Source organism: Epinephelus fuscoguttatus, linkage group LG17, assembly GCF_011397635.1.
Source record: "Epinephelus fuscoguttatus linkage group LG17, E.fuscoguttatus.final_Chr_v1".
NCBI classification, from domain to species: domain Eukaryota; kingdom Metazoa; phylum Chordata; class Actinopteri; order Perciformes; family Serranidae; genus Epinephelus; species Epinephelus fuscoguttatus.
Genome location: NC_064768.1, coordinates 29,206,735 through 29,268,317, shown reverse-complemented (window position 1 = coordinate 29,268,317; position 61,583 = coordinate 29,206,735). Strand labels below are relative to the sequence as shown.

General features: G+C 42.1%; 4 protein-coding genes across 4 annotated transcripts; all 4 read left to right on the top strand.

The window, feature by feature from the left end:
* Positions 1 to 25,120: 25,120 nt before the first annotated feature.
* Positions 25,121 to 26,197, top strand: LOC125904385 (4-galactosyl-N-acetylglucosaminide 3-alpha-L-fucosyltransferase 9-like). Its single transcript, XM_049601738.1, has one exon. It carries the CDS (start codon positions 25,121 to 25,123, stop codon positions 26,195 to 26,197), a length of 1,077 nt encoding a protein of 358 aa, XP_049457695.1.
* Positions 26,198 to 28,295: 2,098 nt separating this feature from the next.
* On the top strand, positions 28,296 to 29,429 carry LOC125904782 (4-galactosyl-N-acetylglucosaminide 3-alpha-L-fucosyltransferase 9-like). Its single transcript, XM_049602405.1, has one exon. The coding sequence runs from the start codon at positions 28,296 to 28,298 to the stop codon at positions 29,427 to 29,429; it is 1,134 nt and encodes a 377-aa protein (XP_049458362.1).
* A 2,138-nt stretch (positions 29,430 to 31,567) lies between these two features.
* LOC125904772 (transmembrane protein 196) lies at positions 31,568 to 41,540 on the top strand. Its single transcript, XM_049602389.1, has 5 exons — positions 31,568 to 31,986; positions 35,254 to 35,310; positions 38,503 to 38,638; positions 40,150 to 40,268; positions 40,789 to 41,540. Exons 1-5 carry the CDS (start codon positions 31,822 to 31,824, stop codon positions 40,858 to 40,860), a joined length of 549 nt encoding a protein of 182 aa, XP_049458346.1. The 5' UTR covers positions 31,568 to 31,821; the 3' UTR covers positions 40,861 to 41,540.
* Positions 41,541 to 43,821: 2,281 nt separating this feature from the next.
* polr1f (RNA polymerase I subunit F) lies at positions 43,822 to 47,656 on the top strand. Its single transcript, XM_049603145.1, has 4 exons — positions 43,822 to 44,167; positions 44,916 to 45,057; positions 45,249 to 45,457; positions 46,443 to 47,656. Exons 1-4 carry the CDS (start codon positions 43,866 to 43,868, stop codon positions 46,933 to 46,935), a joined length of 1,146 nt encoding a protein of 381 aa, XP_049459102.1. The 5' UTR covers positions 43,822 to 43,865; the 3' UTR covers positions 46,936 to 47,656.
* Positions 47,657 to 61,583: the final 13,927 nt, after the last annotated feature.

The following is a 61,583-nucleotide window of genomic DNA, read 5'->3' as shown; positions in this document are numbered from 1 at the left end:
CTGCAGCGCCACATCTTGAATTGCATCAATTCAAATTAACACCGAGCAAATCTGCCTGGCATCAGTGCAGGAAAGAGAGAGGACGCCTACAGACAGACAGGGTCCGTGCCCCAATTTTACTCCCAACAATATGCCTCTTCTTACTCCTGTTGGGCATGGACCCCTGGCCTTTTGGAGTGGCGCCAATCAACGCCCGGAACAGACTCTTCTGGACTTAATGTTCCTATTACTGTTTATATCATTCTCAACTTTCTCAACTATGTCTGTCTTGTTGAGAGGTGTTATACATCATGATAGTATACATGCATTTTTTCTCTTTGTTTGAATTGTTGAACCATAAATTTTAATATTTTAAAGTTATTTTTACGTGTCTGGCATCATCTCAGTGTATAGTCTCTATGTAGAAATCTTACCATTTTTTGGGAGCATGTGCTTTCATTGAAACGAATAACCGCATGAACTGTCTTTCATCTAGTTATCATAATGCAGACATAATTTCCATTATGGTGTGGAAAGAGTAAAGGAGCAAAAATAGAAATTGCTTCCAGCATTCGAGAAAGAAATCTTTGATCTGTAAGTGTAACAGGAGGAAGCAGGTTTTATGGGAAATGTGGGCTAGAGCAAAATAGCATGAAGCACTGATGTGAAAGTAAGAGATATAGAGATACATACTAAATGTTTAAGCTTGCAGCTTTAGGCTCATGTGCGTCACATATAGGTATTCAAACAGGCAGGTCTGAGAGGGGTGTATAATGGGAGCAGTGGCAGTGGTGCAAATAGATGTGTGTTTCTTTTGTGACTCTGTATCCACTATATCTACTGTCCTACAGTTGGCTGGGGCCAACACTTAGATATTCACTTTGGGAAACAGCAGCTCCAGGAAGCTATTACATCACCTCTACAACTGTGTGTGGGTGTGTGTGTGTGTGTGGATCTGTAAATTTATTTGTCCAAGTAGGGTTGATGGTGTGAGGTTATGTGTGTGTGTGTCCCTCCCCTTCCCCATGCGTCATTCATGGATATGTCATCCTTACTACTCATCTATGGTTTGCATTTCAGCAGATCTTCTTCATACCGGCAGACAGCAGTCCTGCAAATACTAAAGAATCTGCTGTGAGGAAGGAAGAAAGAGGAGGCGGGGGGGTTGTTTTATTAAAACAAACTGTTGCTCGTATCACTCTGAAACTCAGCCTTTGATGCTTTGCAGTACACTTGAGGGAGTCAGCTAATGTGTGTCTATTGACTCAGTCCCCCTCTTTCCTTCGTCTCTCTCATAAACACATGCACACAAACACACAGCTGCTAGAGTGGACTTTGGACTGACGTCCTCTGGGAAAGCAGGGAGTTTCCTTCCTGGGTGAACTAGTTTCTGTGTCATTCAGTGGGCTGCTGCTGTGGTCAGGAGAGGTGGAGAATGAAAACATCAAGGCTAACTTTTCACCTTCAGAGTGAACACACACACACCCATGAATTTGACCAAAATCAGCCTCCCATCTAATACTGTGGAAATGTAATCCTAGTTTTTCTTAGTAATTCCTTATTTTGCTTTATGTATCAGTGAAATAATGCTTTAAGATGTCACAGTGAGTGTAAACCACTAGGTTAAAGTGACTGTTCCTCCATTAGCTGACGCAAAAAATGAAGTCAGTGGGCATTACGCAGTCACCAAAAATAGGCTGAACTTATTGGTGGAAGAAGTACTGAGATCTTTTATTACAAGACTGATACATTACTATATATGACATTATTTATTAATACTGATGCATTCATGTGTGAGTAGCACTTTACTGTTAGCTGAGGTGGGTGTAGCTTTAAAGGAATATTTCACCCACAAAATTTGCAAATTAATAAGTCATGCCGTGTTACCTTAGATTTGTAAAGAAAAGTTTTTCTTGCATGCCTCCACAGAAAACAGCAAACATTGATTTATTGATTGACTGACTGGGGAGCCCAGGTAACAGCAACAAAACTATATCAAAACATCTGTTTACAAACTCAACTCGTGCAGTTTAATCCAGCCGTATGCTCAGTGCTTCCCAAACACATGTATTTTGGCTGATAAATTTTAGTGGTCTGGCTTTAAAGAGAACATAAATAAGTTTCACTTTCAGTTTACTTTTAAATAGTAAGGTTTTAATTAAAGTGAGTGTATCACTGGAAAAATGAAACTTAGGTGTGTGAGAGTTTGTAAATGGATGCTTAGACATAGTTTTGCTGTTAAACATGGTCCTTAATCAATCAATAAAGGTTATATATAAAAGTTAAATAAAGGACAAACAAAGGTTTTAAGGTGACATGTAGTGGCCCAAGCCCAGTTGGTGCCTTATTCTTCTTTTGTGCCAGGGAAACAAAGAAATCTACACTATTTGAAAGTCATTCAGTCCTTCATTACACTACCTATGAATGAGCACAAATTCAGTAATACACATTTAGGAAACAAACTTTAACATAACCTTTTTTCACAAGAAAAACATCCTTGAAAAATAAGCAAAAAGCCTTTTTACTCTATATATACATCAAAAAATATCTATTGTGTAGTGCTGTGAAAACATCAACACATTTCACCTTTAAACAGCTGAATTTAATTAAGTTTCTCACCAAAAGCTACATTTTACAAAATTACACTGAACACATCATGAGGACATTATAATTTACCTTTGCCCAAGACTCATTTTTACAGAATAGAGCTTGAGCCCCCTTATAATATAAATCACTTCAACCTCCATGAGCTGTTCATTGTGGCTGCTCAGAGGTAGCGATAACTAGCCGCTAACTGCTAATAGCTAATTAACAGCTAGCTCTCCTTCTGCTGATTTCATGTTCTTTCTATCCACATACGCTCCTCTCAGTAGTGTAGTGGTAGTTGAGTGGGCACCAGAGAGCTTGATGATAATGATACAGTGTGTTTCAGGGTTAACGTAACATGAGATAACTTGGCCATCTCCCCCTAGAGAGCAGGTAAGTGTAACGAGCTGGGGACGGGGCGGGTGGCAGGAACTGAGAAAAAGAGGCCTCTCTGTTTTGGGTGTGTTTTGAATCAACTTAACTTTACCGCACTTCACAGAAACCTCCACTGCCGACTAGTGTTCTGGAGGTGTAACTGCAGAGTGACACAGACACACCACCGCACAAGTATAAATGCACACAACGGCGTAGGACACGTGCGAAGACTAAGGGCCGTTTCATAGTCGACGCAAAAGCACGCAGATAGGAACGCATTGGGATGCATTGGCCGCCATGATGCGTGCTTGCGTCTCAAAATGTGTTGTCCATTTTTTGATAAGCGACGCAGCAACGTGTGTAATACCATGCGGAGGAAAAACTTTGCAAACTTGTACGGGCACACCCCCATTTATATGACAGTTCCAGTGCCCTGTACTCTAATAAAATAGCAGTACTAGCTAGCTACAGCAGTGCTAGCTAGCCGGAATGTACCGGTGACTCTGCTAACCCCTATTGTGCGAGCGATGTATTGCATTTCAAGTGTTGTGTGCGTCACTTGCGTTCAAAGTGTTGACTATGAAAGGAAGTGCATTGCTCACGTTGCTTGCTCACGTTGCGTGCTTCGACTATGAAATGGCCTTAAGGCGCAGGCTGTGCATACAGCTGACGCACAGGTATAAATCCCGCTTACCTGATATACAAGTGGTCATTTTGTCGGTGAAGTACTCCTTTAACTACTTTATATACAGGTATTTTAGTACACGTTTCCAATTTGTGGGTTGGACACTCACAAGATCACAGGATTAATAAGATGGTTTTTAAACGTTGTAGGAAAAAAAGTTACTGCAGCTGTCAAAATGAATAAAGTAGGGAAGATGTACAATAGCTCTCTATGAAATGTGGAGTAGAAGCACAGCGCAGCCAAAAATACTGAAGTGAAGTACCTTAAAATTATACTGAAGATACTCTCTACCAGTGATGTGCAGTTATTCAGTCTTACTGCATGGTATACTCTGTGTGTGTGACACAAGTGAGTAATGAAATGAAATACACTGCAGCACTCTGGCTTTATTATTGTGCTGTTTTGCCAATTTTTATTGTGCTGGCAATAAAACAAAAAAGAGCTGAAACATTTAGCTGTTCAGTCAATTAGTGCATCAGCAGGAAATCAATGAGCAACAATCCTGACAGTCAATAACTCATTTTAGGTAATCAATCAAGCAGCAGTGTCAGAGTATCTTTGCTTCCAGCTCCTCAAATGTTGCTTTACTGTGTTTTATATAATTGTAGATTGAACACATTTGGATTTCAACCTGAGGGGCAAACAAAATAAGACATTGTAAAAAGTCATATCAGGCTAACAGAACATTTTCTTTAAACATTTCATAGACTAGACTTAAATATAAATTGAATTTAGCAATTTAATCAATGATGATTGCATCCTTAAAACATAATCCATTCATGTCTAATTCAGCTTGATAACAGTTTCAAAGATACACTTAATGAATTGATTAAAATAAATGAATCCCTTTAATTTAAAGGTACAGCATAATTGATACAAATCAACCTTCCACTTTGTGATCTTTTACCTCTTTAAGCTGCTGTTTATTAATATTCTTGTTGAGGACATTGACAGGCTCTGACTGTGTGACAGGGCCCTCTTGTGGTGCCTTCTTGCAAACAGATGTCATCGCATGATGAGAGGAGAAGAGACAAAACTACCCTGGATCTCATATCCTTTTCTCCTTTCTGTATTCTCTTTACTTTCATGCGGACACACGAAAAGAGGTTTCACAGGAAACCACAAATTGGAAGAGATGAAGCTGCATTTTTGCCCTTAATGATCATGTGTTAACAGCTACTGTGTCTTTACAGATGCAGGTCAAAGGTCTGCTTGTTGAGATTCAGCATTCAACACTTGTCCTTAATTCAGCCAAAAGATTCTGTAGCCATTCTGTAGTCACATAACTGTACATGAGCATGTTTCAAGGTCTCAGGTGTCTGTAGTGGAGCTGAATCAGACTGGCTCGCACTTTGCTTACTAAGTCACTCACCGGTCCGTCCATTAGAGGACAAGTGGGACACCGTCCGGATAGTGTTTAAGTGTACAACCTCTTTACAGAGGGTGGAGTCAGAGAGATCCAATTTCACTGTGACTGGATGAAAAAGGAGGCCACTGACTCTGCACCAGGGTGCTCAACCACTCTTCAGACTTACTTGCATTTGTGCAGCATCTTTGTGTAAATACGTGTGTGTGTGTGTGTGTGTGTGTGTGTGTGTGTGTGTGTGTAGTGTGTGTGTGTGTACGTGCGCGCTTGTGTGTTTGTGTGTTTTGCGGTTCCTGCTGAGAAGTGTTTAATACTTAATAAGAGCCTTGTTTACTTGGCAGGGCTGCTGCCCACACAGCAGATGCTGCTCAAATGCTGAGAGATACAACTTAGGAAATACAGGAAATAGATGGAAAACAAGTTTGGATGTTTTAAAAGTCTACCACACTTTATTTAGAAAACATTCTTGTTGTTTTTTTTTAAATCTAAGAGGGGGGCGGGGGATGTCAGAAAGATTGCTAAATAAATATGTTTTACCAACACAACTTTGACTAGACTAGACATAACTTTGGATGTCTACATCTATAATTACTGTCATCTGACTCCACCCAAATGCGCAAATTTATTTGATTAGATGTCTATAAGCCAATTACAATGTTCCACATCACCTAAAGTGGACTGCAGATGAGCCACACCCCTTTATTTTTAACAAGCATGGCCGACAGTAAGGCCATGAGTGTGGCATCATATCATGATGTGCAGTGAAATCTGCTCAAAGCTCAATAACTGGCACATTATCACAGAACTTGGGCATGATTGATTTTTTTTACTGACAAGTCAGACGATATTTTATATGAAAAATAAAGATATGAGTGAGCATTACCGTCATGCAATTATTGAAAAGGTCCTTAAAGGGAAATTTCGGTTTATTTTAACCTGTCTCCTATCATCCTAAATTTGTTTCAAGTGACTAGTGACATAAAAATAATAGTTAGCATGTTAGCCGTTAGCCTAGATACAGCGGGGACGCATAGCAGCGTCAGACCTGTTAAAACGTAAGTGAACGGGCATCCCTTCAAGTGCAAAGTTAGTCCACTAAACAAGCTTTTTTCCACAAAGACCGCCTCATATCGTTAGGATAAATGTCAGCGAACATATAGAAAACGACATGTAAACGTGTTGTCTTACCTTACCTGTGTGCTGCCATGTTTGTTTACCATTTAGCTCTGCTTTCCAAAGCGCGGCCGAAATATCGCGAGAACAAGCAGGGATCGCATACCGTGCCTGAAATCTCGCGAGAACCAGCAGCAACAGCTGGAAGGCGGAACCGGACAGTAGCCTGAAAAGTTCATTCATTTATTTTATGAAAGATTTATAGAATAATGGCTGACTTTTTGCCAGACTTCGACTTTGTGGAGGAGGAATTTGATTTTGCAGAGTTTGATGGCCGCCCTTATTTATTCGAGCCAGAATACACTGACGAAGAACTTTGTGAAATTGAAGAACGGAGGAGGAGAGAGAGAGAGGTACAACAGGTAGAGGACGAGAGAGGAGGAATGGCTGCTGCAAGGCTGCGTAGCTCTGGAGATTGGTGGTGTACCTGTGAATGCTGTGCCCCAGTGCCCACAGAAGAGGAATGCCTCTGTTGCAAGGAATGGGACCGGCTGCAGCGTAATTTTCAAGGTCTGGATGTGACCGAGGACGAGACACCTCCACCTGGAGTAGTATCCAGCTGGGCTTTATCTAGAGCTCGCGAGATATATTTCAGCCAGTCTGAGTCTCCCTATAGGCTGGCTCCTGAGTTCAGTGCCAAAAAGGAAAAGTCTCATAAGAAAATAGAGAATTTAATCGTGTGTGAACAGATTTGTCTGGTTTCACCGCCAACGCTGCAAAGTTAAAGCACCAAATAATCATAAATAGCCCACTGCAGAGTTACCTTGTCGTAAAACATGTAAATAAAAGCTTCACATATGTTTTTCAGCTCCAAACAGATGTTTTTATGGCCAAAAGTAACTCCTTTGATATAAAAGGTTGCAGACAGACCCTTGGTTTAACATGTGTCAACTCATTTTCTGAATATATCACATGGAGCACAATTATGTGTTTGTATCACGTGCAATAGATTGCCTCGAATTTATTCCCTTATTTCACTATGTCATATCAGTAAAATCAACTTGTGACTCAACACACATTTCAGGCACAGGCATCTAAACTTGATTTTCAAACCATGCAGGTGAAGCAAAACACAATTAATCCCACACAGTAATGTAAAACTAAGTGTGCTTTGTAGTCTGATTTGTACTGTACTGTGTATTTTGTACAAATTTTAAAAAGAAAGAAAAGAAAAACACCTTTTGTATTGTGATAAAGGTAGATGTAATGAACTCTGGCCTCAGTCTGCACCTTCTCAATCACAACTGTCATCTGTCTTTGACATATAATCATGATTTTCTTGTTTGTTTCATTTTTATGACTTAAATACCAACATAAAGATCAGTCCAATAGTGAAAGCACACAGAAAACCACCAGTAAGGACAAGGTGAGCGGCATCATCCCATGGCACCCTGCGTGCTTGTTGAGATGGATAATGCATGAAAGGTTGGTCAGAATTTAAGGGTGGCAATGTGACCTCGACAAAACAATCACCTCGTACTGAAAGGTGAGCCAGCTCACATCGGAGGGAGTCAACGTGAGAGAGAGAGCCAAACAAACAAATAAAATGTGAGGAACAAAAGCCCACAGACAGACAGGCAGGTGGAGAGTGTCACTTGTATTGTCTTTAAATACCATATCCCTTTATAAGATAACAGATGTCATGTTTATCGAAGTATCTCTTCTGATATTTTGTTGTGGGTCCTCGTTGAACGGTGCATATCTGAAACAGCTGCTGTTAAAGGAAAAAAACAAAAGGTTTACAGCAAAGTGACAGCTGACAAGTTACTGCTGCTGCTGCTGTGTTGAAACACTGAACTTTATTGGGATGTTTCACACAGTTAAAGTTAGATTCTCTTTTTTAAAGTGTGATTAAAAGTCGAAAAACTAAGTGTGTGGAGACTATGTGGAAAGCAGAACTTGCTTGACAGATGCACGTGTGGAATGTTTTCACTTTTATTTAATGTCTTAATACATGGTTTGAAATATCTTTACAAATGCATCTCTCTCTCATCTGCTTCCTTTCTGTCGGTAACCCTCTATACTTATTGGGCTGTCTGTACTGAAACTGGAGTATTGACCACAGCAGAACACCAACGGGGTGCTACAGCATCATTAAACACCACCTTTGACTTTTTAGCACACATTTGACTGCTAACAAGCACCTTTCTCTCTGACTAACGACCTTAATAAGTGGGAGAATACAGTGATGAAAGACAACACATTGATTTCTGCTGTAATGATCCTATCTATATCTCTGTGTGTTGTGTGTCCAAATGTGTGTCCACCGGGAGGAGAGATGCTATTATCCAAGATTTCAGTTGTATGTGAGACAACACACACACACACACATACAGTACAGTATGCAGGGATGAAAGAAACAAGATTCAAAATGTGGATATCATTTAGGTCGACAGTCTGCCAACTCTCTTATAATGAAACTAAAAGCTAGCAGCTGGTTAATCTTAATTCATTACACGGCCTTGTTGAATATTTAATTCTGGCTGGTCACTTATGGCATTCAGCAGTCTGTTATTTCTGAATAGCAGATTGCTGCTTTGAATAATTTTATTTTTATTGTACATTTTTTAAAGCAGATGTAACGGGTGTGACTGAACCCAAATGCAGCACTCTGAGGCAGGCAGACAGTTGGTAATAACCTTTATTATACACAAGGTAATAGGAACACAAGCAGGGCACAGAGCCCATACATTCTCTGGGTTCAGGGTCCAGGGAATGAGCCGACAGGTAGGTAAAAGAAGAACACACACACACACACACACACACACACACACAAGGCAGTGTGTGGTGTCTCACAGCAGGCAACTGACAGCAGGTAGGAACACTCACTTTAAACACCACACAGACACAGGCAGACGGAATCCAGAGACCCTGAGGCAGAACTCGTGGTCAGGGACAGAAGGCTGGTGAGTTTACCAGGAAACAGACGACATAGACAGGTCATGAACAAGCAGGGGCGGTACCGGGGACTCAAGCCAAGAGTGAGTGCTGGAATGTCTTGCGTGAGGTTGAAGCACAATCTGGCAGTGAGGGAAAGGCAGCAGCTGCTTATATGCAGGGAATGCTGATGAGGAGCAGCTGTGTGCACAGGTGAGTGGGGTTGTCTTGATGAGGAGGCGTGGCTGGCTAGCAGGGTGCAGGTGAGTGGAAATTTACCAGGAGCAGGTGAGGGAGAGCAGCAGACAGGAAAGACAAAGAAAGCACAATACACAGTGAAAATACTCACAGTATACAAATTACTGACATCTAAACCCAGCAAGACAAGACAAAAACAAATAATAATAAAAAATATAAATACATTAAATTAAATTCAGGGAGTCCAGCCTATCACACGTTGCACTTCATGCCATGACAAAATAGCTCCACATCCTTTTCCCAGCCCCGATCTCATCCTACGAGATGCAGATGCATCCAGGTAATTAAGAAATGGGTCAATGAGTGTTTTTCTGAATAAAAGACTACTGCTGTAGATGCAGTTCTGATGATGTGGTGGAAGCATTAAAATCATTTTTCAAATTATTTTTATATCAATATTTTCTGTCACATTATTGATTTCTTCAGCAGCCAAAGTGACTGTGTGATAAGCAGGATAATATACAGAGAGCAGGTCACGCCTTCAGGTGATTCAAGTCCCATAGGTTTATAAAAGATGTTTAGTGTTCGGACCAGAGAGCTGTATCAATTTTCTCAGCTAACTCCTGGCAAGAAAGTGAATTTCCTACAACAAAGATTCCTTTATTATAGCATGTAAAGATGTGTGCAGTAATGGTGAGGGAGAATGAAGTTACGCTACCTGTTTGTGCGTTGTAATCCAGGCTTGTGGTTAGTTGATATGTGCGTGTATCAGGTTAGCACGTGTAGCTCACTGGCTAGACCACCGCTTCGTCTCAAAGCTTATCAAACTTTTGGCAGGAAAGTAAATATGTGTATTTTCTAGGGCTGTCAAATAAAAAAATTAACGCTGATTGATCATGTTCCATGTTGCCCTTTGACCCGGTGTGTCATTGAAGGCCACAGTGGCTTTGTCACTTGATAAAGGCAGACAAGACGATGCTGCTTGGCCCCATCGATGAAAAATTTACGCCAGATGGAACTGTTAATAGGAGCACCGTACTCTGCAATAAAGGAATTTTTATACCAACGGAGTACTGCAAGTCTGAAATACCATCTCAACGCAAAGCACTCAGCAGCGAACCTGGAGTTCTGAGCTAGCACAGCCTCTGATGCTAGCGCTCTCAGCCAGCTTCGTCAAGTCACACAGGCGTTCAGATGCGAACTGAGTTAGTCCACCTGTGACCAACTAACTAACTTCCTTTGCAAAATGGATTGCAATGGACTGAAGACCAGTTTCTGTGGTAGAGGACAGGGGTACAACTGTGTCCAAAATCCAGCAGCTTCACTACGACACATCTGCCAAAATTCATTTGAATTGAGATTGAAGTAATCTTTTAATCTAGATTAATTAATCACAGAGCGTGTAATTAATTAGACTCATTTTTTCTAAATTATTGGACTTTCTTTTTTTTGTTTCTTTTACCAACTGGCCAGTTTCCTTTTACTCCACATCTTCTCACCTACTCCCACAGTTTCCCAGTCACCAGGAGAAAATGCTGGAATTGTACATTTCTGCAAACCAATTTGCATCTTTAATATGTATCATATCAACGTTTCTAAAGTGACGTAGTGTAGGAGCTGACTTTGTCATCTGGAGGTCAAAGAGATCATGGATGTCACCAAGGCGAGACACCTGCCAAGCTGCAGACTAGTTCCGACCACTGTTTGAGACAAACAAACAACAAAACCAGCTGTGATTTACTGAGACATCGCTGCTTTTCCTGCCAAGATTGTGCAGCCAAGACATGATATTTTAAGCCAATCATAATGAAAAATAATTGTTCTATATATACCACTGATATCCAAATATAACGTGTCTGTAGTTTGCATAAATGTACAATGCCAGCATTTTTTCTCTGGCGGTTGAGTTGTTCTGTTCTGTCATGGTCATGACTCACTGTCTTTCTGTTTCACTTCTTCTTCTTCTTCTTCTTCTTCTTCTCTTCTGCTTTTCAGCAACAGGAAACAAGGAAAGTTCTTAAGTTTTCATTCATTTATTTCTGGAACCGCTTATCCTGTTGGGGGTCATGACATTGGGCAAGAGGCGGGATACACCCTGGAGAGGTCACCAGACTATCACAGGGCTGACACATAGAGACAGACAACCATTGACACGCACACTCACACCTACGGACAATTTAGAGTCACCAGTTAACCTGCATGTCTTTGGACTGTGAGAGGAAGCTGGAGTAGCCAGAGGAGGAAACCCACACTGACACAGGGAGAACATGCAAACCTCACACAGAAGGGTTCCCCCACCCTGGGTTCAAACCAGGGACCCTCTTGCTGTGAGGCGACAGTGCTAACCACTGCAGCACTGTGCCACCTTTCAGTCTTGTCAAAAGAAAATTCCCACAAATTACCCCATTTTGTTAGAGTCAGCGTTGAGTGGCATGAAGAGGCTTTCCCTCTCTCTGTCTCTTCTTTGATTCCAGTTGTTTTTTCAGGGAGTCTGGGAGTGATGCCAGCCTGCTTGGTGTGTTGTTTTTGTCCTGAGTTCAAGGGCATTCCTCCACCAGTCTCCTGGCCCTGACTACAGCAACATGTTCAGCAGTCGGAAGAAATGCACATTTTCACGCTGCATGCTCATTGCTCGAGCCAGCACACACACACACACACACACACACACGTACGCATGCATGCACACAAACTGCTTGCCTTACAAAACAGGAAATGATCGCTCTACTTCATGCTTCTTGACAGATGTGACAGGTGGTTAAAAGCTCAGTCACGTTGCATTCAAGGTGGAAGGACGAAACGCCTGTCTTCTCTACACGCTCACTAACAGACACACACCAGTGCCAATTAGTCGTGCGGCATCCCCTTTTCTTAAAAGCAAGTGAGTCCTTTCTGTTAACCTTTCTCACTGTAAAGGCACTAATTAAGCAAGCCACCTGTGTGACCTTTGACCCCCCATGACCGAAAGCCTCTCATCGTGTGCTTAGCAAGTTCAGCGTCATGTCACAAGCTGACAGAAGGAGTGCTGGCTACAGCTTTGAGTCAGAAGGTGAAAGCAGATCCGGGTGGAGATTCCAGCTCCGTGTATTAAAGAAGAAGAGGACATTGGAAAGAAGGAGGGAAAAGGGAAGAACAAAATAGAGAGACAGTAACAGAGAGAGGCCTCTTTGCTGTGAGCCCCAGAGGGTGAATTGATTTTAGAATTGGTTGTCTTTGTCAGAGCTCACACTGTAAGAACCTATTGATTGATTGCATAATCTTTCTTCATCTCCTCCTCCTCTCCATCTTCTCTCATCCCTCAGCTCCTCTGTCCTTCATTCCTCTGCTGTACTCATGTCCTCCATCGTCCTTTCATTCCTCTACAGGAGTCTCTACGCTGCTTTTCTGTTCTCCCCTCCCTTCCCCTCCTTCTCCTGCCAATCCAACCCTACTTCGCACACACACAGACACACACACTGATACACACCATCATCTCAGATTCGTGCACTTTCCCTAAGTCATCAGTAGGAGGTGAAATATAACCTCTCCTGTTTTACTCTCACTCCTCGAAGAAGGAAATGTTAAAAAAAAAAAAAAAAAAACGCAACAGGAAATGAGCCATAAATAATCCAAACTCCTGTTTGAAAGCGAAGCAGTTACAGTGTGTTTCTGTGTGTGTTTCTGTGTGTGTATGGAAACATCTGGAGCTCAGGAATGCAATGGATGACCAGCTTGCCATATCCCCTCGAACCGGAACAGAAAGAGGTGTGGACACACACCATCTGGAGGCTTTGGACGGACAGAAGTGCACTGTATGTGTGTGTGTGTATTTTCTTGTGCTAATACATGGTTAATAACTGAAAATAGCTGTGTGTGTGTGTGTGTGTGAGAGAGATACTGTGAGTTAATGATGTGTGTGTAATAGGGTCCTCTCAAGTGACTTACGGAAGTGGCCGGCTGCTGTCTGTGCTTTTTTTTGCATCCCAAAATTGTGTGTGTGCCAAATGTACAGTACTGAAGGTAAAGTAGACGTAACGCAGAATGGCCCTGTGCAGAGTGTTATTAAGTGCTGATCACGTGTTTTCTATCGGAAATTATTTTGTAATTAGTAATTATAGATGTCAGATAAATGTCATAGAGTTAAAAGTACAATATCTAGCTCTGACTTTATAAAGTAGCATAAAATTAAAATACTTATTTTAAGGGTTCGGTGTAGGTATTAGAGGGCTGTATTGGCAGATATGAAATATAATATAATAAGTATGTTTTCTTCAGTGTAAAATCACCTGAAAATAACAATCACCATGTTTTTGTTCCCTTAAATGACCTGTTTATATTTACATAAGGAGCTTGTCCTTGTTTTGGACATCACCATGTTGCACCATCATGTTCCTACAGTAGCCCAGAGGCCTGCATTATGAAGCCAGTTCAGCCTACCCAGGATATATTTTTGCTATCTGGCTTCAGTAACCCCAACACTGGCTGTCTGGATAACCGGTATCACAAAGCTGGTTGTCATCTAGTTCAGTCAACTTTGGGTTTTCCTATCCAGCCACGAGCTTGTTCATGTCATAATGAAAGAGGTGGAGGTGTTAATTACAAGCAACATCATGAGAACCATGAATGAAGAAGGCTACCTCATATCTTATGAGATGAAACAGTACCGGAAGTGTGTGTGTCTGGGGCTGCCAGACAGTAAAATGTCAAAGGTGTGGGATGTAAACTCTGTCATGTTATGACGGAAAATGTGGCGTTGACTGAGACTTAAATTACGTGTAGTGTAGAGTATTTTTTTTTGCTTTTTAGTTGGATCATGACGAAACACTTTAAAGTAACACCAGACTGTTTCTGCTACCAAAGTAAAGGGTGCAAAAGTAGCCTAGTTAATGACCGATGAGGTCTTTCTGACCCAAATGTTACGAGAGCCAATTAACAGCATGTGGATTATTTTAATAAATAAAATATTATCTGTATTCTTAGTTTTCATTATACAGGTGTTATTGAGCTGCAGAGATGGAATTAGAGTGTAAAAATAGCAACACAAAGATAAAGTTTGTCAAAGTCAAAATGCAGATTAAAATCATGTTTTTAGTGTTGTAAACGATCTCTCTGTTTTTTAGAAGCTCTGCTTTAATACCAGTGAAAACAGAGCCCTGACACGATGAAATGCTTCTACTGTCCTGTTACAACATAGGCTCCTCATTTTTACCCGAGACTCCAGACTTTCATCCATGGATACTTTTCTCTTCAGTGATCTGATTGGTCAGAGGAGTTTAAGTATCTCGGGATCTTGTTCACAAGTGAGGGTAGGATGGAGCAGGAGACTGGCAGGCGGATTGGGGCAGCGTCAGCAGTGATGCAGGCGCTTAATTGGTTTGTTGTGGTGAAGAGGGAGCTTAGCCAGAAAGCGAAGCTCTTGATTTACCAGTCAATCTACATCCCAACCCTCACCTATGGTCACGAGCTCTGGGTAGTGACCAAAAGAACGAGATCGTGAGTACAAGCGGCTGAAATGAGTTTCCTCCACAGGGTGGCTGGGCTCAGACTTAGAAATAGGGTGAGGAGCTCGGACATCCGGGAGTAAAGTCGCTGCTCCTCCACATCGAGAGGAGCCATTTGAGGTGGTTTGGGCATCTGGTAAGGATGCCCTCCGGACGCCTCCCTTGGGAGGTGTTTCGGGCATGTCCAACCAGGAGGAGACCTCGGGGCCGCCCCAGGACATGCTGGAGGGATTACATCGCCCGGCTGGCCTGGGAATGCCTCGGGGTTCCCTCGGAAGAGCTGACGGAAGTGGCTGGGGAGAGGACTGTCTGGGCTTCTTTGCTGAGGCTGCTGCCCCTGCAACCTGGACTCGGATGAGCGGAGGACAACAAGTACGAGTACGAGTACGTTGACTATCATAGTTAGCAGCCTCTTTGCAATGAGCCAAACAGCACTGGAGAAGTATTTGACAATAAACTGCTTTATTCAGTGGTTTACATCACCTGGTCCCTTTTTTTTTTGAGAGAGAGGAAGAGACATCAGCAGACAAATCCGCTCCCAGAAAAATCCTCCTGAACAGTGAACACTGTGGGAATTGCAACTGGGAGAAGTTTCAGCTGGTTGCAATCTGCAGTCCTCACTGCTAGAGGCCACTAAATCCCACAAGCTGTTCCTTTAAGTAAAAGTAAAATCGAACTTTATTAAAGTGCATGTGTAAATGCACAATTATGTTCCACCACAACGTTCAAATGTTTTTAAATAGGGTCTATTAAATGAAGTCTAAATATTAAACACTAAGTAGACTGATAAGCAAAAGTAAAATAATACATGACATAACATGACTTGGTTGAAATGCAGATATAGTTATACTCTAGTTGTCATGGTGGGGAAAGCTCCCATTCCAAAATTCAAAAACAGAGAGACTGCAGACCTGAGTGAGATGAGGACAATGTTTAGATGAATGAATGGTGGCATGCATTTGACAAAAGTATCTAAAATTGACAGGGTATGAAATTCTTTTAACTGCCTCCCTTCAATTAACGAGTCTTGAAACCAATTGTCTCTGCTCCGGGCGTCAGTGTGAGCATGCCTGCACACACTGTGGGGTTTTTCTTCTCTGATTATCAGGAGTATGCATCACTGTGATAGAAACACTGTTGTGCTGTGGGAGTGCAGTGGGTGTTTAGTCTCTGTCCTTCTCGTGCACAACAAGGGGAATTGGTGTAATCTACTAACAGACTGAAAGATGTAACGATCCGGCATCAGAAAACAGGGTGTCACAGCACTTCAAATATTCCTTTAGGAGACAATTTAACAGCAGAGTCGCCCGTCTAACCTGATGCTGTCACACCTACACTGAAGCATCTGAGATACAAAGGCAATCTCCAAGCGGCCCGCGGCGCCTTCGATCTCCCTCATTCCTCCCCTCTCCCGGGAGCGATGACAGACTGACGTTTGCCCGGTGCTACATTCATTATGGGCCAGCAGCTATATACTGTATCTCCTAATGATTCAGAGTCACACTGAGAGTGGATGGTACCACTGAGAAGCTTATAATGGGCCTCTGGGGACACCGTAGTTCCAGGCACCTCCTGCTAACTCTTCTCTTTATCCACTTAGCTGGGTAGAAGTTTATATATCTTATATATCTCCACTCTGCTGCCTTGGGCCAACACAAAGGATGTGTGTGAGAGAGCAGGACTGGTTTGTGTCATTCCTTCCCCGCAGATTCAGTTTTCTTCATTGTAATAATCCAGTTCTGTGAAGCGCACGAATGATTATCCACAGTTAAAATGACAACCTGCTTGAATGAGACGCAGATTTGAATCATTTCTTTCAGCCTCCTTGAGCGTCAGAGTGCAACAGGAAAGAGACAACAGCCAACGTGAAAACATTATGCCACTAAAAATAGTGTATGAGCTTCAGTAAAGAGCAAGGTGCCTGCTCCTGTGATTCAGTGAGATAAAGACAAACACACTGCAGTTAATTTCATCAAAATAAATCATTTAATGAAAGCTTTCCTAACCTAAATCTGTTTATCCCTGTCTCAGTAAAAAGAAAGTTTGAGAGTTGTCTTTGATGGACTGGATCTGACATGTTTTGGAACTGCCCTCTTTTTCTTCACTGCGCACCTTGCTGCATGAGGACAAGCTGACAGCCGACAGAGGAAAAGTCTGACATTTAGGGGAATCTGCGCGTTCATTTTCTTGCTGAGAGTTAGATGAGAAGATCAATACCACTGTAGTTCTATCTGTAGAGCATTTTCCTTATTCTTCACTAACCTCTGTTAATAACCACATCTGAAGGATGAATGGGAGACCGCCATATGTGTGGAGCGGAAATGGCAATAACAGCAGTGAAATGACCATGTTGCTTTGCCGTCTGTTCGTTTATTTACAAGGCAGACTTTGCACAACACTCTTCTTCTCTGTGTTTATTACAAGCGGACTGTACAGAAGCAGAACAGGAAGACGATAAAAACTCAAGGGATTAAACCTTTCTCAATAAAGAGATGAAATTTAAATATATATATAAAAAATAGTTCTGTATTGCTCAAAAACAATTTGTCATAGAAAGTTAAATGATTTTTGTTAAAATAATTTGTTGCTAATTAACCCCTTAATCCTCATATTCTAGTGACACTTACAGTTAGTCTGGTGACCTGTCCAGGGTGCACCCAGCCTCTCGTCCAATGTCAGCTGGGATAGGCTCCAGCCCTCCCCATGACCCCTAACAGGATAAGCAGTCAAGGAAAATGAATGAATGTCTTATTGTAATTCATGTACTCACATGACCTCTTTCCAGCTAGTCATTCTTGGTGTGAGCTATGATGAACACAACAGGGCTTATGGACACATACCTCCTTCCAGGCATAATAGCCTCATCGGCTTGCTTTAAAAAACAATAAAAACAAAAATAATGATGTGGGTAGATAGTTGGTCATTCATTCATTTTCTGTAACTGCCTCATCCTCTTGAGGGTTGCGGGGGGGCTGGAGCCTATCCCAGCTGACATTGGGTGAGAGGCTGGGTCCACCCTGGACAGGTCACCAGACTATCACAGGGCTGACACATAGAGACAAACAACCATTCACGCTCACATTCACACCTACGGACAATTTAGAGTCACCAATTAATCTGCATGTCTTTGGACTGTGGGAGGAAGCCGGAGTACCCTTGAAAACCCACGCTGACATGAGGAGAACATGTAAACTCCGCACAGAAGGGTTCCCCCACCAGAAGCCCTCTTGCTGTGAGGAGACAGTGCTAACCACTGCACCACTGTGCCATGTTTTGACACATTTGAGCCCATTTGGTGTTGTGGTCATGACTCGTGTACAATCATTTTTTTTTCTAAAAAAAAAAAAAAGAAGAATTTTAAGCCTCTGGCATGAGAGGTTAACATTTCCTATCTGGCAGCGCTGGATGACATAATAAAAAGAGCAGCAGTCAAACCTCAAAATGATGGACAGTCATGTGGAAAGCATGATGGAAATCTAACGTTCATGTTGACCCATCACTTTAACATACAGTAACCCATGTGTATCAGTAACAAGGACCATTACCTGCATCAACACACAGAGATTTTCATATGAATGCAAATGATGCCGGGAGGTGTTTAAGAGTGCAAGCTTAAATTGTCAATAACATTAATAACCGTGATTCATAAAACCAAACTATATCTGCTACAATCATGGAAATTAGTTTTAACTTTTTATTTTTAATATTCAAGTGTGATACACATAAAAACATCTCTGCACAGTTTTATTCACATATTCTAGCTTCAGCATGCAGGTTCCTGTTTGACAAATACACACTCAGCCACCTGGAGCTGTTATCGTCAGTAAGATCATTAGGGGGGCCACATTAAGCACTTTTATTTTTAACTCTCTGCAGCATACAGGACAGGAGGGTTACACCCTACCATAATGCCAATGATAGAAAATGAACACAAAACACTGCTGTTTTGAGTTAAAACAATAAAAAGGGGCCAAGATGCTGGAGACAGAGGAGGTGGATGGGTGTTGGTTTGAAAGGCAGCAAGGCAAAGAGAGAAATTCAGTGTGTCATCAAGTCTGCCATTGATTAGAAGCTACTGTACAGTTCGGGCAACGGGCCAGTGGCTGCATCTCATCCCAGACTAATAAAAGTCTGTTGGGCCGAGTGAGCAGTGACTTTCTACTGAAGCTGCTGCTATAAAACACGCTTATGTAACCAAACGTTCCAGAAACATGACAGACAGCCAATCTCCTGACGCCACATCCAGGCTGGCCAGAAGTGACTTAATGCAATCTCTCATTCAGCTTTTTGGCAACCTGAAACATGTTCCTAGGGTTTAGTATCCATCCAGATAAATGAGTATCCACTACAGTTCCTGCTAGAAACAAAGACTGTTAGAGGGAAATTTAATTCTAGACCTCTGAAAATCATAAGCTCCAAAATAACTACAAAATCCATCCATTTTCATCCGCTATCCGAGGCCAGGTCGTGGGGGCAGCAGGCCAAGCAAAGCACCGCAGACGTCCCTCTCCCCAGCAACACTTTCCAGCTCCTCCTGGGGCACCCGTAGGCATTCCCAGACCAGATGACATATGTAATCCCTCCAGCATACTCTGGGTCTGCCCTGGAGCCTCCTACCAGTGGGACGTGCCTGAAACACCTCCAGCAGGAGGCGCCCAGGAGGCATCCTGATCATATGCCCGAAGCACCTCAACTGACCCCTTTCGATGTGAAGGAGCAGCATCTCTACTCCGAGCTCCTTCCTGATGTCCGAGCTCCTTACCCTATCTCTCAGGCTGAGCCCAGCCATCCCTAGACAAAACTCATTTCGGCTGCTTGTATCCGTGATCTCATTCTTTCGGTCACTACCCAGAGCTCATGACCATAGGTGAGGGTTGGGATGTAGATGGACGAGTAAATCAAAAGCTTCACCTTCTGGCTCAGCTCCCTCTTCACCATAATAGTCCAGCGCAGCGCCCCCATCCCTGCAGAAGCTGCATCAGCCGATCCATCTCACACTCCATTCTACCCTCACTCATGAACAGGACCCCAAATACTTGAACTCCCTCACTTGAGGCATTAACTCTTCCCCCAGCCCAGAGAGGGCAATCCACCAGTTTCCGGCAGAAAAACATGGCCTCAGATTTGGAGTTGCTGACTCTCATCCCGATCACTTCACACTCGGCTGCGAACCTCCCCAGTGCATGCTGGAGGTCACAGTGTGATGACATTAAAGGGATAGTGCACCCAGAAATGAAAATTCAGCCATTATCTACTCACCCATATGCCAAGGGAGGCTCCGGTGAAGTTTTAGAGTCCTCACAACACGATCCCAGGGGAGAGGGGGCAGCAACACAACTCCACCTAATGGAGGCTTACGGCGCCCCATATTCAAACATCCAAAAACACATAATTGAAACCACAAAGTATCTCCAAACTGCTCGTCCATAGTGATCCAAGTGTCCTGAAGCCCTGACAAAAAAAGTTGTTTGGAAAAACGTCATTTGAACTCTGTTTTTAGCCTCATTGTGGCCTGTAGCTCTAACTGCCTCTCTGTACACCGCGCTCATGTGTGCGCTTACGTGAGACCATGAGACACGGGCACCGCCTTCATGTGTGTCTCTCCTGATTGAACTAATGTCTATCTATCTGTCTCTCTCCACTAAAGAAAGAGTTTGACCTGGGTTATAGTAAAATGAGCGGGTCGTATGAGCAGGAGTTATTTTGGTCTGCCATTCCTCCTCTACTCTTCCTACTGTAACTCCTGTCACCCAGCACGAACCATCAGACCATCTCCCGCAATGCGCACACAGAGCTGGGAATGTTTTTGTGAGTTCTAAATAGGCTAATATTACAACAGGCTTAATGACCTGGCAACGCTGACTGTAACTCAGTCTTGTCTGGGTGTGCTTGGCAAGGAAGGAGAAGGAGCGACACATCTGCTGTGAGTTTATTCTGAGAAGCAAGTCTCTGAAAAGGTCTGAGCAGTCCAGTGTTGAGCCCATTATTTCTCTGTGTTCCTTGTGTTTTGTCTTAACATTTTGGCACTCTTTCTTTCCGCAGATGCTGTTTAATGAAGGCACTGAGCCTAGAGGGGCGGGGTTTAAATATGTGATAGGGCCAGCCCAGTGTCATTTAAGGAAATAAACCGATGGGCCAATCTACCTGTGTTTTGGTGGGTTACAAAACAAAGAGAGAGACAGTTGTGTCAGCCTAAAAGTCACATTGGCTCACCTGGAAAGTGTCCCCTATGCCAGATGGCCAGTCCAGACCAGACACCAGTCTAACTTGTTACCTTTGTTTACCCATAGAAGCTCAACAAAGGACACCTTGCTGTTTAAGTGAAACCTTTTACCTCATCTAGGGGAGTGTGTTGTATCTCAGGGAATTTTACAGTGATAAACTCAGCTGGAATTACAATGTTCAGGTTTTGCTGAAACAGCAAACACATCCAACATGATCATGACTTGATCGTTCATGCGGTAGAGAGAGTAATAAAATGTGTTTTAATCCATGTGTTCAAATAAACCTATGCCAGTTTTAATCTGGTGTTTTGCTGCTTCTTGTTTCTGCAAAGTTTCCTCTGCTGTAAGAGTCCAGGAACTGCTACAGAGAAAATGAATTCCAACTCCAAACACACCCCTGAAACACACAGATTGTATCCTGCGGTGGCTGTTTTTGTACTCTGTAGCGAGCTGGTCATTGATCACTTAAAAACCTCTACATGCAGACACACACGCAAATGCATCGATTTTATTTAAGGGTGAGAGTAACCTGCTGTAGGTCGCATTGTTGATAGTGTGTCTTTTCTTAGAGAGGGCTGGGAAATGCATGCTGTCAGTGGGGAGCTGTCTCCACATGGAGAGAAGATGCTACGGTTACTGTAAGCTCTCAAAGGGCTCTTTGGTGTGTGTGAACAATAAGACACATTTATCAAGCGGCTTGCTGCTACTTACTGCAAAGGAGAAGAGTAACCTTTACTGTAAGGGCAGCTCTCAAGTGATCACATGATAAATCACATGTATGCTCAGAGCAGAAAAAGTTGATCAGAGAGGAGCAATTGTTTACTCTTTATACTCTTTTTACTTATATTCTTAAAGCCTAATATTGAATCTAGTGATATGTTATCTGCAAAAACACAAGTGGTTTAATTTCCCTAATCTCTAGTAGCATGTGCATTAAAGGGAAATTAAAAACAATATAATATATTTCTATTTAAATAGTACGGAAACGTATTGCATTCCCTTGACAAATAAAAAAGCCCTGTTTTTCTGAATAATTTTTTCTGTTTTTCTGAGTAATATTTTCTGTTTTTCTGAGTAATATTTTCTGTTTTTCTGAGTAATATTTTCTGTTTTTTGTGGTATTTTTTTTTTGGATCAATAAGGGTAAGGCACGTAATTAGTTACACACAGGGTATGATAATCTAGCTATAAGATAGCTATGTTAGGCCTATCACTCAATGTAAGGTTAGTAACAGGTTGTAAAATCATGCCCATACACGTTTGTCAGCTAACTTTGTTACAACCTGTTATTAATCTAACCTGTTACATTGAGCGATAGGCCTACACTAGAAGAATGAAAACAGAAAACAACATATTACCACGAAAAACAGGGAAAAAATTATCACGAAAAACAGAAAAAATTACTCAGAAAAACAGGGCTTTTTTTTTATTTGTCAAGTGAATTCAATACGCTTCCATAAAACAGAGATTAATAAATAAATAGGGATTAAATATAAGAAACTGTCTGAAGAGGAGGGACATCATAGAAAACTATAATAACATAATAAGGTGATTTTAATGACTTCAAGACAAGTGCAGACAAGATTAAAATTATGTGATTAAAATCAAAATTAGCTTTATTTTAGTTGTTGGTACCTCTGACAAGTACTAAAAAAAGTGGTGAGACGTCCTATTGCATGAGATAACATTATTTGTTATCAGTATTATTTCCCACAGTCTTTTCAAAAGCATATCTCAGGAGGTGTGCGCTCCCTGTGTTTCTTCAGGCAGGGTTTGTTTGCTCTCACAGATCATCCATTGAGTGCTCTGTGTGGAGTCCCTGTGTCATTGTTGATGCATTATCTACAAGTGACAGAAACATTTTTCTTACAAAAGCTGACAATGACGCGAGTTTGACTTCCACCTTTAACTACAAATTTCATGTGCACATGCTCATAGTATGCAAACATTTTCTTCTTTGGGGCCCCTCATTTGTTTAACAAAGCTGGAGGCCTCTGCAGGTGCAGAGTGTAGTTTTGTTTATCAGTAGTTTTTCAGATCTTTAAAGTGCACAAGTTCACAAGTTTGTCATTTTGATAACTGTGTTATCAGACTGATTGTGTGTCCCATACCTGATCACCATCATCTGGACCACCTTGACTATCATCACACTAAATGACAGAAGTGTAGCATGATGATCACAAAGGCAGTCCACAGGAACATGCGTTAACTTTAGAGGTGGTCAGCAGTGGGAGCAAACACAACTGGTTTCTCTTGTTGGGCTCAGGAGGTTATCTATTTCTCAGCATTCACATGTGTGTTTAAGTGTCAAACGCCTGCCACAGTTGGTCTACTGACAACCAGAGAGAGACATCCAGCCCTTTTTACTCTGTGGAAAGGTGAGAACAGAATGTTTTATTCAGTAGTGTTAATCTTAAATGAATTGAGAATGTTGACATGTTGGATTTCTAATTCATGGTTAGAAGTCTCTTGTGTTGCGTTACTTACAATAATTCTGTTTAATGCATTTCTTTAAGTCTAGTGTGCGGGATTTAGTGGCATCTCGCTGTGAGGTTGCAGATTGCAACCAAATGAAACTTCTCCCATGTGCCAAGCGTGTAAAAGAACTATGGTGGCCGATGCAAAAGCAGAAACACAATGATTCTTAGTTTCAGCATAGTTTGTGGACTCCTGTTCTGAAGGAGTTTGGCATTTTAGCCATCACCATCTTGGTTTGTTGGAGTCAGAAGTGACTATATTTGGAAGAGAGGCAGGAGCTGTGGAGGAGCGAGGAGTGGATCTGACTGAGAAGCCAAGGATACAATGGAGACACAGCTTGTCACTCAAAGCAGCCCGCCCTAAATTATGCATAACTTTAAGCCTTTAAGCCCTAAACACAGGAGTTATATAAGAATCCACCCCCTCCGTACAGTTATGTGGAAAATTAGGTAAAGAGACCAAATCCTGTCTGTCTACCAGGCTATTGATATGTTTATGTCTGCTGTAGTTCGGCATTTTAACATGAGGGTCTATGGGGATTGACTGGCTTCTGGAGCCAGCCTCAAGTGGCCATTAGAGGAACTACAGTTTTTGGCACTTCCGTGTTGGCTTTATTTTTTAGCCCTGAAGGTTACAGCTTGGATCATACACTTGTGAAAACATAGTTCTGAATATTGTATTTAAATTCTAAATCCTTCACACTGGACCTTTAAAATATCATTCTAGGTTCAAAATATTGTCAGAATTGATCTTTTAATAAGCCTCGTCCTCCATAGTTCCACAGTTACACCTTTAAATTCTTGGTTGTATTTGAAGCCATGGGTCCTTCATTACAGAAAGATACAAAATCAGGCTTCTTATTTCCAACTGACAATTGTCAATTGTCGTGACTGTACTGACAAGTGTTTCTAGCTACTGTAGCTAGCTAGCTAAAAAAGCCAACTTTTGGGTGGAGCTGCTGGTTCTGGTGGGTTTTTTTTCCCCTATTTAGTATTCCCATTTTAAATGTTTTGGCAAACGATGTCCCCAGTATTATTTAACAGAGAAAACATGCCTCTCCTGGATAATGTTACATGATAATTTCACCTTTGTTTCTGAAACAACAGAAACAACATTTGAATGCTGTGTAACATTTCAAGCCAGCAAAGTCACACAGCATTAAAAACCTTTTTACCATGAGCTTCTTGATGTGCAGATTTATTTGTTTCACTGCCAGATACTTCTTGTTACCATTTCTCAAAACTACCCTACCCTTCAGCTTCGGCCTCGGCTGCTCAGGAGAAGAAGCCAGTCAGAGTCATGAGTCAGAGTGGTAGTGAATTCAATTTCCCCAAAATTAACTCAGAAATTAAAAGTGAAATAACAGTAGATTTTAAAATCCATTTTCTCAACACAATCCTTGTGATTTCTGATTGGATGTTTCATATTGAAATGCACCTTAGGAGTCATAGCTACCTAAAATGTTATGTACACAAGTTTGTACGTTCCATTTTTTCAGCAAGTAAACAGGTATTTTCTAACACGGTTGTTAATCTTTGGTACCGATGATTTACCTGTGAGTTCAATGCCAGTCCAAGCTTTAATTGTGGGTCATGTAAAATTGTCTCCGTGAAAAACGAACAGGACTTTTACTTGTGCAACCAGTGGCAATGCAGTTATCAAAGTGATCTCACGGTTTCTTTCTCTGCTTCCACAGATGATGATGCCAGCTCCCAAGAAAACACTATACTTAGCAAGTGTGGCTGCTCTCGGCCTCATCTGCTCTATTCTTGCATTCTCTCTGTATTTTGAGCCTCCATCTCCTGTTTGCCAACCTAAATTAGCCGATGAGGAGTACGATGAAGGCTTGGATCCAAGTGAAAAGCCCATAGTCCTGCTGTGGTTCTGGCCTCTCGGTGTAAAGTTTGATTTTAAAGTTTGCTCTTCCTACTTCAACATTAACAGCTGTTTTTTGACTGCGGACAGATCCCTCTACAGCAAAGCACAGGGAGTCATTTTCTACCATAAAAGCATAGACTGGGGTTTGAGAAACATGCCAAAGGGTCCACGTCCAGCTTTTCAGAAGTGGATTTGGTTTAATGTGGAATCCCCGACGAACACGGCAAAGAAACCCCGTCTGACCAACCTGTTTAACTTGACGCTGAGCTACAGAAGAGATGCTGACATCACGGTGAGGAACGAGCTCACCATCAGGAAGACAGAAATGAAAGATGACTTCGTTCTGCCGAAGAAAGACAAACTGGTGTGCTGGATTGTTAGTAACAAGGACAAAGCCACTGGAACAGCTTTGAGAGAAAGATATTGTCGTGAACTGTCCAAACATGTCAAGATCCATGTCTTCGGTACAGCCTTTGCAGGGCATCGTTTGAGCTATGAGAAATATTACTCAACCATTGCTAGCTGTAAGTTTTACCTCTCATTTGAGAACTCAATCCACAGAGACTACATAACAGAGAAGGTTAATGGGCCCCTCGTGGCAGGGACGGTCCCTATAGTTTTGGGTCCACCGAGAGAAAACTATGAGCAGTTCCTCCCCTCTGACGCCTTCATTCACATAAATGATTTTCCTGATGCAAAGTCGCTGGCGGAGTTTCTGCTTGACATGAAGTACGAGGCGTACATGCGTTACTTTGAGTGGAGGAAGTTCTACACAGCTACCCCTCATCTCCTGTCAATCAACAATGAATTCATTCAACCTGTCTGCCTCGCCTGTGACCACATGTCAAGAGACAAAGATTTCCATGTAGTTCATGACCTTTATAAATGGTACTCTACTTGAAAACGTCATATGTATATTTAATGGGCACACATAAAAGTGGTTGTCAATCTTCTCATCTCATTCTCACCAAGAAAGCAAATGAAGTTTAACCGTTTGAAACCTGGAGCGACATCACTTTTGTTGTGCTGCTTTCAGACGCCTTTCGCAAATATTTGCACTTTTGCACCTTGAGCAAATTGGTGTGATTTCTTTCAAAAACATCAGGGAAAAGCAGTTAGCAGCTTGGTGAGAAATGTCCCACAGGCTGAAATTGGGAGAAAAGCAAAAAGCTAGGAAAAATTAGATATTTATAATTCTTACATACTCAAAATTTTGCACGGCATTATAAGAATTTTTAAGCTTTTTTGCCAGGTCATTTCCTTGTTTGTTTGTTTTTAACTTTTTTTTTTTTTGATAATTTCTTGCAATTTTGGGGGGTAATTTCCTCTTTCGTTGCTCATTGCCTTCTTCTGTTTTTGTTAAAAAAAATCAAGCCAATTTGCTCAGGTTTCAAAGGGTTTATTAGAGTTTTATGAACAGGTCAAATGTTATTCTGATAAAACAAAAATGGTAATTTTCTCAGAAATGTAAAGCCCATTTGATCATTATCTAAAAACTTTTTTTTCAAGTATTCTTTAAAGTCTTCTTTTTACCTCTAAGTTTTTCAGCTTCATCAGTGTAAACATCTCCAGCTTAACTGTTCAGAAGTGTTGACGGCAGGTAAATCTGTTTGTTTGTATATTGCACAGACGGTCAAGAAAATCCAGTTGACATGGAGACAGGGATGCTTCCGTCTGTTTGTGTCTAGTATTTGCTTAGAGTCATTTGTCATGTTGTTTGTCCACTCCTGCTTTCTTTATGGTTTACACTGACACACCTTAGTGTGGGTGAAAGGTTAGCTATTGAGCTGAAGAAGATGGATGAGGATGCAAATATCTCGGGATAAAACATGGTATGCCAGGCTGAGTTCAGACTGCTTCTCTGTGATTGTGTTGTCACACATGTAATATCCACATACACAAATAAGAATGAATGAAAATGGCTGATAATGCTGATATCTTTTATGAATTCTGATAATGTTAAATTCACTTTATGTGGTAGATGTGATAGTTTTGCTCTGTTTTTAATTTTATAGAATCTTATCGACTAATTTAAGTGATTTTACAGTCAGCAACATTTCAGGATATCTGCACAAGCGGTCATCAAATAAAAACTAAATAAAGTCTCTCTCTCTCTCAACCAAATGCAAAACTATTATAATAATAAACATTTTCAAAGTCAAATCTCTAAGTTTCAGCTGCTTGACTGCCTGGTCTGTGTTGGTTCAGCTAATGAGTAGGTGGAGCATCAGTCAGATGTCACATCTGAAAGGAAAACTCCATGAAGGATGAGAGAGTTTCCTTAAGCTGTGTTTCACTTGTCAGACCTGTGCAGCTTCAGTCTGGATCCTGCAGGATATCTACACGCTCACCTTCCAAGCAGCAAAGTCATATTTGGCTCCAAGAGTATGCAAGTATTTTGACCAAACTCTCCACCTTTGCTTCTTTGAAAATGATCACTGCCACCATATCTAAGTGGAGGAAGCCATCCATTTTTACTTTTCATGCTACATGTGGTCATACTGCTTTAGAGTTTTTAAAGGCAACCTTAAGATTATGAACTCTTAAATGATTTTGATTTAGTTTAGACTCTTTAACTCTGTGTGATGCCTTCACTGGGAATTCTTAAATGACAGACTGCTAATAATTTAATGAGGGAATGTGTTGCCAGTGATTCTTACACAGGTTTCTTCTTTCCTTGCAGGGTTTACATGGCCACTGGTGGAGGAAGACATTAGATATTTACTACAAGTAAAAGTCCTGCACTCACACACTTAAGTAAAAGTACAAAAATATTAACATCAAAATATATTTATGTAGAATGTCCCATTTATGTTTTGTATAATTAAAGGTGGAACTAGTTTACCTTTATATACTGTTTTGTGTCTTAACCTGTGATAAGAGTTAAAAATCTATAAAGTAACTAAAGCTGTCAAATATATTAAATGGAATATTTGCACAATAATTTATCTTGAAGTTGTACTTAAGTAAAGTACTTGAGTAAGTATACTTAGATACATATGGCTATCATTTTTCGTGTGTTAAGAGCCACCCTCACGGTGACTCTTGCTGTGGCTGGATTCATAGTTCTGTTATCAATGTACTATAAGTCACCTCCATCTCCAAAATGTCACCCACGCCCGGCTCAGTCAGGGTGGCTGACAAACCAGGCTAATTTTTCCGGCACGTCAGTGGTTACGGAGCAGCCCAACAGCCCTGCTGTGACAGAAAATACAGACAAGCCCATACTGCTGCTGTGGTTCTGGCCTGAGAATAAAAGCTTTGATTTTAAAGACTGTAAGACGCTCTTCAAAATCGACAGCTGCCACCTCACTGATGATAGATCACTGTACTCCAGAGCTCATGGAGTTTTGGTATTCCACAGAGCTATCAAGGATGACCTCTCCAACCTTCCCCCGTCACCTAGAGCCAGATTTCAGAGGTGGATCTGGTTTAACATGGACCCACCTGCCAGCACGCGCAGGATAGCAGGCATTCAAGGCCTTTTTAATTTAACCATGAGCTACAGGAAGGATGCAGATATCCACGTTCGTTGGCGCCTGACTCCCAAGAAGAACATGGATGATTTTGTGCTACCGAAGAAGGAGCGCTTGCTTTGTTGGATTGTGGATGGCGACGACCTCCACACAAAATCAGCGGAGGGATACAGCTACTTCAGAGAGCTTATAAAACACATCGAGGTAGATGTCTATGACAGATCCTCTGCTGAGTTCTCGCAGGGTGAGAACTACTTCCTGACTATCAGCAGCTGCAAATTCTACCTTTCCTTTGAGGAGTCAACTCACAGAGATTACATCACTGAGACGTTCAACGGACCTCTTGCAGCAGGCACTGTGCCGATAGTTTTGGGCCCGCCGAGAAGGAACTATGAGGATTTCGCTCCAGGTACTTCCTTCATACATGTAAATGACTTTCATGATGCTGCAACACTGGCTGAGTTCCTTCTGACACTGGATAAAGATAATGAGGCTTATATGAGATACTTTAATTGGCGGCGATTCTATACTGCCAGACGCCATCCTGTTGAGGAGAATCACGAGTTTGCACATGCTATCTGCCAGGCCTGTCATCATGTGGGCTTGAACAGTGTGTACAGAGTTGTACCTGATCTGTACAAGTGGCTCTTACTGTGATGCTGGTATTGATCGCCTGTTCCTCTGAAGTGGTTAAAATACAAACTGGCATCTCGCCATACAGAGTACCAAACAGTTAATAGGAATCTGACAGCCATGGGCCCTCGGAAGGTTTCATTTCATGTTTATCATGTGTCAACAACAGCATTGTATGTACTTGGTGTGTTTAAGTGGTGTACTCATATGATCTATCGTTCAGAAGCTGTTTCACTGATGCAAACCATTTTAAGATACAACCACCAGAGCAGGCTCAAAAAACACTTCTATCGGACAAAAAACAAACAAATAAAAAGTTATAACTCACCTGTGAAGTGTTATTATGATCCACAGATGGATTACATGCCAACACATATGCTGTTTATACAGTCCTGCTACACTCCCAAAGAGCCAGATGATCGAAATCCAGCTAAATATTTAGTCCACACACATTTTTACATCCATAGATATTTCCATAATATCCTGCATTTGCATGTAAATACACAGACTCCTCACTGGAGCCAATGGAAGCTTTTATACTGACAGTCCAGGCTTCAATAGCCAACTGTGTTGAAGGTAGCGCCTTCCTACTTTGTTTGGCCTCAGAGCCAATCAATAGCATCCCACTGGCCCAATGGCTTATGGGTCTTGTAGTCAATGATGCTCATCACCTCCAGAGGAGTTTTTAACTGTTTCTTGTCATCACAGTCTATTAAGGATGTACCTAAATGATAAACAAATGGCTCCTATGTTGTCTTAAGGGGGGGGAAAAACAGTCTTTCTCATCGATTTAGAATTTCTGGATATGCTATGATATTGTTATTATCTTTGTTGAATTCTGACTGTGGGGCTTCATGATAGGGCTCCATTGTGTTTTCCAGCTAATACCTCCCAGTTGTAGTCATCTGCATTGAAGCGAAAAACATTGCAAAACATTGAAGCGAAAATGAGTAACATTTTTTTATTTCAGTATGTTGAAAATATAACTCAATGACAGAAGTACTGGCAGTGATTCTGACTGTTGGGGGACAAAGTTATTATTGAAACACTGAAACTTTAGAGCTCTATTGGACACTGAACTGCAGTCAGACGCTCAGTAAAAATCAACAAAAACATTTTCCCTCTGGGGATTTTTTTTTGACATGCACATTGTTATGGTTTTAATTGCCCTGGGTGTGTCTGGTGTATTACCTACCTGTTCTCATCCCAACTCGTCAAATACCACAGCTTTGTCAGTGGACCTAAACATCAAAATATGACATGCCAGCTACCTTCCTGCATCAGTTTTGGACGGTCTGGGATGATGTGTCAATTTAAGCTTGTTAAATGCATGGTGTCTTTTCAAAATACACTTCCGTTTTCACAGGAAATATACAGTTTGTGCTTGTTATGTGCATGCAGTCACTAATACTTTCTCGTTAAAATAACTCCACTGACTTTGGGTTTCCCATGGGATATAAAAAGCCAGCTGATTGGGTGAGAGTCCGGAGTTTGACGCATCAACCATCACTCCTACCTGATAGGGACTTTCTCCCTCTTTGTAGTATGGTAGTTGCCTGTGATATTACATACTTCTGCCGGTCAGTGCATTTCATAACGCCGTAAAAGTTGCCTTTGTGCACCAGTACCTGAAGTTGACATCACTGATACGTGCCACTATTTGCTGAGTTGGGAATGAGGATGGGCTGGGTTATCAAGTTGATGGGGCACTGTTTTGTAATTTTTAAAGGCCATTTTTCAATCATGTAAAAACTACAATTGAAACTACAAATAAAACATTCTGAGTTTAAATAGGATTTAGTTTTAAATCCTGTCCTAATGCCTTTGAATGTGTCTTGTAAAGTAGTGCTTTGTTGTTGTTTATGAAGGTGTGATACAAATAAACCTGTATTGCCACCTGTCATCTGTGATTAAGTCCATTTCTAATAAGCAGCACAATTAGCCTGAGGACTGAAGGTGTTTTGGTGTTTGAATGTTTCGACATGTGGGCGGAGGCTGCCACCTCGGTCTCCTGGCTACGGCCCTGGACTGCGCGCGTGTCTGCGTGCGCGCCAATTCGTGCGTGTGTGTGTGTGTGTGTGTGTGTGTGTGTGTGCGCGCGCGCAGTGGTGCTTAAGTACCTCGGACAGAGCCAGGCTGCACACACGCACTTGAGCGAGCGGAGGAACTTCAGCGGAGTGCTCCCTCTTCTCAAACAACATCCAGCCGCAGAGCAGCCTCCTTCCTCCAGCTCTGTTTACCCTGTCTGTTTAACCTTTCTGCCCCAGTTGGACCTACTTGTTCGGATAACCCCTCTCTTCCAGCCGGGTATGAAACCGTAGTAGAGCCGCGACGCAGCCGGAGCACCGAGAAGCGGACTCCTCTCTCGCCTCCTGCCGCCTCCTCCTGCTGGAGCTGGAGAGATGCCCGGGGCAGGATGTGCTCCAGCCGCAAGATCCTGTGGAGCCTGCTCCTGCTGTCCGTGGTGGAGGTGGGCTTGGGTGTGGCGAGCATCGTCCTGGGAGCCGTGGGCATCAGCTGGGTCCGGGGCGAGCACAAGCCGCAGCAGGGCGACGCGTCCCCGGTGTGGAGCGGACTCTGTGTACGTCCTGGGAACAACTTTGGTCCTTACTTTTCCTTATTTACATCCAGAGAGAATAAGCATCTTCAGGGTTACTGTGGAGGGCAGAGACACAGCTAAAACTATTGGAACTATTAGCCTTTATTTACCACTGAAAAACATTCCTCACAGAGTATGGGCTGTATAGAAATTAAAATAAGACATATATATGACTATTATTTGGCTTTATAAAGAGAAGGGCATGACTGACTACTCTGAAGGTTAACTGCTCTTTTATTATGATTTTGACTGGGATATATCAGTAGAAGTTTGGTTCTAATTCATCTCTTTTTAACATTATTGTCATATGTTTATATAAAACTGCAACAACTATAACTTTAACTTAAAAAACACTTAAAAATCAGACTAAAAATAAACACTTTTCTTTAAAAAGCAAAGTCTCCCTAATAAAGGGCTTCTCTATGGTTCAATACTCAGTTCACATGTCACTTTTCTTCCTTTTTATAAAGCTTTTGCTCTGAGAAAGGTTTAGATATTAAATATTTTTGTTCATGCTGGTGGTTGTTTATCTAATATTAATCACTAATTGGAAGTTGTGGTTCATCCCCAAGTATTAAGACTCAGGGTGTGGTGAAGATTAAATATTTTGGTCATGGTTCTCCTTCATTGTGTTTGTCCGTTGTATGTTATCGAGACTCACACAGCCATTTGGCTGAGACGACTCTGTGCCGGAGCTAAAGATCACTTTCATTCATTCATGCTTGAATAGTTGCTCGGCTCTCGTAAGGGTCGAAGCTTTTTACACACTCACTCCTCTGCATATGTCTCCCTCTGTTGTGGTGCCGCTCTCAGCCTCATTGTCTTGATTTTGCTGCGTAGCAATGAAAAGTTGACTTTCTGGCATTTTTAGTTGCTATATATAATCTTAACTCAATTACTGTACTATGAGTGCTGCTCCAGCTGAGGTAACACACTCTGACTTATTGCTGTAAGTGCCTGGAGCTCGGGCGGTATGTGAGTAGAGAAGTAAATAAAGAATGAAAGAAGGAAACATCTGATTTTTGCAAAGTGTAAAGTATCTCAAAGACTCCTAAGGTGAGTTTAAATGTGTGCAAGGAAAGCAAGTAGTGATATTACAATATAAAGGTTTGTTAGGCTTGTATATATGGGGTTGTATATTTGAGTGTAAGTGCTTGTGTGTGTGTATAAAGTTGCTGCAAAGCTGTTATGCGCTGAGACAGGTGTGTGTTCAACCTCACAGCTGTTCTGCTGAGTCAGCCACCGTGTCTCGTGACTACCCAAAGCTTTAGACCTCCTGTCAGGAACTGGGAGTCACTCAGACCGACTGACCGCTGTCCTAGAAGTAGATTGAATGTCACACCTTTGATCTAAGTGTCCTGCTGAAACAGGAAAAGTGATCCCCATTCATATCTTGTGTTTGTCAGTACATGTTCAGCTGTGAAACTGTTTCTTCAAGATTACTTCAGTCTGTTGTTTTAATATTGTTCCAAGTTACTGGGCAACGCTTTGATAACAGGAAGGCCATCTGTTTCATTCAGTGATTTTGCTGAGTGTGTAATTTCTAAATCAGAAGTGCCAGTCTTTGTTTAAACCAATTAATCCCTAAAAGTTTGTTGTTAAAGACAGACAGACGCTTTAAATCTACTGTGTATTGTATTTTATCTACATATGTCACACATCAAGGATTCAAGGATTGGGGCATATTTTCATTTTTAATCCATAATTAGTGGATGAACAAGAATCATTTTTGAAGTTAAGAAACTAGAACTCACATTTAAACTGTTGCAATTAAGAACTAATTAAGAACTACCCGAAAAGCACTAGACTCAGTAGATTTCTTTCCAGAGACATCAACTTAGCAAACTCTGTCCTCTGATGAAGGCCACGAGATATGGCTGAAAGCTCTGAAAGAAATTAAGTAAGTGGATCTGGAGTTACTCTTAGAAATCCCCAAGTTCAAAACCTTCAACAGTAAAGGGTAACTTAAGTGTTTTTCAATCTTGACCCTGTTTCCCATGTCTAACTGATTAATGGAGACAACTGATGTTAAAGCTGCTCTAATATTGAGCAGCCATGAAAATTGCTACTTAATTGGTGAATTGCACACTGTCAATTCACATCCACCAAAAGTGTTTGTTTTGCCACTGACAGGCTCACATTGTTATTAAAAGTGTCCCTACAGAGATAGACCTTTGTGTCAAGAAACAAGAAACAGCCCCAAAATCACTATCGCCAAACCCACCACACTCCATTTGGATAAACAATCATTTTAGTATTGTAGAACAGACTACTTTTAAAGTCGACAGAAAGAAAATAAAACTCTCAGAAGCCACCTTGACTCGTCTTTTCAGTGCCAACAATCACCAGCTCTGGTTTGGTTGAAAGAGATCCTTAATTCACCTAGTTAAATGGCAAAGCATGCCCGTTCTATACACGCTAAAATTAAGGTTTTTCTAAATGGAGACTGGTGGTGAGCACTATTTCAGGGCTGTTTCTGGTTAAAAAAAAGGTCTATCTCTGTGGGGATGCTTTCCATAATGTTTTCTGAGCCTGTCAGTGCCAAAAACAAGCACTTATAGTGGACTTAAATTGACGATGCACAAATGACCCTAGTGTTACACTGCATCCTGTTTCACTCAACAGGCCTGCTGGACCAGTATCAAAAATTATTGTCTCCATTAGTCACGTAGACACAAAAACACAAGGTCCGGGTTGAAAAATACTGAAGTTACTCTTTAAGTGAAAGTAGAGTGATTTTAATGTGCTTCCAAAATGAATTTAAAACGACAACAGCTGTAACAGAAGGCTGACATTGAGAGGTAACCCAGGAATGACCTCACACCCTCCCTTTACACACACACACACACACACACACACACACACACACACACACACACAGACTCCTTCTTCCAGCATCTTTCAGCAAAACAATGCAGCACACAGTTCATTGTACTGTCCCCCTTCTAAGTGTATTCTGCCGGCGTAATTCACCACCGTGCTGCTCCAGTTCAGTCTGAATCACTGACATCCAGGACAATGTGGCTTCCTGCTAGGAGCCCACAATAACACACTCTATTTTTAGAGCTAGAAAGTTGCATCTGAATAAGCAAGTGTAAAGAATACATTCACCCTTTCCTGTTGTCAACACGGAGATGATGGAGCTTAAATAGCGTGAATTCCACATCGTCTCTGAACCAGTAATTTTCTTCTGACTGCAGCTTTTGAAACTGCTCATTTACTCATTTGTTGTTCTCTCTTTCCCGACAGTTTCTGGTCTGTGGGATGTGCGGAGTGCTGTGTGCTCGCAAGAGGACGGGTCTTATTGTGAGTACATGCATGTATTTGCTGTCGTTGTTTTGTTCCCCTAAGACCCAGGAGCCATTTTTGTTGCCCCTTCTTATGTGTATTAGTCTGTAGTCTCTCTTTATAAACTGCAAACAGAAAATACTTTCCAGTGACACAGTATGGCACACGAAGGAGTGTTTAAAAGGACATTGACATTTTGCTAAATATGATTATTTACCAGATGGAAGATCAATACCACTCTTACATCTGTACAGTAAGCTACAGCCAGCAGCCAGTTAGCTTCTCTTAAGACTGGAAACAAGGGGAAACAGCTAGCCTGGCTCTGCCTACCCAGTTTGAATTCATCACTCTAATTAATGGCCCTATTAGTGGATATCAGCGTTATAGATATAGGTTAGAGGGCTCTTGCTACAGAGTGTCATTATCAGCTCATTAAACCACAGTGTTTCTTGTAATGCAGCCGTGGAGTAAGTCTGATGACGTAACGTTGGTATAAATAGTGACAGAAACCCTGCAAGGGGAGGTAGTCAAGGTGGTGGATGAAACAAACAAACACAGGACTTTAAGCCAGAAAAGAAGGGTTCATGTCCTGTGTGCTGATAACAGCACTCTGAACATACTAACTGGTTTAGCAGAAGCCTTCTAAACGATACCTATAATGCTGATAACCACTAACAACTCATATTTAATAGAGTAATAACACTCAAAATAGATGCACCGTCTGTTTATCAGTCTGTCTAAAATCCATAGATCAATTCATTATAATTTGTTTGCACAAATCGAGTATGTGCCAAAGTATTATGTGGTCAGGGTGAGTAACTTCCTGGAGTCTGGTAGCCTGGCAGTTTTTCCCTGGCCAAGACACAGTCTGGCAGATTACCCGGATATATAACATGTTGATTAGTGAACATTTCGGGGCTTCTGGTGGGTTGATTTTACTTCCACTGTGCAAAAAAGAAGCAAAAATATCAATGATATGGCCACTGCCATCTTGTGCAGTAGGAGTCTCCATGGTATCGAGTTCCCACCCATACACTCGTTTGTCCAATCGCAAGCAGCTCCATTCATCAAAAGCCCTTTTTATAGCAACAAATAGCTAAGTTTAAAACAATCAGAAAAATGCACACTTGAAGACACGTGATAAGAACTACCTTAAACGACAGATATGGCCCATATCCCATTTGCCAACATGGAGGGGACGGATTTATGACCTATACTGCAGCCAGCCATCAGGGGGCGATCAAGATGTTTTGGCTTCACTTTTGGGGAAGCTGTCATTTCTTCGTCTACTGGCTGAGAGTGCTATTAATCTTCTCAAGAAAGTGAATAAACATGTATCCGAAAATGTTGAGCATTTTATGCTAGAGAAAAAAAGGCCACTCTGTTGTAAAGTAGAAATGTACATCTGAGTAATGTTGGACTTTTTTTAATCTTTCGCCTCACTCAAACTCTCATCCTCCGCAGCTTTTGCTTGAATCTCAAGCTCTTGGTTGCGTCAATTCAAACAAACCTTCGCAGATTAAGTAAGATTCTCACTTATTGGTGAGTTTGTGATGTTATCAGTGCCCTCTGTTGCAGATTTCATGATGCCAAATTCTAATTGGCAGCAAAATTCAGTTTAGATTCGGACACACAGCTTCCAAGATGATCAACATTTGTTGAGGCAAAAGAGCCTTTGAGAGATGATGAAGATGCAACCCAAATGATTATTCACTATTATGTACTGAGAATTTTCCTTTGACAGATTTATTTTGAGCACCAAATACTGTCACTATTCATTGAAATGACTCGACAGTATCATGTAGTGTCACTCATCAAACATAAAATGTGAATCCACACACATAAACTCTCATAATGCTCTCTGAAGGGTGCAAATATATGTGTACAGCCTGTTTCATGAATATTGACACGTATCTACTGTACCCCTGGAAGTTTGCAAGTAAAGACTGTCTAATTGTATCAGACACCCAAAGGTGCTGTGTGTGTGTATATGTGTGTGTGTGTGTCCTGTCCTGCAGGTGCATACAGTGTGCTCTGTAAAAGACATCTGAGGAAACCAGAGGAGACAAGCAGTCACCTCTCCTCTTTTCTTTCTGTCATTCCTTCCATCTTTTTCGCTCAGCGTTAGCGTCGCAGTCTCTCTGTGTCTCCGAGTCCTCGTGTTTCTCTCTGACTCTCTCTGTCTCCTGCGGGGAGGGCACTAATGATGGATCAATGTCAGCACAATCCGCTGTAACAGAGACATCCCTCAACCTTTCTCTCCCTCTGTCTCGCCCTATCGCATCCCCGCCTATTGTCTCTGTCGCCGTCTTTATCCTCGTGACATTCCCTTTTTCATCACTCCCATCCATCTACCTTCCATCTCCCTACCCTCACTGTTCAATCTCATTCTTGCCAGTCGTTTCGATGCTCTGACTCTCTCCATCTTCCTCTCCTCATCCCTTTCCATCCCCTCCCTCCTTGTTTGCCTGAGGGGTGATGATTGCATTAGGTTGGTTTGGCTCCCGAGTCCTGCCAGCCGCTTTCCACACTTCACCGGGTAATGACTGAAATTGGAGAAGCCCTTTTCCATGCGGTTAAAGGCACTAAAGGCATCTGTACTGGGAGCAATGAAAGAGAGCCTGAACTCCAGACACAATACACACTCACCTGCATACACAATATACAGGGAGTGATATTAAATCAATTGGATTTTCATACTTTGAATGCAAAGTGACGGACCTGCAGTCATTTTCCCATCACATCCTGCTGGGAAACAAATTTGACTCCCATAATGGCTTTGAGTTTTCCAGCTGCTTTACTATTCTAACAAAGTAATCTGTAAAATTTATTTGATTAAATACTGAAATGTATATCTCACCAACCGTCTACCACACAAATCACACACACACACACACACACACACAAGCACAAAAACAAGTGAGTGATGCAAGCATATTTACGAGCCGTGCAATATTTCTGGAAGAGACAGTGTGCTTTGAGAGCGATCCAATTTTCTAATAGGAAATGAGATTTATTTTGACTGATACGCATTACTCATCAGAGCAGCCGTCGTCCAAAACAGCAGAATGATGGAGATGGAAGCTCAATAGGAGTTTGTATATCTCCCATCCTATCTCATTTTGTCAGTTTGTTTGTAGTTTTCTTGAGAGGATATCAATTCTGCCATTTGCATTAACATAAACCATTCTCTCCGTCTCTGTCCCTCAGATGATCCTGTTTTCAGCGTGCTGTATCTGCGGTCTGATTGGTGGGATCCTCAACTTCCAGTTTGTTCGGGCACTGAACAAACGACCTGACTCCATGCAGTCAATCCATCTGGCTGCCATGACTCTGGCCTGTCTGGGTAAACAAGGAATTACACCATGTGATGCAACGCAACACAACTGGACAACTCATTCATTAGCATTTGTTATTGTCTGTTGTATGTGACATGTGTATGCTATCGAAATATAGGAGGTTTGGTAGAATTTATTTCGTCGACCTGTCTTATGGGAGATACATTCAGAAGTTTAAAGTAAAGGTAAAGCACCTATCAATACTGCAAATTATCTTATTAGTATGCATTAAACTCATTGTAGCTCCACCTCCACCACACTTTTCTTTCGATTCTCACCTACAATTTGTGTCTTTTGCCACTCTTCATCTCTCTTAACAAGGCTAACAGTCTACAGCCATGCTAGCAGCTCTGATTTGCCAATGGCTCATTATTTCGAAATCCCAATATTCTGAAAATGTCCCATTGGACCAAAAGCCTGTTGGTCTGACAGCCCATTATCTGGAAAACAAACGGCCATTGCTCCGAAGGCCCATTGCTCTGAAAATACACAGTCCTGTAGTTAAAAAGATTCATGACCTGCAATCGGCCTTGTTACAATATTTTTTTTCCTACTATGGCAAAGGCATGACATTGGCTTCTTTGGATTGGATTGGGTATTCTTACCCCATACATAACAAATCTTATTCCACTTGCCTAACTCTAACCAACCCAACCAACAGAGGCAATGAGCACTATCCAATCAGAGAAAACCTGCAAAGGTCCCATGATCTGCTTGGGAGAATAATCAGCCTTTATTTTGGACTCAACAGGCTCTTGGACAAATGGGCTTTCGGTCCAATGGGACATTTTTTGGACTATTGAGGTTTTGGAATAGTGAGCCGCTGGAAAACTTGGCAGTCCCCAGATTGATGAGGCTGTAGAGCATTGCTTTGAGCTAAATGCTAACTTCAACATGCTTAAATACTCACAGCGACAATGCTAACATGCTAATGTTTAGCAGGTGTGATGTTCAACATGTTCACCACCCAAATTAAGTGTGGCAGCATTTGCGAACATTTGCTATTTAGCACTATGCACAATGTAAAGCTGAGGCTGGTGGGAGTGTCAGTAATTTTTTATGTAGCAGAAAAATTAAAATAGGTTACCTATGTTGGTACCAGATGGATCACCAGGGGGACATAACCATCTATGCCAAATTTCAAAGAAATATGTCCAATAATTGTCAGGAAATGTCAATAGATACATGAAAATGTTGCCTGGCTGGTGGTGGTAGAGGAAAAATCAGGGGATCATCAAAGTCAGTTGGATTCTTCGTCTCTGGAACATGAACGTCTTTGCAAAATTTTATGGTAATCCATCCAATAGAAGCTTAGATATTTTAGTTTTGACTGTAATGATGGACTGATCGACCAGCCAACAGTCTTAAATTGCCATGATTTAGCCTACCCACATCAGACGCGCTACTAGCATGGCAATAAAAAGTATAAACTACTAAAGATGGACAGCCCACTCTTCCTTAAAAATAAAAATTCTTCCACTGTTTCTCCAGCTGGTTTCCTTTTTCCTGTCTTGTATAGGGATCTCTTCCTGTACCTTATCCACGTGGCTTACCTGTCGCCTGGCCAGCTCCGAGCAGCAGAGGATGTTCCTGGAGAGGGAGCACTCGCTGCACCACTCGCACGAAATGACTGAGAAGGTAGGACGTGACAGCAGAGGAGAGCTTCTGATTGGTCAGCTTACACAGTATGGCCTTAAATTCCAACAGTACAGAAAATGTAGGTTTTATGACCCAGGAGAATTTTCAAGTTTGTGTTATGGTAGTGTATGTTAAACATAGACTGTATAAAATAATGGCCGTGGCTACCGTGACATCGTCCGTTGGTTTATGGACTCATGTTTTGAAGCATCAAGTCTGGCATTTCAGCCGTCACCATCTTGGTTTTTTTGGAGCAGGAAGTGACAAAAGTTGTAATGAACAAGGAAATAAGCTACAGAGACAAAATGTTTTTTGTACCAGGCTGTAAATATGTATATTTCTGCTGTAAAATTGGACATTTTAACATGAGTGTCTCAGGGTATCGACTTACTTTGGGAGCCAGCCTCAAGTGGCCATTTGAGGAACTGCAGTTTTCGGCACTTCTGTGTTGGCTTCATTTTTCAGCCCTGAATGTTGCCACTTGCTGTTGATTTAACAAGTGTCTTTGTGTGTCCCATAGGAGATCCTTGACAACTCCAGTAACGGCATTCCTCAGATCTCCTACAACGGACACGCCACAGCGTCACCATGACAATGTGTCACCAAAGACGGCTTGCACACACTTAAATAGAGACGGTTCACGAATCGCTTGCTATCAGGCGACAAATACAGCATGTACTTCTTTCTCCACATCCTGCGGCATACGCAGTGTCTATATCCTGACCGCAGGGAGCGAAAGCAGGGAGGCCTTTTCTGGGCCGCTGGAGTAAAAGGACATTTCAACAACAAAGGGAAGGTGTTTGTGCTTCTGAACGATTATGCAAACACGAGTTCAAACCCCCTCTGATCAACTCCAACCAAAGCCGCGAGGGAGAGCTGCCATTTGGGTCATGATTCAGGTGACAAACATCTGCGTGACATCATCTGACCTTTAAACCAATAAGCAGGATATTTTATAATGCAATGAGATGCCTCAATGTGATGAGCACAAACAGAGCATGCAGCTGATTCACTTGAAGAGCTACTGCTATTTCAGACTCAGTGTCTTTATTCCCTCTCTCTGTCTTGTTAAGGATTTATGGAATGCAGATCTTGAGATAGCCCACAGTAAACTGTATGTATTGTCCGATAATGGAATGCTTTGATATGAAATACAGTGATGCGCAATGTACTGTACCATAAGTCTATGCTTGTATATCAGGAATCTAGTCGTACCTATAAATCAAACATATTTTTATAAATGCTTCTTATTAAAGTGAATTCAATTAAAGTATGATAAACCTGAGTGATGGTTTCTCTTACATGGATTATTGCAGTAGAATTGAGTGTGATGTTTTTATTGCCGTGCATCAGTGTGTGTCTCTGTTTGCATGTTTCTGTAAGTATGCAGGTGTTTTGAGTTATTACTTAGCTAGCTGCCCACTCACAGCATTTTTAATCAATACCCTAAACGTTAACCTTTTCTATAAATGCATGCAGTAAATCTTAAAAACCAAGTGTACGGTATCACACATTGACAAACTGCGCACCACTGTGTCAACATAATCAATGTGGAGCAAGATTTAAGAAGTCAGTGCATTCCAACGGGACCACAGTTTATCTCAGTGATGCTTTTGGCTCCGCTCGAGGTTCACACACTTATCGTAAAGTTAAGTGATGAAGTAAATCTGTTTTATAGCACGACTCAAACCCCCTCTCATGCAATGATAAACAATATCACATACACTCACATGCATGCACATGTACAGACACGCAGCTGTGACTTCTAATGAAGATATACAATTCCTCTGACAACATCACGCTGCTCAATACCTCATTATGGTGCTTGCCATGTGTGAGTGTGCGTGCGTGCGTGCGTGCGTGGGTGTGTGGGGGTGTGTGTGTGTGTGTGTGTGATAACTAGGGCCCACAGCAGCAGAAGCCACTGGGAGCTCTTGCTGACTAAGAAACCACGTCACAATTTATCACCGTGACAACAGACAGGAGTGGGCCATGGCACCCAAGAGAGCCCCAGATCTGCACCGCACTGTGCGTGTGTGTGTGTGCGTGTGTGTGTGTGTGTGTGTGTGTGTGTGTGTGTGTGTGCGTGTGTGTGTCTGTTAAATGCTGAATCATGTGACCTCCTGTCATGCTGTTCTGTCAGAATACAGTAACACTAGACTATGTGTGTGCAAGTGTGTTTTTCTATGCGTGTGTGTGTATGTGTGTGTGTGTGTGTGTGTGTGCCCACGTGTGCATAGATTGCACTAATTGACACCTCAGGTCACCCTAATGATCTTCATGTGCCATCACAGGTGAGAACAGGATACAGAATCAATGACAGTCTCTTATCAGACGAACAGCTTTACAGCATCCTTGTCAGGGTAGGCGGTGCACACCTTGCAGTTTACATAACCAAAGGGCATGTTGGGGAGGAAATGCATCGTTTTCAGTGGTTTACATAACAGGAAAGATCCATGTCACTTATCAAAATACTGTCCTCAGCATTTCTCTCCAAGAACCCATTTAGTAAAGCTTTTTGTCAGTGGATGTGGTTTATTGTAGGACTGAATGCGGGGAGCATCGTTGGATTGCCTGCTGGCTGTGCCCTGCTGGACCCCTTTTAACCCTCTGTTAACCTCCTGTTCTTCTGTGCAGTGTGTGCTGTATCACTGTGCTAGAACATTACATGACTCCCAGATTTTCTGTCCTGCTGATTAAGCACAATTCAATTTGCTTAAATGCATTAAGTAAGCACAGCATCGCCTGAAATAATGTTCTAAACTCTAGATTTAGTTACAGTTAATCACATTACCACAAACCAGTTGCCATATTGTGAACATGAGGCTTTCAGGGGCCTCTGGAGCCTCACTCGCTCAGGTGTCAATTAGTGCAAATGCTGAGGCATTTACTTGAGTACTTTCATTTTGCAGCATTTAAAAGCATACTAATAATATAACAACACATTTTTTTATATAGCACTTTTCAAAACAGATGCTACAAGTTGCTTCACATAACAGTGAAAACAAGTAAATGAAGCAAGAGTATAAACAATGAGGTATCTGTAAATAATAAAGTGGTAAAACAGAGTGATAAAAACAAATAAATATACATAAATGTGTATAAATATGTACATGCAGCCACACAGATAGACAGGTACATTAAAGGAAGCATCTGACATGCAAATTAAACAGGTCAAAAAATGTATTATTATATATTTTTTTAAACTCACTCAACAGCACATCTTTAAATGTGGCTACATGTTTATAAGTCAATAATTTAACCATTACAGGTCTTACTAACACATGAGGAGTTATACAGAGCCTATTTTCTGTTGCTATTAAGGGATGGTTTACTTTAATTTTCAAACACAACAGTAAAAAAATGTAATTAATTATTAAATGCATTCGTTTTGATAATTAAGTCAAAGTCTTTTTGTTTACATGTGTAAATATTACTGTTATTTAAATAACTGATGCTGTACCTGCACTGTATTTATATTATTATTTGGTTGCAATTCCTCCTCCTGGCCAGCAGGTGGCAATATAAACAAATATTTGACAGCCTTCCTCAAAACGGAAGTCGCTTGTCTTTCATCTTCCGGTCTTCCCAAACAGCATGGCGAACTTGAAGCGTGCAGAAGACGAACCAAAACATGTGAGAATGTCAGGTGAAGTATCCGCCACCGGCGCTGAAGTCACGCCAACAGAGGAGTCCTCTTTACCGGGCGGAGGTGCGGGCGCGCTCCCGTGCTCCGTCCCGTCGTTCGCGACCGCCTCAGAGCTGCTGTCAGCGCCGTACTCGTGTCTGGTGATGAACACGCACCGGAGACACGTCGCCCTTCCGCCCGTGTACCTGAACAAGAAGAGGACAGGTATTCAGGAGGAGCTGGAGGCCGAGCTGCTCAAGTTCTCTCAGAGGTAACGACACCGGGCACCGGACGCTGCCTCGGCTCTGTCGACATGGCAGCCATTTCGTTAGCCGTTAGCTAGTAGCGTTAGCATTTAGCATTTGGTTTGTAGTTACTGTAAGTTTTCACCTCCCTGTCAGTGCTGATGAGCTGAAGACAAGGCTTGGCTCTGGCAGTGGTGCAGAAAGTAACGTCATCCTAAAAGTATCAAAAGTCAGTGTCAGTGTTACACTAAACGTACATTATTATGTCATTATTAGTGTTGCATTGGTGTGTTTACAACATTTGAGACTGCAGCCAGTAAGTAAAGCTGATTTTACTACGTTGTACTATATTTTATTTAACCCATGTATAACCAGGTGAGTCCCATTGAGATCAATAATCTCTTTTACAAGGGAGACCTGGCCAAACAGCTGCACAGAAAAAGTTACAGCCAAGTAACCACACAATAAAAGACATAAAATATACTCAGTATCAAGTAGAAGTGTCCTTATGAGAGCTTTAAAATCAGGAGGAGAGACCAGTTTATGTAGTTTCAAAAGCTTCAAATCTTTTTGAGGGTTATTCTAAGTGAGAGGAGCAGAGCACATAAACAATGTGTTAAATTTTAGTCTGTGCATCACATTTTGTGTGTAAACTTCTCACTAACTAGTTACTAATGCTGTCCAAGAAATGTCATGGGATAGAAAGTTTAAGTCTCAATATATCATGTGGATCTGTGTCGAACTGATTCAGCTTTACCTGTTTGACCCGTGCAGTCTAAAGGGAGTACCCCTGGCTTACGACAACATCAGGATAGTGGGCCAGCACGGAGCCATCTACGACGACAGCGGCTACATCCACATGGACATAGAGGCCAACTTTATCGTCTTTCAGCCCCAGAAAGGACAGACACTGATAGTAAGTTTTGGTATTGGCGGGTAAACTCTTAAACTCTCTGTGTGAACAATAATGATGTGCAGTCCATTCTCTTTGTGTGATTAGATATTCATAAGGCAAAAAACAAACAAACAAGAAAACATTAATATAATCTTAACACCTGGCCCACTTTTATTCATGTAAATGTGTTTCTACTTTGTCTCTCTTCCCAGGGTAACGTGAATAAACTAGGAGCAAGCCACGTGGGCTGCCTGGTGCACGGCTGCTTCAACGCCAGCATCCCTAAACCCAACCTGGTGTCTCTGGAAACCTGGCGGGACGCAGGGCCCAGAATCGGAGCAGAGCTGGAGTTTGAGGTGACTACACTCGACGCTGACACTGCAGGGGTGCTGCTGATCAGAGGACGGCTGAACAGGACCAGGCAAGTGTGCTGTGGCGGTTGCTGGATGAGGATTAAAGTAACCTGCGTTCTCTTTGTAGGGATAGGAGTCAAGAACCAGTTTCATTGAGTAATTGTCCAAATCGTCTAAGCTTATGGAGTCCTTTTATCGATGCCGGCATGTATTTCTGACAGTTGACAATGATGTTAAACTGCTGGAAACTAGTTGCAACAAGAAGTCATAACAGAGAGGAAGAAACAGTCCAAAGCGTGGCTACATTTGACAAAGAAAGATGAACACAGTGCTGCATCAAGTCCATGCTTCACCTCGGCAAATCACACCTGCACTTGATGTAGGATTGTGTTTGATTGTCTGTGGTGAAAGCAGTTTTCAGTCGCTGTTACTTGTAATGTCGGCATTCAACTGAGCTGCAGAGCGGGATTTTAACTTTGTGACAGCAGCGAACAATTAGAAGTTATGTAGGTGAGGAAAAAAAGCATCATTTTTGATAGGATGATTCTCTCTCAAGGCAGTACAGCTGTTCAGATTTGTGTCAAAACACCTGCGCTTGTTGTTCTCTATGTTAAGTCCTGCGCACAGGCAGCATCTGGGTGCATGTTGATTCTTCAGAAAAGCAGCGGTTTGATTATATCTACTCCCCGGATCACCACATCGGCCACCATAGTGCGACTTCTACTTCTGTCAGTATTGTGACTCCAATGTGTTTTGTCTGCCATCCTCAAGTGGAGAAGAGAAGAGGAGAGAAGTAGAAGAAACCTGCAATCTTTATACAGCTTTCTTTTCTTGATTGTTTTTCTGTTTTAGTCTAAAAATATGTCAAACAGTGGTGAAAAACTCTCAATAATTTCCCAGCGCCCAAGGTGATGTCTTCAGGTTCCTAAAGATATTTAAATTGATTGGATGCTGTCACCTTCTTTGCCCAATTTAGTGTGCAGCTGCACCTACTTGAAAGTTGCCGTTAAGCCCTTGATTGATTACTCTGTTTTGTGTGTGTGTGTGTTTCAGGGTGCAAGAGCTGCTGGCCTTGTGTGAGAGCTCAGAGTCAGGCGCCCCCGCAGACCAGCCAGAGCCACCAGAGACAGAGCCGAACCCAGAACCCACAGAGGAGTCTCCTGAAGACACCCCCAAGAAGAAGAAGAAAAAGAAGAAGGACAAAGTCAAAGAGGAGGAGAGAGAAGGGGAGGTGACAGGTACACCCTCCTGCCAGGTGGATGGCAACACAACATTAGAGCTGAACGGAACAGTGAATGAGGTAGACGGTGAGAAAAAGAAGAAGAAGAAAAAGAAAAAGGAGAAACATGTAAAAGAAGAGGAGGTTGAGGTTGAGCTCTCTGCAATGGAGGTCCACGGCAGTGACTCGAGCGGCTATGTTAGTGACAAGCCGAGCAAAAAGAGGAGACGTGAAACTGGGACAGATGTTACATCTGGCTTTAGTGAAGGTCCTGAAACACCAAAATCCAAGAAGAAGAGGAAAAGTGACATTGAGCAGTTTGCTTGAAAAACGGATCATATATTGAGTTTAACAATCGAGGTGATACAACATTAATTCTGGATAAGTATAGAGACGTGCCTTAACGATTAAACAAAAGTTTAGCAGGCAAGATTTCTGGTGGCTTATTGTTAGTGCGTCTAAAATCATTCAAGCACAGGAGTTTTTCTACAGTCACATGTTGGAGAGCAGATTTGACAGATTTGTCCTCATTGGGTTGCAACGCCCTCACACAGCCTGATGGGGGAGCAAAACTGCCTCATCCATCCACACTGGGACCCAAAAACACAGGAACAAAACCTTGTCAGCTTCATCCGTTAAACACGGTGCTGAGATGAACAAGGCAGGTCTTTGCATTGAATTTACAGAGCCAGTGGGGAATACATGAGTTGATATTAATGTTCTGTACTTTGGTATATATTCAGCTGCTTGGATACTGGAGAAGAACGGCTGTGAGCCTGAATTCAGTTTAAGAAACTTCTGTTTTTTATTGCCTCATGTGCCTGTTTGAAAAGGTTGTCTAGTAACAGCTGCAAGGACAAGCGTGTTTTTACACCCAAATATCCAGTCAGCGTCCTAGACATGTGTCATGCTCAGTGACAGGCAGTGCAGTCAGGAATTATTTGTGCTGTTTCACTTTCTTCCTTCACTGCTGCATTGACTTTTCACATGCAAAAAGTGGACATTTAATATTCACCTCTCATCCCAATTAAAGAGCTCTATATTTTGACATGTTTACCCTGCTTATATTCTTTTCAAGACAAAAGGGGTCTGCAAAAATCCCCACTTTAGAAATCTACATTGCTTTGATTCTGAGAAAAATACACCCCTTAAATGATTATAAATGCAAAGATTTCTTGTTTTTCATGGCAAGTTTCCTCCCACAACACTCTTTTTTTTGCTGGCCAGTGGGTGTCGAGTGATAAAGTGCTGAGAGACAGCCTAAAGATCTTTGTATTTTCTTTACCCCCACCTCCCCTCACCCACCACACACACACACACAGAGTCCTGCTGCCTTTCAGTGGGGAGTCTCATTAGCTGTGAGGTGCCAAAGGTTTGAGAGCTTATCAGGATCTGCCTAAAGAGGAGAGATAAGGAGCTGCAATTAACTTGGCTCATCTGCATCTGTCACACCTGATCACGTACATCTGTGCTTTATAATTAAAAGCCATTTATAATAACTGCAGATCTGAAGGCTTATTAGAGAGTGAGACACAGAGGTATTTATGAGATAATTCATTATTAGAAACACCTATATTCCCTTTGTTGCAGAGCGTTAGATGAAACACTGATAACACTCGCATGCCTGTACGGTAAATAGGAAGCAGCAGCCAGTTAGCTTATCTTAGCATAAGGGCTGGAAGCTTGCCTGGCTTATTTTAGAGATGAAAGAAAATGCGACAGATCACGTCTAAGTGTTAGGACAACCATTAATATTTTACGGGGGGTGTCTCTGCTGATTGCCTAGCAACTGATCATGGCCAGAGAAAGCAGGCCGACCCGGAAATTGGTGTTGTGTTGGTTCCCTCGTTAAAGAGCCTGTGGGACTTTTTCGGATCACGACAATAAATAATTTCTGTGGCAAACAAATGTTTGATACCTTCATGTTTTGCTCAACAAGATCAAATTCACAAATGAACACTTTTAATAATTGAAGCCTAAATGCAATCGCCAGAAGTTAAAAGCTAATGATAGGCTATAAAATTAGCAACCGCCTTTTATAAAGACACATAAAATCTTCAAAATTCATGTGAGGTGATTAAGTATTTTCTGTTGCAGAGGAAAATGTGAAAGTAAAATTTTATTAAAATTTTTTTTTAAATTTAGTGCTAAAATGCTAACTCATGTTCATGTTTTAGGAATCATTCCTGCAGCATGTTATTGCTATTGTAACCCAAAAGTTGGTGTTAATAATCACTTTTAACTCATCTTTAAAGTATTAGTGAACTAGTCCATATCCATTGAGTACAGCATACCATACCATGATTTAGTCATACCAAAAATTAGGAAAAAAAACAACAACATTGGTCCACAGGGGGAGCCACAGCGATCAGTCACCTTTTAGCCATTTTTAAGCATTTTTCTGTTGTTATAGCGCCACCCAGTTGCCAATTAGAGTTAAATTTCTCCAGTCACCTTGAGGCGTCCTGTTCTATATATCTACCAAGTTTAGTAAAATATAGCAATAGTCTGCGATAGTCTGGCGGCCTGTCCAGGGTGTACCCTGCCTCTCGCCCGATGTCAGCTGGGATAAGCTCCAGCCCCCCTGCGACCCTCAAGAGGATGAAGCGGTTAGAAGATGAATGAATGAATGAAGGATACGGCGGTTAGGCCTAGATAAGAAATTAGCTCTCTAGCGCCCCCATTTTGTTTGATGGGGTCAATAATGGAGGGGTCCCCTCAGACTATGTGTGGTCATATGCCTACAAAGTTGCGTGGTGATGGGTGAAACCCTTGAGATGTTATACACCTTTATGTGATGAGCCACGCCCTCCGCAATATTCATTGCCTTATAGAAGCTCAGTTTTAGTAAATTTTCCAACTTTTGCCAAGAGGGAACTTTAGATATTGGTCCCTAGATTATGTTCATTGAGTTTCATGCAGATCGGTCAAACTTCCTAGGAAGAGATCCATTTGAAGTGTTTTTCAAAAAATTCAAAATGGTGGACAATCTATATAACCAGACGTTATGGGTTCTTGAGGCAAATTTGTTCCTCATGAGGAGAGGCATCTCTGTGCAAAGTTTCATGTCTCTACGACATACGGGGCATGAGATATGCCCATTCAAAGTTTGCAATTTCAATCGGTTTCTATAGCGCGGAACAGACACACACACAGACAGAGTTTTTGTCATTATATAGTAAGATTATGTATTAACAGCATATAAAGACGTGGTTACAAATTATAAATCCTTTATAAAGTGTGCGATGTAAAAGTAGTACTATGGGATAGCTAACTGCCATTAAGGTTCAGTCTTTACTGCAGCGGCCCACCTGCCTTTTACTCAGTCACTCTTTATCTCTCATATGCTCCCTATCAAAATAAAGAAGCAATGTCAAAAATAAACAGAAAACAAAGTATTAAAGTAAGATTTTAGCTCCTAGTGAACTAACTCATTGGCTTGTGCTAACCCTGCTTCCAACCGAACTCACACACACGCACAAAATAAACAGATCAACGCTCATGTTACCCAGATTTTAGCCTTCAGCAGAACAACATTAACTCCATTTAAAACTTCAAATCACACAGTCATTACAAATCGCTCCCAGGACGCTCTGAATGACCTCAAATTGTGCAGCCTCCACTGTTTCAACTGTACAAATACACAAAACACTTAGAGCTTGTAATTTTAAGCTGAAGCACTTTAAAAACAGTGATCTCAAAGTTTCAAGTGGACTTTAAATGGTTCACTGTCAGTTGTCCTCCCGTGACCCCCCTCCGCCTTTATCACTGTTACGCCTGAATAAAACCTCAGTCTGTGCGCACCTCTCCTGCACCTGTACCCCCTCCCTCCATCAACACTCATTTATCTTGTCATTCCTCCTATCACTCCCTCACCCAGACTCCCCCTCTTCCCCTATTCTGCTTTCTCTCTTCCTCCTACTTGTCTCCCTGATTTATAGGAGGCGGTGTGCAGTTCACACACATTCCACTTCTGATACACACACCCCCTCCTGCCACTGGACTCTCATATCTAGGCACGGTCGTTTGTCTTCATGATCCTCCGATGGAGGGAAGAAGACGAGGGAGGGCGAGAGAGATGAGACAATAGGAGGGGTGTTTTTGTTGCGCGGGTCAGACTATCTTTTCATACACCTCCGTCTGCCTCTCGCTGCCTCTCAAGGAGTGGTCTCTGATGTGTGTGTTAATGTGTGTGTAGATTGGCTGTGTGTCTCTATCTCCTGTGTCAAAGTTTCCAGGCCTGGCGGCTCCTACATGAAAGAGCCCCTGAAGTCTTTATAGAGAACAAACGGCTCCCTGACGCAATGCTCCAGGTTCAGGAAGGACACACATGCACACATGCACACGACGACCCATGCCACACACTCACTGGCTCACTCACTCACTCATTCACTCATGCAGACACACCACATCCACAACCCACAATCCACAAATCCCCATCCTTGCACACCCCCGCTGGCCAGGCCTAATTAGTTATGTGGTCGGCACTCTGCTCTATCCCAGAGCCCCAAATGGCAGCAGGTCATAAAACCTTAAGTGTTCCACCAGTCAGAGCCGTGCAACTGTGGCCATATATCCTCCAACGCCGCCCAGCCAGGGCTGACTCGTATCAAGGCCCATCTCTCACAGGCCTACTGACATCCATGAAATCCCTTTATGGCATTTTCAAAGGCATTTCTAAGAGATTTCTGGCACTTGTGCTTTGCATCTCTGTTTTTTATGCTCCCTCAGGTAGGAAAATAGCCTGAGCTCACACAGCGTCAGACGGGCTCAAGCATTAAACTCTTTCCCAAGGGATCAGTGTCCACACAAGTGTACAAGAGCACATGCACACACACTATTAACCCCAAAAGTAAACGTTACTTTCAGCTGGTGAGTTGGATTCCCATAGTTTGTTTCCCTGGCACCCGACACCCGTCCTGCCCTCGGTAACCCTGGCGACGACAGACGGGTGTTTCTTGTGACATTATTTTGCTCAAGGGAATTGTGTTTAGATCTATGTGTGTGTGTGTGTGTGTGTGTGTGTTTGTCCAATTTCAAACACCTATTATCTTTTAGATACCGCAGGAACTCACTGAAGAGATGGTCATCTGACCTCTTCTTCTCTGTGTGCGTCACACTCTGCAGGTGGAAGGAGGAAGTAAAGAAATACATGTTTTAAAGGTACGTTTCATCTACTGGCCTTAGGTTGATTTTGTGAGACTGCATCATGTTTTGTATTAAAGCAATAGTTCATTTTTAAGGTCCAATTCATGCTAGAAGAAATGGAGTTTCTTGTCCCACCATGTCAGAAATAAAAAAAATGTGTATAGCTGTTCTGAACCGCCACACTGGGAGGTGGAGTTAAGAGCCAGTGATAGTAGAGAGTGGGGAGTCATAATATTTTCAGACAGTCTCTGTTGAAAGGCATTTTAAGTGTTGCACTCAGTTGTTCACATGAAAAGTGAAAGAACCACTTGTATAAAGGATGAAAAAGATGCAAACCCTGCTGACTTTCTCACCTCCAAACAGCTGACTAATCACTGCATGAATCTGGTGTGAAAGTCAGATTGATGGTTTTGGAGAGTGCAATAAATTGTTGTACACAGCCCGCAATCAAATTCTGATGGAAGAAAGGTGTTTTGGGAGGGGGTTACCAAAGCTTTTCTGATGAAACATACCGGTGCCTTAAATATGAAGCCACAGCCAGCAGGTGATTAGCCTAATTTAGCATTTTAGCATTTAGAACTCACTATATTCAAACAAGATTGATATTGACAGATAATCCTCGTAAAGAAAATCACATTTCTGTATTGCGACTGTTTCCGAGATGGGTGCCCAGGTTACAAACTTTCTCATTTTACAGCTAAACAGTACACTAAAATATGTTTCTGAAAACATTTGAGGTCAGAAATAGACAATGCAGTTACAGAATCTTGGTTTATATTTGATCAGCGCTGCCTAATTTGACAGTTTGACCACAGTTCAGGGGCAGTGATTGACATGATTGACAGCTGCGTTAGATACTCCTCAGCTCTGATTGACACGCTAGAGCCGATTCTAACAAACGCCATTAGAAGCAATAGGAAGAAAAGGGTCATGATTTTTTTCACAGATTATATGTCCCATGTACTTCTTTCAGGATGCACACAATATGACAGAGTTATTTTCATAAAAGTTACAGAGTGTAGTTTTAAAAGACCAGTGTGAGGGATTTAGTGCCATCTAGTGGTGAGGTTGCAGAATGCAGCGGACTCTGTGGAAGAGCACCCACGCCTGATGTATACATGAAGGGCTCATTTTAAACTAATAAAACAACGATTCTTATTTTCAGGTGATTATAAACTAATAAAAACATTACATTTCTGCCAGGAGATCCCCCTAAACTAGTGGTTCCCAACTGGTGGATCACAGTCCAAAATTGGGTTGCGGGTCCATTCTGAATGGACTGCAAGTGACTTGTAAATGTGTGACGTTTGTAAAAAACACACTTTATTTTTAAGTAAGTGAATTTTCAGCACAGAGCTTTTATTTTGAGGTGCTGTTTCCTGTTGTAGACTGAGTGACTAACAGACAGCTCCTGGACAGAGACAGTACACTAGCTTGATGACATGGCCAAACGCAAGGATGATGCTGAATGTATTAAACTGTATAGACCTTGAACTAATGAATAAGGTAAGAAGAGTTTAGCGAAACAAGTATGGATGGGTGTTGTCACGTTGTGTACTTAACGTTAAGTTATGCACTTAACGGAAAGTTATAGCCTGGTTCCAGACCATAGACCCCGCCCACTCAACTGAGTAGGCTTGCATCTCTGGTCTGGCATACTGCAATGAATTGGCGATTTATCTCGTCCAAACGATGAATGAACCAATGAACGCCGGGGATGGGGGCGGGTCTAGCGATTAGCCAATCAGCGCCACGCTGATGTCAAGCTGTATACCGGTGGGTAACTGGTGAGGATAGCAACAATGGCGACCGCTACAGATCCTACAGACCACATTAATGATGCTATCGAGGTATTTCGCCACTACTCGCATTAATGGAGGACCAAATTAAGGAAGCTGCTAAACTGGATTTAACGGCGATGCAGCTGGGCGTGCACGACGATGGAGACATTTTAAACGGGCAATGCTCGCTTGTTTTCGGCACCCCCGAGACATGAATACTAATGACATCGGATTCTGGGTGAGTCGCTGATCTCTACTGATTGGTTAGGGAAAATTGAAATTCCCTCCCCCTTGTAAATCGCCAATGGAGGCAATGTCAGACTGAAGGTTCTGGGAGCTTCAGTCTGACACTCAGGCTAGGAAAGTTACGTACCTATTGTAAAGTTAAGTAGGTTAGGTTTAGGAAAAGAAACATGGTGACAACATATTTTATAGTAACTCCAAGTTTACCTGGTTTCATACTGACATGATCACCCGTCTCCTGGGGAAAGTCCTGTGTTTGTTTGACCCATCCACCAACCCAGCCCAACCTATTTATACTGCTTCCTTTTTTTTTACTTCCATCAGCACATTTGGCACATGAGCACAGCCTTCTCGATTACATGGATTAACGAATTATGAATTATGAATTACATATGAACAGTGCATGACAACAGCCTGTTGCCCACATATCTTTATAGTTTATTTGAGTTTTCATCTTATTTTCTGTCTGCCTACTTGTATTTTCGTGTGTGTGTGTGTGTGTGTGTGTGTGTGAATGCTCTGCCCTGCCCTGGCCAGCCAGCCCAGTGAGATTAATAGGGCTCAGTGTAATCAGGAGGTAATGGGAGGCTCATAGGCGTCTAGACAGTGTTCAGACCAAACTGCAACTCCTACACCCAAAACACTGGGGGAATATGACAGGAAGAGGACAAAAGGTAAAAAAAAAAAAAAAAAAAAAAAAAAAGTTTTAATCTTAACTGTTTTCAGCTATTATGATAGTAACATCATCCACAGAGACACAGCTTATATTGAAAGAATGAGGCCAAAGCATCTGAGCGTACACACAAATGTGAGAGTGAACTCAGTGATTTACTGTGGAACAACAGGCTAATGTAAAAAAAATGTATTTTTATCACTCCCTATACCTTTTGCATATAAATCGAGAGGAGAGCAGAAATGTTGAGAGGAGTAATGAGGGGAGGGGTAAGAAGAGGAACACACACAGCATATCTTCAGACTTTAAGCCACAACCTCCCAAAACCACAGAAAAATAAATAAGCCAGAAGGGGGAGAAAAAAATGTATGCGTCTGGAAAAAATGACCTCATGTTTAGTCATGTAGCTTTACAGGACAATACCCAGGACACGATTAAATATTTTATTAATATATTTTTATGACAACCTTGTCAAACCGCAGAGCAGAGCTGAAGGTACCATATCGGAAAGAGGGTGAGAGAGAAGAAAGAAAAGGAGAGATGAAGAGCTTGGGTGGCCGATGTGTTGCTGATGATGTGTACGTTAGAGCTGATTGCTGGAAAAGCACTTATAAAGTCATTGATATGAAGATGAAAGAAACGCCCCTGACCACTGAACCGTCTGCTGACTTTGGCAAGCAGGGTGATTTTAATTACCAAAGACTACATGTGACAAATATGTTTAACGTAAGAAGTCACAAGATCTTCCAGTTTTCCTCAGTGAGGTTAGAGATCCATGTTAAAGACGGCAGCTCCCACTGAGCGCTCGTGAAGTTCTCCATGCTGAATTTGAGTTACAGAGAGACAACACTAGTGCAGAAGCAACTTTGTCATAGTGGTAAAATAAGAGTCAAGGCATTAACTTTGAAATGATAGCCTTTGGGTTTAAAGGGAGCGTTGAAAATAAGGCAGCAATTCTTCATATCTGAGAAGCTGGATCCATTAAACGTTTTTGTTTGAAAATAACTTCAGCAATTATCAAAATAGTGCCAACTAATTACATCATCTGCACTTGTATGTTTTCATATGGTTTGTGAACAAAGATTAAAATTTGTAAAGTAACTAGTAACTAAAGTTATCAAATAATTGATCCTTCGCTAAGTCCCACCCCTAGACGCAGACTGGCCAATCAGACCAGGGTCCGACAACACCTCAGCTGTGCGCCATTGACTCAGATTCCTTCATTTTCAGGCTGGTTTTGTGGATTTGGAGCTAAATGTTGTGCCTGGGGCACGTCGTGTATTAATGATACTCGTTACCTGGAGAGGTTGGAAAAAGATATATGTTTCTTCCCTGTTCCAAAACCAAAATCAAACCCTGAAAAGTGTAGGGTTAGCTAGCTAGCTACTGGAGATACAGCCTACTGAATGTATACACGATGCTTTTGCTTTGTAATGATTATAACAGTGAAACAAAGGCCGACCCTGCTGTACAGGAACCAGTGAAGGGAAGCAGGGAGACTTTGCTGATATTCAACCAGCTCTGTGTCATCACAGTGCGTGCAGATGAACGTTGTTTGACTGACCCTTCCAGCTACAGAGGTCTGGGTGCTGGCAGCGGCATGTGGGCGAAGCCAAACACTGTTCATCTGCACACACTGTGATGCCACACAGCTGGTTCAATACCAGCAAAGTTTCCCTTTATATTCATTGTCTTGTGTGGCGATCAGCAGTGATGTGGTGGGTCACTTTTACACTGTGATCTGTAGCCTATAGTTCGGCTTTAGCTTCTAACTATCTTTGTCTTTTTAACCTGTTGTTGCTGCTGAGTCAGTTTGACATCCTGGATATATCCTTCAAACACAGACTGTAGACCCCTCTGTCTGCTTCTCTCTGGAATCACTGCTTCATTTGTCCAAAACTTTGTTACATCCACCACTGATAATCTACGATAACAACAAGGAGCAGTTGTGTGAACCTGAGCTGAAACAGGATTTTACTAAGTCTTGCAATAAGTTTTCAAAACAGCCGTTGCAACTCTTTATTCACTTTCATTTTGAAGCTGTGTGAGACATGTGAGCACATTTTTTAAAAAGATGATATGCCAACAAGTGTTTCCCAAGAACTTCCCAAGAACTTCCCAAGAATTTGGGAAACTCTGGAAATCATCAAGTCGTACTCCACCTAATGTGCTCTGATCTGCCTGGAGGCTCCTGCCCTAAAATAGAGAAAAACATTTCCGTTTGCTGGATATTAATTAATCAGTTTATTTATTTGTTACATGGATTCACAGAAGGTATGATTACAGTGAAATGTAATCCCATCAGCTCCTTCAATGTGTGTATTGCAGTTTAGTCCCTTTTTGGCTCTTTTACTGCTCTTCTTACATTGTAGGGCTGCTGCTTTATAATCATCTGTGTTACTGGACTGGCTTAAGTGTGTGTGCTTGTGCCGGATGGTTCTGGTAATCCATGGTTTCTGGTCAGGCAATGATTAAACTGTAGTTTTGAGTACAGTTTGTTCACTAAATTCACTGATGCCATTGGCGATGTTGACCATGGTGTCCTGGATCATGCTCCAGATTGCGTCATGTGGTGCACACTGCAGGATGGCCTCTGATTGGCCTGACCATTTCTGACCTCTTGCATCACTGGGGTATGCATAATAGTTTGTTTGAGACATGTATAGCTGCAGACACATTCTGTTTCTAGTGTATACGACATACCCCTACAAACACTACTGCTTCTTTAACCCTGCTACACGGCAATACCATAGTGATAAATATGAGACCAAATGTAGCAGTAATCCAATTCATTATACATGAAGATGTGTTTCAGCCCTTACCATTACCCTAACCACCTCTCTTTTAACCTAATTCTTCATAACTAGCTATTAGATAATTTAACTTGTTTGTCAAAGATGGAGTTTCCGGGCCAATGGGCGATTGTATGTAGCTGATCCAGCCACAGCTATATCTACTCGGTTTGTTCACATATTTTGACCTCAGACTATATAATAAAGATGGATGACATGACAGCTCCCAAAAGTAAAGGCAAAACATCTCAAACGCCCCCTGGTGGCTGGCTGCAGTATAGGTCATCAAGGCCACCCTCTCCATGTTTGTGGATAGGACAAGAGCCATATGGAAACATCCAAGTGCACATCAAATAAACTTTTCCCAAGGATGGTTTCTGTCATTTTAGGTTGTTGTTATTACACTGATGTTTGTTCAAGTGGTTTTCTTAGTTATTTGATGCTACAAAAAGTGGGTTTGACATCATGACTGACAGCTGTGTGTGACATCGGTGTGCTTGCGGTCAGTTGTGTTGCTTGCAATTAGTCGGAGGGGTGTGGGGGCGGCAGCTCATGCAGAGATTGCTGCGCAGACCCTGGCTCCAAATGACTACACTGGCGCATTTTAGCAGATGCCGTATCGGGGATATTTTGGCTTCATTTGTGTGGGAGATGGTGGAGACGTGTTGTCCAGCTTTATATACAGTCATTGATATCCAAAAAAAAAAGTACAATCACGCATGATCCTCAAACTGAACTCATTTTGCTGAATCATTGTTTTCACTTAAAGAATCTGTAACTTTTAACAGTGGAGCTCCACTGACAACACACTATGTTGTGTTATATGTAATTGATTTAATTGATGCTGAAGCAGGGATCCATCCAGGAACTGCCTGGGATCAGTAATCCAGCTGAGAAGATAAACACTCATTCATTTAAAGGTTTTGCTTTACTGTTTGTGTGAGAATTGGTGACATTTATTCTCAGTACTGTCAACATTTCCCACCTTGTCTCTGTTCCTAAGCAGCTCTGGCACTGCGAGTAGTAGAAATATGTCTAATCTGTCTGAAACAGTCATGTGCAAACATATTTTACATATCGGATCTGAACCCTGACTTGGCAGATTATGAGTTACACCAGAACAACCCAGACAAACACAATTTTATGGCACGCTGCTCCTTTGTTCGCCATCCTAAATATCATCATCACATAGTAGCATCCGTATCCTCGGCCTCTCAGGCTTCTCAGCACACACCGGAGTTCAAAATATGACTGTTAAAACAAATGAAACATGGCACCCTTAAAATACACAGCAAGGAGCCGGTGACCTTCTTTCAGAAAATAAACATAGACATTACTCAGACTACAGAAGAGGGGGTGGGCGTGAGCCGAGGCAAGGTGCTGACATGGGTGACAGTGGGTGGGAGAGCCACGCAATGAGGTTTTCAGTGTGGCAGAGGGGTTGAGGGAGCTAAGAGGTTTGAGAGGTTGGATTAAGAGAAGGAGGGTAATTCAGAAAGGAGGAGCTGAGGGCATGCAGCGGTTTGGCAAGTGGGAGGTGTAGGTTTGGAGACAGAGAGGGAAGGAATTGGGAGGGGTGGAGTAAGGAGATATATGATGTGGTATTGGGGTTTATCCAACTTCCACACACACATGCACACACACATGAACTCTACCTTTCGTCGGCCACCCGGCCATGAAAACACCCCATGACTTGCTGTTGGCTAAAGTGCCCAACCAATCAGAGAGGGAGACGTAGGGGAAGGTGGGACAAGAGAACCAATGAGTCAGCTTCTGGGTGTGGAGAGAGAAGCAAAGAGCAGCCAAGAGAGTCCCAGTGACACAATGAAGAAGAGGCAGATAGGTCAGGAGTTAAACTCATCTCCTTTACTCCCACTGTCTCCCACTGACTCCCTCTCCTTTAAATGTTCCACTCAAAATTTGCTTTATTGGCAAGACCTTGATAAAGAACAGTGTCGCCAATGTTAGGCATGGTTTACAAGTTAAATGTAAGTATACGGCTGTATTAATCTGCCTCTGTGTAGACCTGAATCAGTTCAAAGAAGACTTTATCACACCAGTTTTCTTGCCACACTCTCATAGTTTGCAAAACAGAGAGGGAGTGAAGGTTGCACTGTATATACAGTACAGTATGTCCAATCGGTGAGTGAGAGCCGCAAACAAGAGATGAAGATGAGGGAGATGTGGACAGAAACGGCTCGGGGGAATCTGAGGAGGACACAATGTCAAGGAGAGAGAAAGAGAAAGAAAGAAACAGAACGAGAGAGAAGTGTCTAGTTTCAGATTTACAGCGGTGGTGGGAGAGATTTGGCTGCGCTCTTACAGCACACCGAGGACAGAGCCAGAGGAGGAGTAGGAAGACAGATTTACATGGTGAGAACAGCTCTGGCTGTTCTGGAGCGGCACACTGGACACATACTGTTCTCCAGTGATCTCTTTATTTCAAAAACAAAAAAACTACCAAATGACAACTGCTTGTCGGAAAACATGGTACTTACATCTTAAAAATCAACACTCTTTTGCAACAATCAATCAGCATGTAAATTTAGTGAAACACACCAAACACACAAGACTGTGAGTCCGTTCTTCCCAAGCCGCCTACTCAAATTTTATTGTGGTATTATGATGATTTATGGATCCAACATCCAACAGGGATTCAGTGTAAAGATAGTCTCTGCTATGTGCTGTAAGATAATGCATTTGCAGTTTATTAACTAAAGTAATAAGCTGCATTTGTATATAAAAAATGTATATAATAACCATAGCCAAAAATGCGTGGCATTTATTAGCTTCCAAAAATGACAATGTCGGTTGGTTCACCATTTTGGGCCAAATTTGATCATCAGAAATGATTGGATAGCTTGCCATGAACTTTAGTAAACAAGTCGCATAGTGTTTTCCATCATGATACGTCTTGATTAGTATTAACATTTGCAGCTTGAATAACCCTCACGTTGGTTGGCTGAGAAGCAGTTATCCCATCTTGGTGGAACAAACTCGCCCTGCTCTACATTGAGGAGCAGGACAGCCACATAGGTTGTTTATTAACACATAAATTAACGCCTCTACCACTAGCGTAAGAGCTACACAAAAACTCAACCCTGACCTCAAAATCCAATATGGCTGCCCCACTATCAACAGCCCCTTTTAAATAGGAATTATGCAAATTTGTAGGAAATTCTTTCAGCATTGGCAGTATAAAAGCAAAATCGGAGAGTGCCGCAAAATGCCGCCTGCCTACTTTTGTTCATACAGAATACGCCTTTTTCGGGGCAATGGGGGACGTGAGCAAGTAACAAAACATGTAGCTCAGCGTGTGACGTAAACAGTGACGTGGGAGGGAAGCCGCGGCTGGTCAGTCCTTCGGCGATTCTCTCATAAGTCGGCCCATCCTTCACCGTCCCCGTCATCTGACGGTTAATGGCCTCTTCGTTTGCGAGGGTAAGGAGGGCGCGCAATTCCTTGTCTCCCCAGTTGCTCATCTTTCCAGTGTCTGTCAGGTTTGCGTTTCCTTCTTGCTACTAGCTGCTCGCTAATTCCTGCTATCAGCTGTTTCCTGTTTATCCACCGCCAGTGGGTCGCACATGCGGCATCATCAACAGCTCTTCCCACAAGTCTTCAACAGTCCCTCCTGTGGCGGAAGGGTGCCTTGTTCTTTTTAAACCAAAAAAGTTCCGGCAATCAACTCTACTGTGTGTGTATTTGCAAAACGCATTATTATGTATGTCAGATTGAGACTCCTTGAGCAAGACTTGCTCACAATAACAAGCACACCATAGAAAGGAAAGGTAGGGGAAAACTTTTTACTTCTCTGTAAGGTCTTCTCTCTAATGTTGTTAGACACTTGTGAAACAATCTGGGCTTGTCAGTGACACATAGAGGCACTCTTAATGGACATAAATTGAGGGTGCACAGTTGCCCATTGGGATTGTATTGCACCCTGTTTCGCCGCTGTGTCTTGCTCAATACTGGACCAATTTCAAAAACTGTTGTTTCCATTTGTCACTTAGGCCCCAAAACATGGGAAAACAGGGTCCACGTTGAAAAATGCCAAAGTTACTCTTTAACTGAATTGACCATCCAGACTTCTTAACAACATTTTGGTTTCACACTGAGGTGGTTTCTATCAGACCTCCACTGTTTACTTCCACAAACATTTAGTCACACCACAAACTATCATTAATTTCCCTCTGTGTAACCAATAATAACAGAGCAGGGCAGGAAATGGGCCATTATGAGTCTCTGTGTGAAGGTCTGTCCCGTGTGTTTCCACTCTGACAACACTGGGATAAACCCCTGTGTGTGTGTGTGTGTGTGTGTGTGTGTGTGTGTGTGTGT

Bases quoted from the DNA above. Each gene is read 5' to 3' on its own strand.
- LOC125904772 (XM_049602389.1), top strand. From the start codon at position 31,822: ATGTGCTCCAGCCGCAAGATCCTGTGGAGCCTGCTCCTGCTGTCCGTG. The intron at 31,987-35,253 runs GTACGTCCTGGG...CTTTCCCGACAG, and splicing joins CGGTGTGGAGCGGACTCTGT to TTTCTGGTCTGTGGGATGTG. The intron at 38,639-40,149 runs GTAAACAAGGAA...TGTCTTGTATAG, and splicing joins CATGACTCTGGCCTGTCTGG to GGATCTCTTCCTGTACCTTA.
- polr1f (XM_049603145.1), top strand. From the start codon at position 43,866: ATGGCGAACTTGAAGCGTGCAGAAGACGAACCAAAACATGTGAGAATG. The intron at 44,168-44,915 runs GTAACGACACCG...TGACCCGTGCAG, and splicing joins CTGCTCAAGTTCTCTCAGAG to TCTAAAGGGAGTACCCCTGG. The intron at 45,058-45,248 runs GTAAGTTTTGGT...CTCTCTTCCCAG, and splicing joins AGAAAGGACAGACACTGATA to GGTAACGTGAATAAACTAGG.
- LOC125904782 (XM_049602405.1), top strand. From the start codon at position 28,296: ATGGCTATCATTTTTCGTGTGTTAAGAGCCACCCTCACGGTGACTCTT.
- LOC125904385 (XM_049601738.1), top strand. From the start codon at position 25,121: ATGCCAGCTCCCAAGAAAACACTATACTTAGCAAGTGTGGCTGCTCTC.